The sequence below is a fragment of the Cryptomeria japonica genome, chromosome 5 (assembly GCF_030272615.1).
Source record: "Cryptomeria japonica chromosome 5, Sugi_1.0, whole genome shotgun sequence".
Classification (NCBI taxonomy): Eukaryota; Viridiplantae; Streptophyta; class Pinopsida; order Cupressales; family Cupressaceae; genus Cryptomeria; species Cryptomeria japonica.
This window is the reverse complement of record NC_081409.1, coordinates 812,138,322-812,210,410: the sequence shown is the minus strand read 5'-3', so window position 1 is coordinate 812,210,410 and position 72,089 is coordinate 812,138,322. Positions and strand designations below refer to the sequence as shown.

The 72,089-nt window shown below is 37.1% G+C and overlaps 1 protein-coding gene across 1 annotated transcript; it reads right to left on the bottom strand.

The window, feature by feature from the left end:
* Positions 1–41,908: 41,908 nt before the first annotated feature.
* LOC131042923 (eukaryotic initiation factor 4A-6-like) lies at positions 41,909–44,352 on the bottom strand. The gene is made up of 4 exons (XM_057976265.2): positions 44,270–44,352; positions 43,310–43,416; positions 42,667–43,097; positions 41,909–42,544 (listed from the first exon to the last, which is right to left on the bottom strand). Exons 1-4 carry the CDS (start codon positions 44,350–44,352, stop codon positions 41,909–41,911), a joined length of 1,257 nt encoding a protein of 418 aa, XP_057832248.2.
* Positions 44,353–72,089: the final 27,737 nt, after the last annotated feature.

Here is a 72,089-nt window from a genome sequence, read left to right as displayed (position 1 = left end):
GTCTGTGTGATTTGTGTGATGGGTTAGCATTGAAATGAAGATTGGATCATGTTGCCATGTCATCTTTATGCGCATGAAGGATTTCCTTGAGGATCTTGCATGGAGATTGATCCTATCTACCTCGGGAATGTGCGAAGTCTCTGTAAACGGTGGAGAGAGCATGATGGGTTATCAGCTTCTAGAAGCGGTAAAGAATGAATGATGGAGAATGTCTTGAGATGTGTTCAAGATTGTTTTACAGTATGCAAAGTGTTTGAATGGTCAGGATTGGACCGATTGTATTGATAACCTAAATGTTTAAGGTTTAGGGTTTATGCTACCGACCTATCTGTTTCCTATAAGTTCGATGATGATTTGCATTGTGAAGTTACCTACAAAGTGTGATTACAGAAGTAAAGGAGCTAAAGTGGATCTTTCTTGGCATGGTGTTCTATTATCAAATCAGTGTATTACCTGTTGACTTCTAATCATTTTAGCGGTTGGAAAATCCCTTAACCGGGTAACTTTAACAGGCTTTGTGTAAATCCTTTAACAAGGTGACTCAATTCAATGAGTTCTTCAAATCCTCTTGCAAGGTAACCTTTAACAGGGTTCTAACCTTTAACCGGGTGATCCCTAGCAGAATCGGTTCCTAGCAGAACCTATTGTAAAGTCCTTAACCGGATTAGGCTCCTAACAGAGCAGACTTCAGAAGAGTTCAAAGAACAACTTGTGGGTATTCATCCCCACCGTGGTTTTTCCCAGTTGGGTTTCCACGTGAAAAAATAGTGTGTCATGTGTGATGCCTTTTCATGTGTTGATTAGTATTTTTTGTTAAGTAGTAATGCATGCTGAACCAGTGGTCTTTATATTTCTAATGTATTACATGTTTATGCATATGGGTGAAGTGGAAAGGAGATATTAGGTGTGGTGAAGATCTAAGTGTTATTGGTTTATGTTTTTCACACTCTCATTGTGTTTTACTGATAGTGCCCTGACTTACATCGGTAATGTTGTTTACCAGTTAGTGCAGTCTATGCTGTTTGAGTTGTGGAGAAAGTTTTTGTCTCTACTGATTCACTCCCCCTCTCAGTACCTATTGGGTAGTTATTGTTCATCATTATTCATCGTTTACCTATTCTTGAGTACACTAGGGAAGGGAAATAGGTTGGTAATAGGGGTTTTCCTTAGGTCAAACCCCAGTTTTGGATTTAACCATGGAATAGAAATGAAATATGATTGAATTACAATAATGGAAATGTTCTCCTTTTGAGGGAGATGCTAAATAATGATTGAAAATATAAATGATACACCTCCTTGTCAATTTGTATTTGTCTCCACATGGAATTAGGGTTTCATGAAGTCTTCAATAGCATAAAACATGAATATCAACTTCAATGCTTGAATCTTGACTTTATCTCTTCTCTAATGCTTGAATCTTGAATTTATCTCCGCTCTAATGCTTGAAGGAAGACGAATTGCTTGATTTCTTGATTTCAAAATGAATTTCATGTGTGTGGATGATCAAATGAGAGGGGTAGACCTCCTTTTATACCTTCCCATAGAAAAGCAACTGAATTTTTTGACATGAACTGACACAAAGTTGGAATTTCTGCTCAAATCATATGACCATTAAGGGGCACAAATTTGGGTCCTAGTTGGGAGGACCAGGGAAATAGGCACTCTAGTCTTGAGGGGACCATGGAACCATGCCTTAGTCCTGTCAAATAGAGACCAAATTTGATGGGCGAGATGAGGTGCTAAGTGAAAATGATGATAGATATGCATAGCAAGAGCATAATCAAGTCCTATTCAAGCCTTAGAGCATGAACACCAAGGTGAGGGCTTAGATATGATCAAAATTGTAAGGGAGTACTACAATTTAGGATTCTACATTTAGCCCCCATTAGTAGAAGTATGCAGCTATGCATACTCTCGGTAAAGTACAAAGGTTCACATTGAAAGGTTTTTATTAAGATGTTAAGGAGGCAAAACACACCAAGCCCCCAGTGGACTTTAGGTATCTTACTACTTCAAGATCAATATAAAAGGGAAATCATAAGAGAAAAAGAAAGAGAATCATGACTACTAGCCTAGTAAGTTTCACTATGATTCATGAAAAGAAAAATACCATTGAAATTACAAAGCAAAAGACTAAGTTCACTAAGTAACTTGAGTATTGAGATATGCAAAGAGAGATTGAGCGGAGTGTATGTCACGGGAGATTCACATAGTGAACCTGGGTTATAGCACATGCGATCATGGAATAATAAAGAATCTCCCTATTTTCAAAAAATATTGCCCTAAACTCCTTTTTTGTCACCCCCTCCCAATACATAGGCTGAATTAAAAGCCCCCCTATTTTTGCCAAATATAGAATTTTTTCATGGCCTAAATTGAAAACCCCCTTATTTTCACCGATAGGCAATATATTGTACCCTCATTTTTGGGATATTAAACCCCCCAATATGAATGCACATGATATAATCTTTCCTAGCCAGTGAAGCCCTCGTGGTGTATGCCCTCACGTTAAAGCAATTGTGTACACCACAATAGGAGAAATGTTTTTAAGGTGATATACATCCATCCAAAAGAGAAGCAAATTATCACAATGATATGTCCCCAAGAAGGATACATCAAAGGATAATGATCATAAATCACATAGGAGTTCTACTTAACTCTAGGGCTAGTATGCTATTATGATAAATAATGTATATCATGTATGTATTTGCATTGAATTTTCATCATCCCCCAAAGAAAGTAGAACCACTATGGAAAAAGGGAACATGTTTCTTTTGAGTCAACATGGGAGAGACCAAAAGAGATCTTAGTGTTCTGCATTGTCCTCAAGTAGACAACACTAGAGACAACAAACTAAATAATTGAGAATCAAATAGAAGAAGGTTACGGACAATCAAGAGAGATAAAGAGATGATCTACAACATGAATGAAGCTAATAAAGCAAGTCATCCACCCCCCATCTTGCTGAATATTATTTTGGGAAGGTGGACAATATGCAAGAGGAGCAACTTCGAGCAGGGTAGATGGAGCTACCACAAGTTCCAAATAAGGACCATGCTCTAATGATGGATCATTTTGTTTGTTACTAGGAGATAGGATTAATGCTTATGAAAATTGTTTAGATAAATCATTGTCAACATCAACATATTCATATTCATCATTGGAATCATAAGCATCAACATTGTTAGCATAAATATCAATTTCATCCATCTCTTCATCAAGATTAATAGAATCTTTAAGTGGAATAGAACATAAACCATCATTGTTCTTAATTATTTTATGTCTTGGAGATTTAGGTTAAACTTCCTCCCTAGGGTTAGACGAAGGCTGGATAAATGGGATCATGTCAATATTTGGAGTCTTTGGGAGGAAATAGTAAGCAATTTCACAAGCCTTAGCACAATGTCTTCATTGACATTCTCTCACACAATAGTTTCTTTTAGTTTTAGCTAAAGGTTGTGAAGGTTTGGGATCAATAGGCATAGGATTATTCTCTTCCTTTAAAGAAGGATGCATGGGAGAAGGTTTTTTAGGTTGAAAGATAGGATATGTCAAGCACTTTCCTTTGTAAGATGTAGGAGGCAGAACCATAGCATATAAAGGAGGAGTAGAAGGTGTAGGAAGAAGACCAGATCCATCATGAGGATGAGGGATAGGTCTATCATGAAGAAGAGGAATGAGATTGGGACCTCTAGGTTTACTCAAGGATGAGATCATGAGATTTAAAAAGAGCATCACTTCGAGGCTTAAGAGGTTCAAATTATTTAGACCAAAAGTAATAAAGATTAACATCTCCACACCTCATCATTGGTTGGTACATTCTATGATTAATTATTATGATTTTGTCATTAAGAGGAAATTTTAAACACTTATGAACAATAAAAGGAATTTCTTTCATGGAAGAGAGCCAAGGATGTCCCAACTTCACATGAAATTGATCCGATGTAGGAATAATAACAAAATTGACATCAACTTAGTACCGATCTCAACGGAAATAGTAATAAAACCAATAGCAACACAAGAGAAACCATCAAAGATATTAATCACCATATCATATAATTTATCATATGTTACTTGATGCAATTGTAAAGTATAAAGATATTCTTCAGTTATCACATTTGCCATCCACGTAGGATCAATGAGAATGCCTCTTGAGAACATGTCTTTAATCCTCCCAGTGATGTATAGTGGGCCATCGAGTGCTTCAATAGTCTCTCTAGGATCAAAGATAATACATTGCTCCTTAGGACGTGTAGGTTTATCAATAAGATTCACCACACTATTAGACTCAAGGCCAAGATCATTAGGAGAAAAGGCAAGATGTTCAGACTCAATCACATTAGTAGAATGAGAAGGCAAAGGATTGGTAAATATTTGGAGCTTTTGATTAGGAGGAGTTACAGATTTGTTTCCTTTGTCATTCACACCAGCTACAAATATGGTATTGTTATCAATAAGGTCTTGAATATTACTCCTTAGGGAATAACACTTTTTAGTGTCATGACTAGCTTGATGGTGGTATTGGAAAAAGATTTGCAATCATGATAAGATGGAAAAGGTTTGGTTGTGTCAATTGGTTTTATGGGAGGAAGTTTCAACATATTATTTTTCAACAATTGTGTCATAATGCTATGCAAATAAATAGGAGTAAAATCTTTTCTAAAATACTTGGATAAAGGAGGCACACATGTTGATGCGGCTGCTACCTGGGTATTGTTGTTATCATTGAATTTGGTGAATCCCTTGTTCAGTTTAAACTTTGCAAGAGGTTTTTGAGCACTTTCATTCTTATCAACTGGATCCATTGAAGGAGATTTTTCAAATTGACTCACTCGAAGTTGATAGTTATGAAGTATTGCACACAACTATGTAAGGGAAGTAAACTTAGAAAAGAGAAGCCTATGCCTAATATTTTTTTGCAAATTAGAAATAAAAATTCTTTGAACATCTTGATCAGGCATAGGATAATAAATTTGAGAATACAAATGCTTATATATCTACCAATAAAATTAGTCACTTTTTCTTTAACACCTTGCTTACAATGCATTAAATTGGTCAAAGTAATCTTGGGACCAATATTATTGTGAAATTGTTGAATAAAGGCATTAGCCAATTGATGAAATGATGTAATTGAATAAGGAGGTAAAGAACAATACCATTGTAAATATTTATCCCTAAGTGTTCTAGTAAACAATCTAGCCAAAAGTCTTTGATCTTAAGCAAAATCACTACACAAAGTTTGAAATGTTTTCAGATGAGCCATGAGATCCTTTTTTCCATTATAAAGCCTCAATTGAGAGACTTCTACATGTTTAGGAGGCACAACATGAACAATATCATTAGATAATGGGCTCGCTACATCAAATGTGGGCACATGATTGAAATTTGATTGGTTCATGGAAGCTATTTGTTGTTGCAAGGATGACATAGTTTGAGCTAGGCTATTAATAGTTGCTTCAGTGGAAGGGTTGAAATTGGACATGTTTGATTGGGATGGAGGAGTAACATTGTTGAGTGAAGGAGGAACTAAGAATAATGAGGTGGGACACTATGATAGATAGGTATAGGAGATTATTGGGTAACAAATGGAAGACTCATGGAAGGATGAATGAAAGAGGTTTGATTAGAAATGTTTCCACCTTGACTAACATGTGTAGGAATAACATTTTGTGTAGAAGTAGCCATGATGTTGGATGTAAAAGTAGGCACACTAGGCATAGAATTAGTCATAGGAAGAGAATGATTAACTTCACTAGGAGGTTGAGTGTCAACCAAGGGCTTTAGCACAACTTTTCAGAGGCATGATATTGGTGTCAACAATATGAGCAAGACCACACAACTTCTTCTCATGGGAATATTATAGGTAGGACTAATAGTAGTAAAACGCATTCACAAAGGAAGGAAATTCAAATTTGAATTTGAAATTGAAAAATATGATTAAGCAATACATTTTTTTGTGAAAAAATGATTGATTAACTGATTAATTAAGCAATTTGATTTGTGAATTTGAAAGAGAAATGCGTCTAGGTCATAGAATAACATTAATAAAAAATCAGATCTGAAAATTAGTTTGAAAATTTATACAACCCACATGGTAAATTTTAGAATTATAAATTAGGGTTTTTATTAATTCAACCACTCAGTTTATGTAATTCAATTTGAAAATGAGATCTAGGAGGGAAAATTTGAATTTTAAATTAAATGAATAATCAAAATTGAAATGATAAATCCCAATTAGACAACCCACAAGCTCAATTTTAGAATTAAAAATTAGGGTTTTTTGTGAATTTAACCTCTTACATTTTAAAATTTAAAATATTAAACTTCCAAATGAAAATTTGAATTTGAAATTGCATAAACACTCATATATGAGAACATAAATCAGAATTGCAGGTGTAAGGAGTTGGGTTCACCAAAATGTAATGGTGAAAAATTAGGGTTTCCACCATTAGATGTATGAAAACCGCTAATTTTTACTTGGCGGTCATTACATTAGGGAGAGATAGGAATTAGTTAGATCTAAATCTAAGAGGTTTGAATGCTAGTCTAATTTTAGGGGGGTTTGGATTGAATTGCCCTCTTCTTTTCTTTTCTTTGAATTGTTGAATTTGTTAAAATTAGGGTAAATGTGTTGGAAATTGATGTAAAAATGAATAAACAGTAAGTTATAGTCATTGGATTGAGCCATGAACCTGGATCTGAGGATTGTAAGAGGATTCAAATCTGTTCCCAGAAGGAGCTCTTGATTTGTCGGGACCAGTGTGATGGTCACTCTAGTCCTCCAAACTTTTCGCACCCTAATGGGGGATCAATTTGTCTCTGCAAATAAAGCTTATCCTAAAGACTGCAACTTTTTACCTATTCCTGCACACACTAGAGAAGGGAAATAGGTTGGGAATAGGGGTTTTCCTTAGGTCAAACCCCAGTTTTGAAATTAACCATGAAATAAAAAATAAATTTGATTGAATTGCAGTAACATGGAAATTTTCTCTTTTTGAGGGAGATGTTGAATAATGACTGAAAACACAAATGATATACCTCCTTGTGAATTTTTGTTTGTCTCCACATGGAATTAGGGTTTCATGAAGTCTTCAATAACATAGAACATCAATATCAACTCCAATGCTTGAATCTTGACTTCATCTCTACTCTAATGCTTGAAGGAAGATCGATTGTTTTCTTTCTTGAGATTGATTTATTGATGTAAAATTCAATTTCATTTGTGTGGACGATCAAATAAGAGGGGTAGATCTCCTTTTATACTTTCTCGTCGAAAAACAACTAAATTTTTTAACATGAGCCGACACAAATTTGGAATTCTTGCTCAAATCACATGATTGTTAAGAGGCCCGAATTTGGGAGGACCAAGGGGTTGGGTGATTTGTTCCTAAGGGGACTAGGGCACCATGCCCTGGTCCTACCCAATCAAAGACCAAATTTGAGGGGCGGGATGAGATGCCAAGTGAAAATGTTGATAGATATGCATAGCAAGAGCATAATCAGGTCCTATTTAGGCCTCAAAGCATAAACACCAAAGTGAGGGCTCAAATATGGTCAAAATTGTAAGGGAGTACAATTTAGGATGCTACAAATCTTCACAAGATATGTGAATGCTACTTTGGAGCAAAACAACAAAAATGCTTAGATCAACTTTCACGGGCTTTAGAGTGTGTGTCATCTCATTCAGTTGTTCACAATCTAGAAATAAGTCATTCATCTTAATTCTTATGGCATACACTATCATGAAATTGAAGAATACTCATGCACATGGACAACTATAAATTTGACCATTTGTATTTGTCATGGCTCTTTTAGGTACTAGTATACATATATGAGATTGCACCCAAACACTTTCTAGGAGATCTTGTGTACTAAATCAAGTTGTCTTTACAAGCCTTGAAATGTTTAAGAATATTATGCATGATAATAATCATATAAGAATCATAATTTGATGCAAACTACAATTATCTATTGAATTAGTTGATTATAAATGAAACAGGGTGTGGGCATTCATCAATTTTTTCTCAATATATATAAATAATTGTCAATTGTTTAGATAGTTTTAAAAGAAAGAAATGAATTTCATTAATATAACTTATTATTATGACATGTTTTTCTCACTTCTGATATACATCTCTCCGGGTTGCATTCTCATCTACTTCTTTGCAGAAAGTACATAACATAGTTGGAATATTTAATGATATAGTATGTCTGTTTACAATAATATGATGTATTGCATACAGTGTTGTACTATTGTTTTTGTATAGCATTTATTGGGAAATTTCAAGATTTTGGCATGCTTATCTGCATATTGTATGTGCATGGATAGCTTTGATTATCTTTTAAGTTCTAAAGGACACAAATTTAAATTATCATTTTCTCACATTGTTTTTCTTAGATTGTTTTACATTTATCTTTATTACCATAAAAGATAATAAATATGAAAGTGTTGCAGGCTAATGGCAGCAAGAAAGGTTACTACGTGTTTATTATGTGCTTTTATAGTGGTGATTACTAATAACAATAGTTGTTTTGTACGTTGAGGCAGTTACTATTGAATCTTTAGTATATATTGTTATTATTGTAGCCCTCTTGGACTAGGCTATCAATCTAAGGACATATGTTGTGCAAAATCTTCACTTACATTTGGATGGGACTTAAGGAATATTGATGATCAAACGTTGAAGCTCATCACAAACTTCATGTTACTAAATATCAAGGAGGTATACTATCATAGAGACCTGAATTCCACAGAGTGCTAAATTTTACCATAAAATTGATCTACAATGATATTTCAAGACAAATGCTCTTGGAATAATTACAAGTTTATTTTACTTGATAAATGTAACATCTAAAAGTTCTATGAAATTGAAGGATACAATCAAAATACTCAAGAGAGGTGACATCAATGATGAGAATGAGAGTGCTATCATTTGTATTCAGAATCTACAAGCAACTATACATATCAAGATGTTTGGAATCATAGAGATCTAGTGCTACAAAGTTACATATGTATATCCTAGCTATATATTTATTGTTCTTTATGAAATTTAAAAGTCCTCTTAGGAAGCCCTCTTTAGTACAATGCTTGTGTATAGAGGTTCTTCTTGGTTGTTGGAAACTAAAATGACTCCTTTTACCTTAGATCCACAACATTATTTTAAAAGGAGTATTGATATACTATTGTATGTTTCTTAAGTATTTATGATGAGCTTACTATCTATCTAATCTATTGGAGTTGAGAAAATACAACACCACGGGAGCCTAAAGATCTTCTGCAAGCTAAAAACAATCTATTACAAGGAGAAGCAAATGAAGCAAAAATAATTTGAAGAACAAAAACATAGGAAAATATGCTCAAAAGAGGAGAGCTCAATATTCACCAAAATGCGTAATGTCATAATGATAAAAAGAAAAGAAAAATAACCTCTAATAGGTCAAGAAACCCTAAAAGGGAAAACCTAGGCTTGCACATAATAATTAATAAAAGAATTAATTATTATGCACCTAATGTTAGCTCAAGTGTAAGAAGATAATAGGGAACTTAACGAATTAAACAAATATTGTTTAATCAATCAATTCAATACCCAATTACTCTAACACACCCCCTTAAGATAGACTTAGGGAGAAGCTAAAACCTAGAACAACTACTGAAAGCAGGAAAGATGGGTCCCGACAACAAGGCCTGATCAGGTACCTAAATACAATGAAATCTCTATGAACTGGAGAAATAGAGAAAACCACGTGGGAAAAAACTCTACTCCAAAAAGAGATGGAAAAGAACACCACTGAAGCATGAAATAGATGTAAACACTGTTAAAGAGAAATTGCTGATCTGAAGAACCTCCACTGAAATAGAACATGACCAGGTAGAGAAGATTGTAATCTATATGAGTGCCCTCAAATAACACTACTCGAATCAGAAGGCAAACAAGCCAAACAACTAAAATCAAAGATACAGATGGCATGAAAACACCAAAGCCTAAAGAGCTGATCAATCGAACCACAGAAGCATTAGAACCAACAGGACAAACCTCCCCATAATGTTGAAGAGGGAGAGGGACAGGTACACTGAAAAGAACGGCCAACAAGAACTGCATGGCGAAGAACCAGGAACATCAAAGGTGCTGAGACAGTACACAGTGTTGTGGAAGGAACACTCACTTGACACACAACATGAGGCAAATTCTATGGAAGGAACACTCACTAGACAAAGGTAGATGGAAAAAAAGGCAAACATCAACCCCCTCATGGCACTTTATAAGTAGTGCATGTACAATAAGGCACAAGATATGCAAGATCCCAAGTAAAAAATGTATGATGGCACTTTATCTCAGTGAATTTGCATAAATGCAATGCTACAATTATAAGAAGACTAGAAATAGAAAGGAGGGCCAAAATAGAGACACCCTACTCAGAGAAGAGTTCTTAGGACCTGAAACAACCAAGATATCCACTAGAGTGCTGAAAAGAAAAAAACTGAATAAAATATACATGGAGAAGAAGCTGGAAATAAAACTCATATGGATGGAATGTACACAGCACACACTTTCCAAAAAAATAATTTTTTTGAAAACCGGAGTTCAGATGCTCATTCTATGGCTCTCGGAGTGCAAAAAAGAGACCTCACTTTGACTGGAAAAAACATAGTCAAAAAGAAACATTGGAAAAAAATACCAATATCACAAGGTCCGGCTCAGAACCATCTTTTTGATGCCTATTCATTTTCAAAATAATGACTCTGTATGCCCAAGATATGGCCAAAAAACTAAACCCCCTTTCAAAACAAGAGGAAGGGGTAGTCTAGTGGCTGGACGGGTGGAGGTGGCCAGTGAGCGGCGCTTTGTTGGCTGGATGGTGGCCAGGTGGTACTCCAGCGGCTGGGGGGTGGAGCTAGGGTGGCTGACAAGCTGGGCAGCAGCGGCGACAGCAAGGGTCGGGAAGCGGCAAGTTCCGACGGGGCCAGAGGGCGCTGTAGGTGGCGGCGGGCGGCTGAGGGTTGGCGGGGCCGCAGGGAGGCGGAGGCTGAGGGTCGGGAAGAAGGGTCACCGGGAGGTGGGGCCGCCAGAAAGCAGGGGCCAGAGGACACTCAATAGGGGCTTGCAAGATGGAAGGGGGCCCCGTGGAACCCTGCGTACCGTGGGAATCCCCCCCCCCCCCAAAAAAAAAAACTTTTGCCAATTTTTTTTTTTTTGAAACACTTGTTTTTTTTAAAGCCCTTTTTTTTTATTTTTTTCTTTTTTTGAAGATTTTTGATTAAAAATCAAAATCCGGCCTGCATGTCGTAAAAAGGCAAAAATATATTTTTTTTCCAAAAAAAAATTCTCGAACTGTGTGCCAAGGTCGTACAGTCTGGATCTGGAGAAAAAATACTCCCAAAGGCTCAGGAACCAAAAAAGGTCAAGTTTTATATGACCATAAGGGTTTTCAGGCATTCTGAGAATGATGGTGAGGTCCGTTTAGGCCCAAAGAGCTAAGAAAAAAGGCCTATCCCTAGGTACATAAAAAAAACTTTCTGAAACCCCAGATCTGCTTCCAATGCAAAAATTCTCAAAACAAGAACAGATAGCTGTAGATTTGAAGCTCTGATACCATATTGGAGTTGAGAAAATACAACACCATAGGAGCCTAAAGATCTTCTGCAAGCTAAAAGCAATCTGTTACAAGGAGAAGCAAATGAAGCAAAAATAATCTGAAGAACAAAAACATAGGAAAATATGCTCCAAAGAGGAGAGCTCAATATTCACCAAAATGTGTAATGTCATAATGATACAAAGAAAAGAAAAATAACCTCTAATAGGTCAAGAAACCCTAAAAGGGAAAACCTAGGCTTGCACATAATAATTAATAAAAGAATTAATTATTATGCACCTAATGTTAGCTTAAGTGTAAGAAGATAATAGGGAACTTAAAGAATTAAACAAATATTGTTTAATTAATCAAGTAAATGCCCAATTATTCTAACATAATCAATCCAAAACAAGCACAAATAATCAATTCCTTATATCTTCTACCCCATTCAGATAGAAAAAAGCTACCCCATTCAGATAGAAAAAAGCTACCCCACTCAGATAGAAAAAAGATAAATCTGGCATGATCTCAACTGTATGCTGTCAATATGCCTAGCAATACTGATGACAAAATCTTTGTTGAAAGGTATTTTCACCAAATCTTTTCTATGAAAAATTCAATCTATCACATAAACCAACTCAATTTTGATTATTGTTTGAAAATTTTACGCATAAACCAACTCAAATTTGATTATTGTTTTGCATTATTTTTGCTTTAGATATCGCATAAAGATATGATACACCAACATAGAACAAAATTTCTACTTTTGGCAAAAGGCGGGGACTCCAACTGCATATCAACTTTTGTTCTATTTAAAGAAGGGGTCAATAGTTGTGTTGTATTCAATTGTTGATATATTGTCAATAATTAGTCCACAATTAAAACAAAAAAAATAACAAAATTTTGGTCAAGATGGGTCCCCATACTTCAACACATGAGAACCTATTAATCTTATATGAAAAAACAAAACATAAAGACATTTATTAACAAGTGAATATTGCACAAAGTCCTCCTACTAGATTTTTTCCAATTCCTCCTCCTTCCCCTCAAATGGAAGTTTCCAATACTCCTCCTCTTAGGATATACTTACATTTTGTTTCCCATAGAACCAGATCGATGTCAACCCCTATCACCTCTTCATGGCTAGAACAAACTCTTGAACTAAAAGAGGAAAACAATTCAACCAAGTCTCCCAAATAGGGATTTTGTTGTCTAGGTGCAAGTTAGAGAACCCAAAAGAAAAGAAATTAAAACCATATATAGGCTAATGGAAGATAGCAGCATAGGGAGAATGCATGTCTAATTATTACACCCCTTCTGCATGAAGGAATGCAATTCAAGTGAATGTTAAGGAACTCAACATCACAAATATTAACTTGGGACCTTCTAGCAAAGATGGAGATGTCCATAATTTTCAAGTGACGACTGCTAAGATTGTAGACATGGAAACTAGGGATAAGCAAACCAAAGATAAATTGAAGCAATGGGTAAAATTTTTAATTGATTGCTTGAAATCATAAATTGATCCCTCTCCTCATCCAATAAGCCAACTAAGTGCCTCTTTTGATCCAAGTTCAACGGTTGGAAAAGAAATAGTTGCCAAAGTCTATAAATATAGATCCTATGGTAAATTCATTGAGAAATTGGTCAAGAATGTTAAAGTTAAAATAATTAAATTAATTCAAGATGTAAGGAAAATATGTGATGACACCGAGCTATTGAAGAAAGATATTGATTCTAAAATTGTAAGAATTGAGCATGAAGAATATTTGTGGCAACAAGTAGACAGTGATCTAAAAGAGATCGTTGACCTTGGGATGGACAAATTAGTAGCAGAGAAAATCTTACAAGGTATAGATGATACTTGATGTCTCGTGGAGAAAAAGTATTGAATGGAAATTTACTTTCTTGAAATAGAATGTTGTAGAGAAGAATAAGTTGATAAAAGAGTGTAATCAAGTCAACTCTAGTTTTCAAAAATATTTGTTGAATATTGGTGTTAGTTTGAGGAAGAACGATAAAAATAAAAGATGAAGAAGTAGAAAAATTGAATATGACTTTTAGAAGATGATTGAGGAATTGTTCAATGAGCAGTCATTCTGTGTAGAGAACATTAGAAAGATAGAACCAATTGACTCTACTTTGGTACATTGTGATGGTCTTCTAGCAACTTTTACAACTAAATATTATCATATCAAAGGAAATAGAGCTCTCTGGAAGCTGTGAACCAAGAATATCATCATACCACAACATGGTGAAATAGTAGCAATTACCCAATCATTTAAATATTACAATGGCCACGTGTGCGACTGTCACATCCCTGTACATCCCTGTACAAGATGACCACATGAATTTTGCTTGGCCAAAAAAATAATAATAATCTAAATAAGAAACAAAATAAATATGGTCAAGTCATAGATTTATCGATGACACAACAAAAGGAGATTGACAAAATTAATGAGGAATTGTGTAGGTAAGGTGAGGATGATCACACAACATGGCATGGACCTATCCATGAAAATAGAAAAAAGGGAATTCTACAACTTGTGTGAAAAGAGATGACCCATTTTCCACATTGAAAACTTGGTGGGGGAAGAAAGAAAGAAGAAAAAATGCGTGAGTGAGAGGAAGGTAGGGAGATAGAAGAATATATGGAAACAAATACGAAGACAAATTAGAGGAAGAAGGGAAAAGCACAAACTTGTGTCACACTTTTACAAAGGAAGTGGCCGACACAACTAAAATTGTTTAACGCCGATTGCATACAAGTGACATTTCTAAATTAAATTTTAAAATGATGTAAACTGATGAAATATATAAATATTAATGAATTTTATGTCTGTTATATATATATATATATATATATATATATATATATATATATATATAATTGATTATTTTTTATAGATTCAAAGACATATTTTTTTATTACTAGAAAATACTGAAAAATCAGGGGTTCTAGTCAACGTCACCAAAAAAATGAAAACAAACTTATTTTTTCCTAATTTTAATTTTCCAAATAGACGATATATATGTAGTGCTAAAAAAAGAGAAAAAGTAAAATTTGATGTATATTTTTCTCGTAATAGCATTTTAAAGTCCAACATAGCTGGATTTGATAGTTTTCATCCAGTGTCACCTTTTGTCTATTAAATTTATCACTATCAAAAAACATATTATACCCTTTTGGAGAAGATTGTCTCATCTAGTGAAAAATATATTTTGTAAAAAAATTTAATATCATTTATTATTTTTTTTAATTTCAAATCAGCCTCTTCTCGAACTTTAAAAAACCACTTACAATATTTAAAAAAATAAAACATATTAAAATTAATCAAAACATTAAATATATATATATATATATATATATATCCAGATTCCTAACTTTGAGCTCTTTAAGAGGTTTTTTTTTTTTTAATTTTTGTAAAAAAAATATTCTCCTTGAAGAAAAATACAACAAAAGTGGAAATTTTTAGAATTGTAGAGAAAATGGTGATTTGGCTGTGACATCACATGACACAGACAGTTTTGGTAGAACTAGGTTCGGCTAAAACCATTTGAAATAAGGTGTGAATACTTATACATGATTCATATCCATTTGAAATCATTTCCGTCAAATGATTTTGATTGAACTTGTTTCAGTCAAAACCTATTTGCCATTAGGTGCCATGAGTGTGGCTTTGGGCACCATGCAACTACCAAATAGTTTCAGCCGAACCAGTTTTGACCGAAACCGAAATGATTTTGGTCGAAACTATTTGGTTTGCCTCAAGTGTGACACAACTTTGTGCTTTCACCCAATAGAACAGTGGGAGATAAATGTTAGACAAAGGACCTCATAAAATGTAGTTTTGACCAGGCTTGAAAGATGAGTAATTCAATGATAGGATAACCCATGACATTCAACCAAGGGAGAAGAGGGGTACAAAGGAAGACATGGTAGTTGCAGCTACTTTAGTAGACATGTATGTAGAACGTGGGAGCATCAAAGCCTATGAAATATTTGACACAATGTCTAAGAGAAATGTAGACTGTTGGAATGCAATGATCGCATGATATGCACAAAATTGTATTTGTTAAAAAGGCTTTAGAAACTTTCAAGCATGCAAAATGGGTAAGAACATTAAGGCATAAATTAGGGGCATTTGGAGTTGTGACCCAAGAAGGAGGAAATGCAAGGAATCACAAAGGAAGAAGGGGGATTGAATCTCATAGCAGGTGAAATAAGAGCTCAAAAAAGGGTTATGGACATCCAAGAAAAGAGGAATGGGAGGCAAGGATGTGGTATGCCCATAAGGGTGGAGATTTTGAGCAAGTTTAAAAGATAATATAATGTGCTACGTTTAGCAGTTCCAGGTTCTCTTTCTCTAAATTTCTCTTGTTTTGGTGCATTTCATACATGTAAAAGGGAAGAGCTTACATATTCTGCTCAACATAATCATTCTTAGGAATAGGAATTCTCTCATGATTGGTAACGAACCATCATGCCATTTAATTTTATTCTCCATTAATTGTCATTCAGGCTGATTGGGAGGCCTGTCGCTATTCAAATGTCATAGGATGAAGATGTTCATATTAGTTTAGAGGTTATGAATTTTGTGTGGTTGCTTCAATCCTATAATACTGAGTAGAATAGACACACAAAAATTTCTTAAGAGCACATAAATGATTAGAGATTAATCCAATGTGACCATTTGTTAATGCTTCCCTGTTGGAGTTCCATACCATTGTATTCAAACCCTAAATCAATTTCCATATGTCTACAATAGAATACCAAAACAACAATGATCCCATAAATGACTAGAATACCAAGCTACCATTTCCTATTACATGATTTCAACCTGTTCTTCTAATCTAATTAAATAAATTTCATAAATTTATTTAATTACTAACTATAGTCCAACTATTAAATAAATTAATAAATTTATTTAATTCCCCTTTCCTCTCATTTAAATAAATTAAATATTTTTTAAAAATTCCCAATCAAAACTCCCATTTGAATAAATAAGTATTTATTTAAAAATCCCATCCACTTGCATTCTCCTACAAATGCAAGTTGCACACATTTAAATAAATTTATATTTATTTAAAAAATCCTATTTATCCTCACCCACTTGCATTCTCCTACAAATCCCACTTGCCCGCTAATCATTCTTCTAGAATCTACTAATCCCTTTTAATTTAGCCTAATCCCCCTTCTAATTATTTACACAATCCTAATCTAAAATTAACCCCCAACCCATCATCTCAACTAGTTAAGGCTCTTACAAAGTCTTAATGGCTTTCCTTCTTCAACACACTAACCCACATGGGTTTTGTCCCTTTGGTCAAGGCTTAACCATGGGTAAACTTTGCACAAAATTTTACCCATTGGATAATAACATTACCCTTGGATAATAGTCTTATCCCATAACCCCAACCATCCATGGTAACCCTCATGTCCTCTCAAGCATTTAATGCTTCTTCCCTCTCCTCTCAAGCCCTCTCATGGTGACACTTGTCATCATTGCTTTGGTTTGAAAGTGTCACATGGATTGAGAAATAAGAAATCCTAACCCCTCACAAGCCAAGTCATTCTTGACCCTCCAATCCACTATTTTGCCTATAAAAGTAGCCTCATTACTCAAGCAAAAAAAGGAAGCATTTTTAGCATTGTTACTATAATTAAATAAGACTCACACTTAAGCTTTCTCATAGCAATACTAGTCTTGAAATTTTCATAGCATTAGCATTTCATCTTCAACCACTTCCAATCCTTCATTTGGCATCCATGGTTTCATGCTAAAAATTGAGGGCCCCACTCAAGTATAGCTTTGGATCTTGGAGAGGAGAAAAACAAGGGAGAGAAACCAAGCATCATGGGAGCATCTTAGGGAGTCTTCTTTCTCCTCTTTTATTGTGTTTATTCTCTCTTTGTATGTTTTCATTCTCTTGATATAAATTTAAAGGATTTTTAGTTCGTTTGTGTTGGTTTTTGGTTGGAAACTAACTTATTAACTCTTGAGCTTTGTTTTTTACTATGTCCCCTTTTTAGAGCATCAGATTTTATTTCGTAAGAATAATGTATGGAAATGCATTGAATAAGAAAAGCCACCCAAAGCCAAGTGAAGTAAAAAATAGAAGGAAAGATCCATACACCTTTTGGGGCTGCATTCTTTTGATGGAATAATTAAGTTTCATATTACAAAACAATCATATAGCCTCTACAAAACATGTTCATTGCAATGATAATATTCCACTTATTATAAAAGGAGTGAAGGGCCAGTGTAGCAGATTGTGGGTTCACATCAATGACAAGAAGATATTGTTAACTATTTAGGTAGTTGGAACTTAGTACGATTTTGTGTTACCAAACTACACAATGTTAATTAGTTCTACCAAAATTATTTTTGAAAACTTCCAAGAGTAGATTTATATCTTATTAATTCCAAGGAAGTATATTGTAAGAGGAATATGGACTTACCCCTACCTAGATGTGATAATTAATCATGTAGGTTACTCTTTATGAGACAATGTGTAATTCTATCACATGGGTAATGTAGATTGGATGCCAAAAATAAGGTGCCCCATGTTTAATGATAGTTTTATTGAAAAGACATTCCTACCCCATTTTTATAATAAGTCGCTAACATCTTATATTATGCTAAATTAGGGCCTCTAACATAATTCCATTGGAAAGTGATTTAACTTTGTATGGTACATTGGTGTGTATGGGTTTTACATGTGTTGGGCTCTAAATATATATACTCACAAATGTCACCACAATGACTATCTAGGTTTATAAGGAATACTTTTGGGTAAACTAAGTGGTTAGGTCCATAACCTTGAATTTTGTGATTTGCATGAAAAATATATGATTAAAATGTTATAAGATATTTTAACAAGGGATACTCTATATATATATATATATATATATATATATATATATATATATATATATATATATATATATATATATATATATATATATATATATATATATATATATATACTTCAAAAACTTTAGCATGGTGATAGGTAAATATCATATATGTTGGCATAAATGCAACAATTCATACCTAGTTGGAAGCTTGAAGAGGTTGTAGAAATCTAATGACTCTCTATTTATCTTAATGATCACAATATGTTTGTGCAACCAAAGAGAAGTTTGGGTTGATGGGTATTCAACTCCCACCTTTATGTTAATAAGATGCACCTGAAGAGAGGAAAAAGACCTGTGAGGTGGATTAGTTAATAAGCATGCAAATCAAACATGGAAGCATATGAAATCAAAGACATAATTTGAAATTCATGAAAACATGAATAATGAAAATGTATATACCTCACACAATCCTTTTACCTTCTCCTTTAGATCGAGCTTGATGAAGTGAAGGTGCCCTTGGATGATGCTCCACTTGATGTGCTCCTCTTTCTTGCTTGATGTGGATGGCTCTCCAATATTATGCACAAATGAGACGGATCTTGGAGGATGATGGAAATGAGATGATTAAGTGTGGATGTAGGATGATTTTGAAATGATAAGGATGCTAAAATGATTTTCCTAGGCTCAAAAGGGCATCATAAGATTACTGAACTTGGAGATGAAGGATGGAGGGATGGAGTCCTCAATTTATAGGAAGAGGAGAGGAAGAATGGATGGCTAGGATGGATTCAAGATGAAGGGATAGGATTGCTTGTGAGCTCACACAAGGCCCAAGAGAGGGTGTGGAGACCAAGAGATATGCCTTAAAGGCATTTCTTGTCTCCACACTCCTCAAGGTACATTGGGGAGACTTCCCAAGGTACCTTGAGAAGAGAAAAGTGCATTGGGAAGACTTCCCAATGTGCCTTGAGAGGAGCAAGGGATGTGACATTCCTTGAAGAATGGGGAGGAGGAATTTAAAATTATCCAAAAAGGGATAATCATGGGGATTGGAGGAATAAGAAGGAATTAAAAATTCCTTGGGAGAGGAGATGCGTAGAGGATTGTGAGATTTTGAAGATCTCACATTCACCTAGGAAAAGAGCATTAAAAGCTAGTGGTTGGATGGAAGTGACAAGGAGTTGACTTCTTGGCTAATCATGATGATTAGCCATTAGCAACTCATTAGGAGGGGGATTAGAGGAAATGTTAGGTGGGATTAGGATTTGTAGGAGGATTTGACTAGGAGAGAGAATGAGTGGAGGGAATTAAAAATTAGAAGAATAAGGTTAAGTGAGTTTAGGGAGTTTCTAGAAGACTTTATTAGGTTAATGATAAATTAAGAAGATGGTTTGTAGGAATCATGTGGGTTAAATAATTAATTGAAATTAATTAGCCAAGAGGAAGATTTGTGAGGATTTAATCTTTTAGAAGAATAAAGATAGGGATTGATTTATTAAATAAATCAGTCACATACTTGATAGTTCTGATACTTAATGTAAAATACAGATGCCAATAGCTAACAAGATGAGAGGGGGGTGAATTATACAAACTTAATCTTCCATAAAAACAACAGATTCAACCTCGGTAACTTATACTTCAGCAATATAACCAAAACTACTAAACATGCAAACTCATAAGCATATAATCATAATAACACTCATAACACCATATTTAACGTGGAAACCCAAATAGGGAAAAACCACTATGGGATTTCGGACCCACTAAGAAATATACTCTTCTAGAGTATGCTCGGTTAAAAGAAAATCCTATTAAAGATTACAAACACATTGCTAGATGTGAACTGGTTAAGGGATTTCCCTCAGATCTGTTAGGATCTTCACTTTGTTAGAAGTGACCTTGTTAAAGGATTTCAAACAATCAACTAGAATGTTACCTTGTTAGAGGGTTTACAAATAAGACTGTTAAGTCCACTCAGTTAAGAGATTTCCTGTCACTTACAAAATAATAGTAATACAAATCTATCTGCAACTTCACATCTAAAATGCTGAAGCAGATTCTTATTTGCTCAAAACAATATAGTCATAAGACTTATCTTGTCCCTCTGTTGGGCTCTCTACTCTATTATTCAAATAGGTCTTCAAGCTTCTGTGCTTGGTAATCACTATGTAGGATCCCTATGCATACACTTGCCCGCATACATTGTTTATCAACAATTCCTCATTTATAAACAATTGTTAACTGCTTAATCTCCTTGATCACATTTCCCATGATCAATCTTAGCCATCAGATCTTCAAACTTGACTAGGTTCAATGTATCCTTCCGATCTGAAAATGTTTTACCTTACCTCGGGACTTGCATTCCCTTCTTGGAACTTTCACAAAGTTATTGCGGTTCAATTTGCGTTGTAGATCTTCCTGCCGATTTTCCTTTGCCATAGATCCTTAACAAACTTCATGCACAACATACCAATCATTTATGCATTTCCAGCTAATCATTGTCCTTTATTAAATAATGTTTTTATCCATCCAATGTGCATTGTCATAACTCGGTTGCAACCCGGTAAATACTAAACTTTACTTGGTAGACATTCCGCCTTCATTAACCGATATCGATAACCTTAGGGTTTACCGACTAGGTTCCTTAGGGTTTACCGACTAGGTTCTTTGCTCAGTGACATAGTATAGTATTAACCTTACAATCAACAACATATGTAGGATATCAAAACAATCTAAACATCATGATCTCATCATTGTCTAACTCGGTAATAGTTGCCCATTGAATAACTTATTTCTCCCCTTATTCATCACATTTTTTCTGTGTCTTTTACTGACATCTTAATTCTCTTCTAATCAATCTTCTCAAGATATGGCAACATCATACTGAATCAGATAATCAATCTCTTGACATCAATGACAAAATAATGTTATAAAGATAGTTATCATCCTTCTTCAGTTATATCAATAATCTTCAACAACCTTCTCAATATCCTTCATGAATATCAACAATCTCCTGATATTGAAATGCCAACAATCTTTCTTACTGTAATTCCAACAATCTCCCCCTTTGGCATTGATGGCAAAACCAACAATTAAATGGTAATACCAACAAGATATTCAAATTGCTGTTAGACTTCTCTTGTTATCCTTGAGCTGTTAAAATCTTCTGAAGTCTTCTCCCTTTTTCATTAGGCTTCTAAGTTGTTGACTACCATTTAGTCTTCTCCATTTTTTTTGCAATCTTCTCCCCCTGTCATTAGTCTTTTGTTATTCATCATTCAGGGCTTTCATTCAGTCAACCATTTAGCCTTCCAACCATTTAGTCTTCTCCCCCTTTGACAACAATGCCAAAAAGTAAAAGAACTAAATCATGATTTCTTCCAAGGTGAAGTGATTTGCCTTGCTGTGTATCATCTCAGTCTCGATCAGAGTAACTTAACTCTATTCACTTTTTCCTGCACACCTTTAGAAAAACCTTCTAAAGTGCGTAAATCAGCATCAATCCACACATAATATTTTGTAGATTCATCGAATTGATGCTTTCACTGAACTCGGTCAGTGAGTAGAAGATAGGGGTAGGACCCCTAACTTGCTTTTGAGATACTCAAAAGTGTCCCTTGGCAATGGCTTTGTGAAGATATCTACTAATTGCTCCTTTGAACTGATATATTCTAGCACAACTTTCTTCTCTTGAACTTCTTCTCTGAGATAATGATACTTTATAGATATATGCTTTGTCTTAGAGTGCATTACTGGATTCTTTGAAATGTTAATGGCACTAGTATTATCACAGAATATAGTTACTGGCTTGGTAACTTTCTCATTTATACCTTCCAACAGTTGTTTGATCCATGCTATATTGCTACAATTCAATGCTGTAGCAACATATTCAGCTTCTATTGTTGACTGTGAAATACATCCTTGTTTCTTGCTAAGCCAACTTACTAGTCTTTCTCCCAAAAAGAAAGCTCCACCACTTGTGTTTTTCCTGTCATCAATGTTGCTTGCCCAATCAGCATCAGTATAAAATTTTAAATCAAAATTATTACTCTTTTCATATACTAAGCCATAATCTTGAGTGCCTCTCAGGTATCTGAAAATTCTCTTGATTTCTATCATATGTGTTTCCTTGGGATCTGCAGAGAATCTTGCTACAATACCTATTGCATGTGCTATATCCGGTCTACTATGCACAACATATTGTAATTTTCCAATCATAGATCAGTAAAGTGTCTCATCAATAGATGCAGATTCATCATTCTTTGATAATTTACAGTTAGTAGTCATAGGAGTACTTACTGGTTTAGAATCCTCCATTCCAAATTTCTTCAAGATTTCCTTTATGTACTTGGATTGAGTAATGAAAATCTCATCTTTCATTTGCAATATCTGTAAACCTATAAAATACTTTATCTCACTGATTAGTGACATCTCAAATTCTTTGCACATTTCATTCCCAAAGTTCTTGCATAAGGAGTCATTACCACAAAATATATTATCATCAACAAATATGGTTGAGATCAATATTCCATTGTCCTCATCTTTCTTCATGTACATGTTGTTGTTTTCACTTGTCCTTATAAAACCAATCTTGATCAAATAAGAGTGCAGTCTTTCATACCATGCTCTAGGTGCTTGTTTCAGACCATATAAAGCTTTGTTCAGTTTGCATACCTGATCTTTACTCTTGTCTTCAACAAATCCTTCAGGCTGTTCAATATAAACTTCTTCTTCTAGTATACCATTCAAAAATGTAGATTTAACATCCATTTGATATACCTTGAAATTTTTGAAAGCATCATATGCCAACAATGTTCTTACTCCCTCAGTCTAGCCACAGGTGCAAAAGTCTCACCATAATCTATTCCTTCTTCTTGAGCATAACCTTTGCAAACTAGTCTTGCTTTGTTGCGAATGACCTCACCTTTCTCATTTATCTTGTTTCTAATTTTTCTTTTAAAAACATGATTGACATCATCCTTGAGTAATCATCCACAAATAATATGAAATATTTATCACCATAATAACTTTGAACTTTCATAGGACCACAAAGATCAGTATGTACTAGATCTAAAATTCCTTTAGAAGTGTAGGACTTACTTGTAAAGCTTGATCTTGTCATCTTACCCATCTGGCATCCTCGACACATAGCATTCTCAGGTTTTTCAAGACTCGGTAGACCTCTTACTCGGTGCTTCTTACTTATTTTGATCAAATTATCAAAATTCACATGACAAAACCTTTTATGCCATAACCAGGTATCATCTATCTTTGCATAAAGACACTTGTTCCGAGTTGAGTCAAGATGAAATGTATTACCTTTTGTTTGTGTCCCGGTAGCAGCTAACTTTCCATGCTTGTCATGAACTTTGACAATTCCTTTCTGAAATTCTATTTGGTATCCTGTATTGTTTAGTTGTGCTACACTCAACAAATTTTATTTCAATCCTTCAACCCAGTATACATCATCACATTTAGCATTGTCAAGAAGTATTATAGATCCTTTACCTTTCACCAGACATGGTGCATCATTACCAAATCTTACATAGCCTCCATCATAGTCTTCTAATTTAACAAACTTGTGTTTAACACCTGTCATATGATGTGAGCATCCACTATCTATGATCCAAGAATCATTATTATTTATGTGAGATATTAGGGATTTTTCTTCATACCTCTCTTCATCAGATCCATCCTTAATAGCCACATAAACAACTTCCTTGGTATCAGTTTCATCAGATTTGTCATCGTTGGATTCCTCATTAGCTACTAGACATGTCTTTCTATCTCTCCTTCTGAAGTCTCGGTGTCCTCTGTATTGGTTGTCTTTCTGCCTGTTATCTTGGTATTCTCTCTTTTCACTAGATTCTTTGTCAGGGCAGTTAGAAGCCATATGTCCTATCTTATCACAATTGAAACATTTTAAAGGTAGCTTCCCTTTATACTTACCTTTTCCTCTCGGTAACCTTCTGGCTAATAATGCTTCAAACTCTTCTTGCTTCTTGATTTCCTCATACAGTTTATGCACTTCTTCCATGTTCTTACGAAATCTTTCACTTGCTCCACTATGATTCCCTTCAGAATACTTACTCATTCTATCATTGTAATCATCAGATTCACTAATATGAAAAAAACTGAATGCAGATTCTACTTTATTTACCAAAGACCCACTATTATCAAAATTACTTAACTCAAATGCATGTAGCTTACCAATAGTAGCATCCAAATAAACTGGCATATTAGGTACAAACCTCAATTCATTGATTGTAGAGACTCGAATAGCATAGGCTGGTAGAAGGGTTCTCAACAACTTACTTGTTATATCCTTTTCTTCAATAGTTCCACCTGCTCCTTTAATTTGATAGACAATCTCCTTTAGTCTTGTACTGTATTGGGTTATGTTCTCACCTTCATTCATTCTCATGGATTCAGGAAGGATTCATCCTGTATAAGACATGATCAGATCACAACGTCTGGTTTTAGGAAGGATTCATCCTGTATAAGACATGATTGATCACAAGGTCTGGTTTTAGGAAGGATTCATCCTGTATAAGACATGATCAGATCACAACATCTGGTTTCAGGAATGATTCATCCTGTAGAAGACATGATTGATCATAGCATCTGGTTTCAGGAAGGATACATCCTGTATAAGACATGATCAGAATCAAAATTAATTATGTGAGGAATTAAAAATAACTAAGATAATTATTTTTAAGTGTCTACATTTTGGTGATGTGTAGAAGATAGAAGAAGAAAAGGATGCCCCAGCGTAAAGCATGGGAGGTGGATGTCCTCTCGAGAATTTTTTCAAAAAAAAAGGACAAAAAATTCTCGAAAAAAATAGAGGAAGAAGAATCAGGGTGGAAGGGATAAATGAGGAAGAAATATGAAGCAGTCGCGAAGAATTTGGAAGGAAGAATAGGAGAGGCGAGACCGTGGGGGAAGATGGGCCCTCACGGGGGTCCATATACACCACAATGGACCCAATGAGGGGTCATTGTATCATGATGGACATATTACCTCTTTATATATATATGTATACATGATTCGATTGGTGACAGATGATGTGTAGCATTTATTGTGATGGATTATTTTTGTTTCTCTTATGATGTCATATATGGATGCAATCATGGATGTGCTATGCTGATCTATTTTGTGATGCAGAGTGGATGCTTATGTATGTATGTTTATGATGTGTTGCTGACATAGTTTTTGGATGCAGGATGAGTGATTTTTATGTTTTATGTATAAATACACATGTGTGAATGATTTATGATGCAGTCTAAATGTAATGCTATATGGATGAGTGTATCTTTTATTTATGTGATGCAATCTTATATGGTTAATGTATTGAATGAATTAATAAAAAGAGGGAATATGCCAATAATAACACAATGATCTTAGATAGAAGAATATGTAATAGATGGGAAGTGGGGGAAATTGAGAACTCCATGGGATTATTGAGTTTAGGATTTGACGGAATGATGGTGAGATTTTGTGCACAACAAATGTGGAGAGCCAACCTAGTTTGATGTTGCCCTGAGTGGCTTGCGCCACTGATTATAGACATCATGATGCCATGAGAAACCTAGGGCATGGACTGATTCTGTAGACAAACGGGAATTTCTTACACACAACAATACAAGTGTTAAGAAACACTAATACAAAGTTGTGGGTTTGTGCAAGGAAACCCTCAAACACACCGATACCTCTTGTACACGAGAAGGACCAGGTCGCCAGTTTATACAAGAGGGATCCAAAACATGCCATACTATGAAATATGCCCTAGTATGTGCCTATCATAACGTACCTGGATATGGAAGAACCCAGGCAGTCGTAAATAGTGGCAGTCGTAGGGCAAAAGATGCAAGTCTATATGAAAAGATCTAACAAAATCTAACAAGTCACTTCCTTGTGACCAAATGATACCTCTTGCCAAGAGTAGAACTAGGATGAAGGATTAGGTTGCCAGGCGAGGGAAGGAGTCATCCCTAGGGAAAAGTGGGCTTTTGGATTAGGCAAGTGATTTAATGGTTTTGGAGAGTGACATGTGGACTTGGGATTGTTTCTCAAGACTTCTTGAAGCTTACACAAAGGTATAAAAGCTCAGTCTTTTAATGGGACATTCCTTGTTCATGACTCAGGGGAAGACTCATCATCATACGCATGTTTTATTGGGAGGTGGAAAAGAAGGAATGTTGCGCATGGGTGGGCTGGATGGCAGATGATTTGCAGTGTCGATCGGATAGACAGTGGATCTGGTTATTTACCTTGGTGCCTGGATGGAGGTTTTCACCAAGGTACTTGTCCATAGCGCCACAAAGTGGTTTTCACTAATGGACAAATTGTTTTTCTTTCTTTTTCTGATTTTTTAATTTTTATCTTGATTTTTTTTGACAATTTAAGACTTTCTGAGGACTAAGCATAAAATCTTTTGAGGTGCATGATATTCATTGGATCATCCAAAGGATCGCCTTCAGGAGTAGCCAACTGATAAGCTCCTGATCCATATTTTACTGTGATTACATATGGTCCAAGCCAAGTAGGCTCAAACTTGCCTTTCTTTTCTCTTTCTTGTAGATTTTTTTGATTCTCCATGAGGACAAGATCACCAACTTGGAATTCCCGGGTTCTGACTCTTTTATGATAACTCATCTGCAAGTGGTTCTTCTATACTCGGAGATGGTTCAAGGCCTTGAGGCGCCTTTCATCTAAAAATCCTAGCTCTTGTAAGCGGGCAATTCTGTATTCTTCCTCTGGTAGGATGTCTTGCAACAATACCCTTAGAGAGGGGATCTCGATCTCAAGGGAAAGGATGGCTTCGGAGCCAAAGACCAGGGAATAAGGGGTGGCGCCTGTGGGGGTGCGGATGGAGGTGCGGTAGGCCCACAAACAGGGATAGAGTTGGAGGTGCCAATCATAGCCAACTTCATTGACTATCTTTTTGAGGATTTTGATTAAGGTTTTATTAGAAGCCTCAGCTTGGCCGTTGCCTTGAGGATAATATGGGGTGGAGAAGCGATGTTGGATGTTGAATTTTTGGCAGAGTTCTTTGACATCCTGGTTTTTAAATTGTTTTCCATTATCTATGATAATAACTTTTGGGATGCCATACCGACAGATTAGATAGTTCAGGATGAATTTGGATATTTTCTTGCCAGTGGTGAAAGTAAGAGGGATAGCCTCTACCCACTTGGTGAAGTATTTGGTGGTGGTGATAATGAATTTATGTCCATTGGAAGATGAAGGGTGGACTTTCCCAATAAGATCAAGCCCCCACTATGAGAAGGGCCATGGTGTTATAAATGGCTGCAATTCTTGTGACGGTACATGAATTTTGTTGCCATCTTGCTGGCAAGGGATGCATTTCTTCACATAATTATATGCATCTACCTCCATTTTAGGCCAATAGTATCTTGTCCTCAAAATCTTTTTATCCAACGTGAGCCCACTTGAGTGTGCCCCACAGATACCCTCGTGTACTTCGCGTAATACCCATTTCGCCTCTTGTTTATCTAAACACCTTAGGAGGGAACCATCAAAATGCCTTCTAAATAGGGTGTCTCCGAGGATGGTGTAACAAGCACATCAGCGGATGAAGGTTTGTTGTTGGTTTTTTGTGAGATGTGGGGGAATGGTGTTGGCTTTGAGGAAAGCGAAGGTTTCTTGGTACCAAGGGGACTCAGGACCAACGAGAACACACACCATTTCAGACTCTAGTAGGTCATATGCTGGTATAAATAATTGCTCGACCAAGAACTCGCACTTCTGACTGTGTACTGGCATTTGAAGGAGGGAGCCAATGGTGGCCATTGCATCTATATCCTTGTTGTTTGTTCGTGGGATTTGATTAAATGTTATTGTTGTGAAATGTTTCTTAAGATCTTCAACCATGGTACGATAAGGAAGGAGTTTATCATCTTTTGTTTGGTACTCATCATTGACTTGTTTTATAATGAGCTGAGAATCACCATAAACTTGTAACTCCTTTATTTTCCAATGGATAGTCAAACACAAACCTGTGATGAGTGCCTTGTATTCTGCTATGTTATTGGTACATGCAAAGGCTATCTTGTATGATTTGGGGATGCCATCTCCTTGAGGTGTGACCAATAATATTCCTTCTCCCAATCCATTTTGGGTGTAGGAGCCATCAAAGTATAATTGCCATGTGGAGGATGTGGAAACAGTCATAATGAACTCATTTGGTAATTCTGTGAGAATAGGATGGTCACTTGGAAGTGGAGCTTCAGCCAACTGATCTGCAATGACTTGTCCCTTGATTGCCTTTCTGTCCACATATTCGATGTCAAACTCACTTAGGAGCATGATCCATTTGGCGGTTCTACCAGTGAGAGCAGCTTTTGATAGGAGATATTTAAGTGGATCAATTTTAGCAATTAATTTTGTCTTGTTGTTTAGCATATAGTGTTGTAGTTTCTGTGTGTTAAGCACTAATGCCAAACATGCTCTTTCAATGGGGGCGTAATTGAGTTCATATCCTACCAATGTCCGACTAATGTAGTAAATGGCGTGTTCCTTCCCTTGATCATCTGTTTGCGCTAGTAATGTCCCCAATGCCACTGTAGTAGCACATATGTACAAAATGAGGGGTTATCTAGGGGTAGGTGGCATCAAAAATGGAGGTGATGCTAGATATTCTTTTAATTTCTCAAAGGCCTTTTGACATAAGCAATCCCATTTGAATTTTGTGTCTTTGCGCAACAGGTGTGCAAATGGATGGCACTTGTCTGCTAGTTGTGAAATGAAACCCCTGACAGACTGGAGTTTTCCCTGGAGACTGCGCAGTTGTTTGAGAGTTCTTGGAGGAGGCATTTCCATAATAGCTTTTACCTTTGCGGGATCAACCTCGATGCCTCTGTAGGAAACAATGAATCCTAATAGTTTTCCTGATGTGACGCCAAACACACACTTTTTGGGATTTAGGCGCAGCTTGTATTTTTCCAATCTTTCGAAGATCTGTTTTAGAATAGGGATGTGCTCTTGTCTTGTCTTGGATTTGCTTAGCAGATCATCCACGTAGTCCTCCATAATTTTTTGCAAGAGGTCATGAAAAATTGTTGTCATTGCACGTTGATATGTAGCTCCAACATTTTTAAGGCCAAAAGCCATGACCCGGTAACAGAAAGTACCCCATGGTGTTGTGAATGCGGTTCTATACTGATCCTCATCTGCTATCTTGATTTGGTTGTATCTGGAAAACCCATCCATTAGCGATAGTATTTCATGTCCTGATGCAAGGTCCACAATCATGTCTATATTGGGGAGCGGGAAATCATCTTTAGGACAAGCTCTATTTAGATCTCAGAAATCTGTGCAGATGTGGATGCCCCCGACAGGTTTGCCGACAGGTACAATGTTAGAGACCCATTTAGCGTAGTCTATGGGTTTGATGAATTCTGCATCTAACATCTTTTGGAGTTCTGCCTTGACCAGGAGAGCAATATGTGGGTGCATTTTGCGCAATTTTTTTTTTACAGGTTTTGCATCTGGGTGGACGGCGAGATTGTGAACCGCCAAGGCAGGATCCAACCTTGGCATATCGGAATAGGACCATGCAAAATTGATTTTTACCTCTGTAAGGAAGTTGATGAAGTCTTGTTTCTCTATTTCTGTGAGGGATTTGGCAATGAGCACATTTTTCAAAATGACTTTGGTGCCCATGTTGATACTATCTGTTTCTTCTATCAGTAAATTTGATTTTTCTTGTGGAAGGTAACCAATGGTAGGGAGGACAAGTCCCTCATCGTCAAGTGCCTTTTCCAAGTTTTCACTTTCAGATATGCCCTTTGTTTTTTATTTTTTGTTCATCCAAAGGTGCCTCAGGGAGGTCTTCACCTATGGAATCATGTCTTTTCCTTTTATTATCTTTTTTGTGGCTAAGGGCATTGACCTGACTACCAAAGTATCCCTTTTCGTGTAGTTGAATACCCTCGATTCGGTTACAATCTTCTAGGTTTCGCATCATCAAGAGAGCAATGAGAGCATTATCATCGACGCAGATATCTAACATGGGTTTGTCTCATTGGCCCTAGTCAATGAGTTTAGGATGGACAAGATGTAGCTCATGTGAAGTGGGAGGGGTTATGAGGGTGATGGTATTGATGTAAGTTTCAAGGAAGATATCTTTCTCATATTCATAAGGCATTTCATGGAATTCCTCTTCGTAAGCGCTTTCGATATCTGAAGAAGGACTAGAAGGGGCACCAGCGATAGTAATCTTAGGCATCGGGGTGTACCCCAATCCTCTGTTGTATCTGTAGGAGATAGGATTTATGGGTTGTTTTCTTCCTTTCTCCTCTAGTCCCAGGCCGTGTCCTTTGTAACCCATTCTTTCAACTATGGCAGATGCTTTTGGGTACATTTTATTGGGTACCTTCGCTGGCTCATTATCCTCTTCCCGATACAACCAGGAAGAGACATCTGCTTCTTCAAGACTCTCCTCATTAAGTGGGCCTCATTGCTGGAAGGTGCTATTTTGGCATTGTATGATTGGTTTTGGGTCCTTTTTGAGCTCTTTTGGTTTGCCAAATGACTTAGGAGAGAGAGGGAGGTTGCCTATTAATAAGACGTCCTCCAATTTGTATTCTCCACAACCATTGTCCAAGACCTTGATTTGATTATCTGGTTGGGATGATGTGGAGGCAACATTTGATGTGTCAGATGGAGGCATTGGCGAGGGTCTATTTAATGGGCAATGATATGGATGGTTTTCCTCTAGGAGTTTGAAATACTGGAAGGGTTGTGGATCACTTTTGTTAGTTATCTCTCTTCCATTGAAGGGGAATTTGATGCATTGGTGATAGGTGGAAGGTACAACCTTCAAGGAGTGAATCCATGGCTGACCAAGGAGAATGTTGTAGGGGAGATCAAGATCTAGTACTTGGCAAGGGGTTTCAATTGTAATGGGGCCCACTTGAAGAGGTAAGGTGATCATGCCCTTTGAAACTCTTTCCGTATCATCATATGCCTTTATTGTGATCCTTGCTGATGTGTCTATCAGATCATCAAAAAGTCCCAATTGTTTTATTAATTTGTATGTACATAGATTAAGCCTGGATCCACCATCTATCAGGATACATTTGACCTTATGCTTGTGGATAAGAGCTTCGATGTGCAAAGGTTTGTTATGGTCTTCATTTGTAGGAGCATCTTTGGAGGTAAATACCAGGTGTTGCTGGGCAGCAAGGTTTCCAATGAGGGCTTGGAATTGGGTGGCGTTGATGTTATTAGGAATATGTGATTCGAGAAAGGCTTGTTCCAAAATTTCTTTATGGACCGGGGAAGTTTTAAGAAGTTCCAAAATGGAGATCTGAGTAGGGGTCTTCCCAAGTTGGTCCAGGAGGTCATATCAGCGGGTGGAAGACATGGGCGGTGGATTTGGTGGGGGAGGGACTCCTTGGATGGTGACTTTACCTCGACGTGTAGTTACATTGCAATCATTCTGGAAATGGGAGGTGGAAGGCATGGCGCCTTGAATGACTATCCTAGCAGGAATTGGTCTATTTTGGGAAGAAGGAGGATTAACTCCTTGGATGGCTATGACATTGACATGAGTGTTTGCAGGTTCAATGCGACCTACTAAAAAATCAAAGTCGGTTATGTGATTAGCGTAGTCATAACCCATTGCATTAGATGATGAGACTTTTCCTTTATCATGCTTCGGGAAGGGTTCCTGGTACATTTTAAGTTTGTCATTGTTATTACCAGGTTTTGCATTTGCTACTTCAATCTCACCTCTATCAATGAGATCTTGTATGTAGATCTTTAGTTTCATACACTTTCATGTATCATGTCCCTTGATACGATGGTATTCACAATACTCATTTTCATTATACCATCTTGGTTTAGGTTGATTGGGGTCAAACAGGCGAGTGATGGGAAAAACCACTACACCTGCTTGGACAAGTTTTTGAAACACCATTTCAATAGGCTCAGCTAGAGGAGTGAAGTCTCTTGGAGTCCGGTTATTCGATTGGGGTGGTCGTCCTTGGATTGAGACATTGTTGTGAGGTTTTTGGGATTGATTTTGATTGTTTTGATTATTGAATTGATGATTATTGGTGGTGGATTTTGGGGGAGCGGCCATGGTTTGGACCCGCTTTGCATCAGTTACACCATCATTGACCACGTTTTTGTTTTTAGACCAGAATTTTGGCTTGTCGTTATGAGAAGAGGGAGAACTTTGTGTTGACTTTTGGTAATGTTTCAAGGTTCCTTCCTCCAACAAGACATGTTCAAGGGCGAGGCCCTTATTGGTCAATTTTTGGAAGGATTTGATACATTGGGATATTAAGGGTCTCGAAAGTTCAGGTACCAAGTTCTTTTGAAATAGCTCAATTTGATGTTGTTTTGGCATGTCCCACTGGAATTTTTTGATAAGATGTCACCATCTTTGTAGGAAATTGGCAAAGGTTTCTTCGGGCCTTTGTTTTGTATTGCATAGGTCCATCATAAAAACATCATTAACCATGTTGTAAGCATAGTGGGCCACAAATTTTTCTACCAAGTCTAGAAAGGAGATAATGGAACCTCGCGGTAGAGATGAGAACCATGCCAGGGCCTCTCCCATGACACTCTTGGGAAAGAGTCTACGAAGAAAAAGGTCACTATAGGAGACTTCTTGGCATAAGATGTGGAATTCTCGGACATGGTCACGGGGGTCTCCTTTTCCTTCATACTTGGTGAATTTGGGGATCTCAGATCCTGGGGGATAGGGTGCAACTGATATAGACGGGTCGTAAGGACAAGGGCAAAACTCTTCGAACGAGTAAGTTTTCCTTTTATTAGTCCTTTGTTTCATGTCCTTAATGATATTTTTCATGTCTTGAATTTCCTTGATGAGGTCTTGTTGTGGACTTTGATAATGATGAATTGTATTTGCCCCAAGAATTGGGTGAGCCAAAGAAGGTGCACCACCACCAATGTATTGATATGATGAGGAGGCGGGAATGTGGGATGTGAGGACCGATGTTACAGGGATTTGTGTGATAGTTGGTTGTGGTCCACAAACTGTTGTGACAGGATTGAGTATGGCCCAGATGAAATTTGTGACATTGTTGGCAGGAAGGGAAGTTTGTGGAATAGAAATATGTGGTTGAATGGAAGGAGGTGGTATAGAAGTGTGTTGGAGAATAGATGAGATCAGATTTGATAGTGGTATAGATGGTAAGGAGGAAGAAGGTGGGATGGAGACCACGGTGGGAGGTGTCGTGGGTGGCATTGATTGAGCTTGGATGATTGATGGGGCAGCGATTGATTGAGTTTGAATAATAGGTGCAACACTTTGTGTGGGAGTGAGGTCTCCTTGTGGTTGTTGGGTGAGAGTGGATCTATTAAATTCAAGCGGAAGTTGAGCTCCACTCTCAAGGAGAGTTTTTAGAAGTGTAGTAGGATTGTGTTGAATAAACTTTTCCATCATCTCTTGGTTATAAGAATCCGCTAGGAAAGTTTGCACTTCCGGAGACAGTTCATCTTGGCTAACCATGTTAGGATTTTGGCTTTGATCTTGATTGCTAGGTGGCCCACCTTGTGTAGGATCTTGCATGGGATCTTCATATAGGACACTAATGTCTGACATGCCATATTGTTGTTCAACCATCTTTCTCTTTTGGGATCGAGTTGTAACCATACACGAATAACCCTGGAAAAGTTTGGAGGGGGAAATTTGTGATGAAAGGACTTAGCAAGATATTTATGGAATTTTGAATTTTATCTTTTATGACAAGGGATTTTGTTGATTGGTATGGTTCTTGGATTAGAGCCTAGATTTGATTAGGATTTTAGGTGGTGGATGCAACCACAAGTAAGGTGATGGCCAAGTTGTGTAGAATTTAGACATTGGATTGATGATTAAAAAGCCTCTATTATACCAAGGGTTGACTAATGACCCTAAGCAAAGTAAAGACACGAGTTAAGAGTCTTGATCAACTCAAAAGGATTAGGAAAAAGGTACTTGGAGAGGATTCCCCTTCAAGCATGAGAGCTAATTGATTAATGATGAGGTCTAAATGGAATTTCACAAGGCATGTAACCTTAACGCGAGGTTAAATTGGATTAAAGGATGATTGGATTTGAATTTTGATAATTGATTTGATAATGGTGGGAGATTGATTTAATGTGCTAAGTCCTTAGGAAATTTGAGGATGATTGATGGAGGAGGTATGATAGTGATGGCTTAGAAGAAACTTGATGACTAGGTTGTTCTTGGCATGAACATGACTCAATGGAGGATAGATTCGAATGGCAATTTATATGAAGGGACACGACCACCCTGATTTGGACGATAGTTGGTGTTTCAAAGGACAATCTTGAATGTTGATGGAGAGGATGGACTCTTAGCTTCTCTCTTGGGCTTATGAAACATGGGACAGACAGAGTTTTGACGCAATTTTGGACTTTGTGTGGGTAATGACTTGGACAATTGTTTGTGTCTTGACAAGTGTTTTTGAAAAGTGTTTGGGGATAGTGATGTGTTTTTTAGTCTTCTCTTGGAAAGTATGTATCAAACAAAGCAAACACAATGATCAAATGCATATTATCTCAAAGACACTCATGCTCATATACAACATTCTTAAGGGTGGCAAGGACAATAGTCATTGGATCCCAATCGGTTTCCCAACTATGCTTGACCCCACTGGCTCCCCTCCACGACACTCACTTCTTGGGGCAGCCAAGCATCAATTCCCATGAAAACTCCTCATGGCGAACTTTGTGTCTCTACTAAGGGCTATAAAAATATGGGTGGCTTCGGAGGTCCGACCTCCTGCACCAATGACTAGAAGGTTTTTGGCTACTATGAACAAGGTGTTTAGTAAGTCTTCCCGTTAGGAGCTACCCTTTGAAGTTGCATTAGGAGCTACCAATTGAGGCCTATAGCCCAATGAAGCACCAAGAACTTCGTAGTCATGCAAGCGTGATTGAGATCTCTAGGATCCTACTAAGCACCCAATGTGAGAGTGAACTCTCATATAGCCCCAACCATTGACCCTTTCGTAGTCAATGGCCTATTTATCATAGTGAGTTGGGAACCCCAGGTCTGGGTGTACTCACTTGGGTCGTTCCCCTCTTACCTTCTCAAAGAGAAAGTTGGAAGGGCAAGCCTGGTAGAGGTAAACACACAATCAAACAAGAAAAGGTTGGAGGGTCTGGATTTCTGATCGTCTAGTAAGACGAGAGCATACTCTCCTACCTTTACACTTTTCTTAAAGACACATAAGACAATGGTTCATTCCATTTTAATTAATATCTAGGTGCCTAATTTAAATAAATGCACAATTTTTGGTCGGATTTCTTAGGCAACCTGCAAAACAACTTGATTAGTAGTTTGAAAAATAGAGTCTTCAACAAGGGTCCTGCAAAAGACAACAAAATGACAAAAATATTAATTTTTTGAATTTTTGGGAATAAGTAGAAAAACATGAATAAATTTTTTTTTACTAATGACAAATGTGGATTTGGAGGAAAATTTGATGGGTAAATGGTGTTTGACTAGGTTTTTGCTACTTTCCAAGGGATAAGCAAGCAAACAAAATGGGGATTTTGGAGGAGAGATGAAGGAATGGAAAAATTTGTCCAAGAGGGACAAAGAAGAAAAAGTTGGAGATGGACAATATGGGAAAATTTGGAGGTGATTGGATAAAAGGGGAAGGAGTTATGGCAAACCCTAAAAATAGAGGAATGTGGGATGTTGGGATAAGGCCCCCAAGGAAGGAAATGTGCAAAATGGCAAAGCAAGGGATCTAGTGAAGTTTGGAGGGAAATGGAAAAGTGCCAAAGGTCTGATTTTTGATTGTTTAGATAGACGAGCATACACTTTCTTGCGGTCAGACATTATAATTAAACAGAGCAGATTTCAAATTTGAATTTTTACAAAAAAAATGAGGATCGCGTAGGAACAAAAAAGAAACAAAAATGAGGATCACGCAAAAACAAAAAAGAAACAAAATTTTTAATTAATTCCTGCAATCAGACAGATTATTAAAATTAAACAGAAACGGAAAAGAAACAGAAGATAGATAGAAGAAAAAGAATGAGGAGGAGATGGGAGAATGCACAGAGCGCTCACCCTGAAATATAGAGCTGCCAAAGATTTTTTTTTGTTTTTCTGCAGTCGCGCTATTCCGGAACCTGCGTCTCACAACTCACAAAAACTCAAAAAAAATATATTAGTTCTTAGGGACGTGGGTCCCACCGAGCATGCCAGAATGAAGAGGGGAAAAAGACCTGTGAGGTGGATTAATTAATAAGCATGCAAATCAAACATGGAAGTATATGAAATCAAAGACATAATTTGAAATGCATGAAAACATGAATAATGAAAATGTATATACCTCACACAATCCTTTTACCTTCTCCTTCGGATGGAGCTTGATGAAGTGAAGGCGCCCTTGGATGATGCTCCACTTGATGTGCTCCTCTTTCTTGCTTGATGTGGATGGCTCTCCAATGTTGTGCACAAATGAGATGGATCTTGGAGGATGATGGAAATGAGATGATTAAGTGTGGATGTAGGATGATTTTGACATGATAAGGATGCTAAAATGATTTTCCTAGGCTCAAAAGGGCAGCATAAGATTATTGAACTTGGAGATGAAGAATGGAGGGATGGAGTCCTCAATTTATAGGAAGAGGAGAGGAAGAATGGATGGCTAGGATTGCTTGTGAGCTCACACAAGGCCCAAGAGAGGGTGTGGAGACCAAGATATATGCCTTAAAGGCATTTCTTGTCTCCACACTCCTCAAGGTACATTGGGGAGACTTCCCAAGGTACCTTGAGAAGAGCAAAGTGCATTGGGAAGATTTCCCAATGTGCCTTGAGAGGAGCAAGGGATGTGACATTCCTTGAAGAATGGGAAGGAGGAATTTAAAATTCTCCAAAAAGGGATAATCATGGGGATTAGAGGAATAAGAAGGAATTAAAAATTCCTTGGGAGAGGAGATGCGTAGAGGATTGTGAGATTTTGAAGATCTCACATTCACCTAGGAAAAGAGCATTAAAAGCTAGTGGTTGGATGGAAGGGACAAGGAGTTGACTTCTTGGCTAATCATGATGATTAGCCATTAGCAACTCATTAGGAGGAGGATTAGAGGAAATGTTAGGTGGGATTAGGATTTGTAGGAGGATTTGACTAGGAGAGAGAATGAGTGGAGGGAATTAAAAATTAGAAGAATAAGGTTAAGTGAGTTTAGGGAGTTTCTAGAAGACTTTATTAGGTTAATGATGAATTAAGAATATGGTTTGTAGGAATCATGTGGGTTAACTAATTAATTGAAATTAATTAGCCAAGAGGAAGATTTATGAGGATTTAATCTTTTAGAAGAATAAAGAAAGGGATTGATTTATTAAATAAATCAGTCACATACTATAGTGACAATATCAATTATATTTAATTAATATTGAGGAGAATTTGAATTAACATAATTAATTAATTAATTATGTGAGGAATTAAAAATAATTAAAAATAATTAAAAATAATTATTTTTAAGTGTCTACAACACCTATAAGAGATTTTGTTGGAATCCAAGAACACTGAGAGGGGGGGGGGGGTGGTTCAATCAGTGTTCTACTGGTAAATGAATTTTTTGAACTTATTGCATATGAACCGGTTAATAGTAAATATAATTAAAGTTCATAAGCCAAATAACACATAAAGAAGCACAACCATAACACCAATATTTATACATGGAAAAACCTGCAAAGGGAAAAACCACAGTGGGGTTGATACCCTCAATATCTATATACTTGATCAAGGTATATAAATATTACATAGAGGGGATTGAACATGCAATTAGGCTCACCGCCTAGAGCTCACTCCTCAAACAGAAGTCTCACTAACTTTCGGTTGGAACTGAGCACAAAAGATTTTACTCGTTGATCAAATCACATACCATCAATCTCTGACTGATTCACATCCAAAATCGCATCACTATGAATCTTGAATCCATCTCTATAAAGATCTCCCTTAAATACCCTTTAACTTTTCACCATGTCAGCCTCAATGAGAAAAATAATCATGTCGATTGTTGGATCATAATGTGAGATATGCATTATCTGATGATCATGTTGATGTCAACCTTCACATGCTACCATAAATTCCTTCAAAGATATTACCGGGGTCCCAAAATATCTTAACCGGGTTTTATACTAACTGGGTTCCAAATTACATGTTACCGATACCAAGACTAACTGGTTATGAATAATAAAGCATAGTGTATATACCGGTTGATCCAATCAATGCAAAATGATAAGACAATGAATCCCAATGAGAATTATCAACATCTGAAGATGAGTTGCCATTAATGACAACCCTAAATGCAATTTACTTTACTAGATGAGTGTCAATTGCCAACATATTATAGGATGCTTGTTTTTGGATTATGAATATATTTAACTTGTGAGGTCAATTTGAGAAATGGATGTCCTTGTTGGTCGTTCCTCTTTATAGATTTATTATAGTATGAGTGTAGTTATTAGTTTCTAACTACTTTTAAGTGTAAGTAATTATGGTGAAATGTTGGTAATAAGAACTTGTGCGTAGGTGTCCTTGACAGACCTTGTAGGAGAAGTACATTTGACTTTGACTCATTTGGAAGTGGGAACATAGGTAGTCCTTGGGTGAAGGATGCCCCTATGACCTCAATTCTGTAGGGGTGGGGTCTAGGGGGCGGAGTGGGGGGGATGGTAAATAACTCCAAGATTCGGGGTTGTTCCTAACTTGTCAACCTTTTCTCTTGAGTAGGCTTCAAATGAGGCTGAATAGGCATTAGAAGATTATGAAAGAGTTAAGAAAGCCTTATAGCTCATATTTAATATATATCATGTTTTTGAGTGAGGAGTTGATAAAGTGAAAGGGTAGACCACCTTATAGTCAGTTTGTTTATCTATTGAGTAGAGACCATCTTGTGTTTGATCCAAGTGAAATTTAATCTTAGACCTATAAGATTGTGTATATACTCCTAGATCAATCCATTCTGATCTACTTATTTTGAATTAGGAACCTCTCTTCCAGTTATAGTGCTAAGCCAAGTGCAGGCACTTACTTTTACGACAATGGATAGAGTTAGGACCCTACGAAGGCATAGGTAGAGGATTGTATTCCTCTAGCACATAGAGTACTAGTCCTCTCTATCTGAGGTGATCGCCAAAGAATAAATCCTATATCCCACATAAGATTGTTTAAATGATTTAGTTATTCAACTACCTTGGAAGTTTAAATAGGTAACCAAAGACTTTATAGGGAAGATTGTTTTGATAATCAACTAAGAAGAAAGACACTAGTAATAAAATTATGTCAATTTTGATAAGTTTGTGAGTTTGTCTACTTGAAAATTTTAAATAATTAGAATAAGAAATCCATTGTTGTCTCTGTGCTATAATAATTTTCTATATCATCATTCTTTTGTGTGAGTGTCACAATTTATTCTAGATATTTGACTTTCTCTTAATTCATAAACAATTGTTAAGGAAAGCATTCATTTCTCAAGTTGATAAATTGAAATGTATTCTAAATATCACTTTGTGAGATTCATATTCATAAGTATAAAATTCTTCAATGACATCTATTATTTCATTTTGAATAAATGTTTAAATGCCTTTCTTGTTTTTTGGTTAAAAGCATACCATCAATTTTATTATCAAACAAGATAAATTTAATCTTAAGAGGAGTTGTACCTTAAAAATTCAAAAGGAAGTTAGTAATCATATAACCTACCCAACTGCCATTTATATAAAAGTTATATAAAGACAAATCTGTTAACCAACACATAGAAATTCACTTTCCAATACAATAATAAAACTCTCATATTCACCCTTAAGCATGTGTCAATATACATAGGAATATTTAAGGTGGTTTTAAAAATCGTATAAAGTTAAGTAAAAGATAAACATGAGTGTTCTAATGCATAAGAAAAAATATAAAATACCAAAAATAGAATCTCATTTTTTCCCTCAAATTCTCAATCAACTAACAAGGATGATCCCATCTAGACTATTAAACATGGAAAATATACAACACATATCCAACAAGATTAGTTTAGTGATATATACTACAAAAACCTCTAATCACAGTTGTGTTTACTTTATTTAATAGTACAATAAGTTGGATGAGCAAGACACAACATAGAATTCCATTGTCCACAATGAAAGTAGAGTACATGACTATGACACATTCTTACAAAGAGGAAATATGGCTACAAAGATTATGTTTAGATATTGTCTTTGAATGTAGACAAATCAAAATTGGTTGCGAAAGTAAGAGTGCCATATATTTGACTAAAAACTCAATGTATCATGCTCATACAAATCTTATTGATGTCTATTATCAATTTGTCTAAGAGATGGTTGAGGGTAGTGATCATGTTAAAGAAGGTTGACATCTAAATTTTTTTTGAAGATTACCTCACTAAGCTAGTGAGCACAAAGATGTTAAGTTGTTGCAAAGAGGTCATGGGCCTTGCCTCTTCTAGAGCTTGATTTATTTTTCCATTCTCATTTTTCTCTTGCAAGGTGTACAACAACTGGGAGAATGTGGGGATAGGTTTCATACACCTTGCAACATTCCAATATTTGTTTGTTTATTTGTCTTCACTCGGAGTTGCACTTGGTCTAATTTCTACTATGTATTTTGGCAGTTTATAATTATCACATAATGTCATAGAAGTTGCTAAATGCAACTTTAACAACTTGTAAGTTGTTTAAGAATTGCCAAAATTGAAAGAGCATGATGAGAGAGAGTTAATGCCCAAGTATGAGATAAAGTTTTTAATTTCCTCAATTACCTATGCTTGATTTGAGCATTGTGACTCCTAATTGTATATGAATGCCTAAATTAGCTCTAAGTAGTTTCTAGAACGTGGTTTTAGAAACCATTGTGATTTTCTCATGACTATATGCTAAGTGCTTGGGTTGAAATAACGAATGATCAAGATAATATGATGCATTTGCAGGTATAATTATGTGATTGGATTATTTAGAGATAAGAAAATTGTGTTGATGTCCTTTATTGTTTGAAGATTAATACAAGAAGACTCAGTCTTCTTGTTGATAGATTTTTTCCCACAAGAATTTCTCCACGTATATCTTTTATTTCTACAAATATTTTGGTTTATATTTTATTCAATCATACTATTATTGTTTTCATTTCCTACCCTGATATATTAATAAATTTTAACTATAATTTCACCAGTTTATCAACAATAAATATTGGTAAGATTCAATTAAGTCCACCTCACTCAGTGTTATGACCATTAACATTCATAAAACAAAGCATTTGAGGAAAAGTTTAAAAAAAAATTGCAGGGGATCTTCCTCATTAAATATCAGTTATTATAAAAATGTTACAGTTATTAGGGCCTCAGCAATGGTGAGGACTCCACACACTGAGCAGATTCTCCTAAGATTAAGTTGGTGGAGGGAGGAAGACATTCATCCCAAAGATGGCCTGCAACATCTCAGATCAAATCTGCAACATTTGTTGGCATTTCTTCAATTACTATATTGTAGAATTTTTGTATATCCATGAGCGCTCCCTTATCAGATCGGGTGACAAAGTTAATTGCCACACCCTTCCTACCAAATCTTCCGCTACGACCTATACGGTGGAGGTACTTTTCTGGTTTTGTTGGCAAGTCATAATTGATAACGAGAGAAACTTGTTGAACATCAATACCTCGGGCCAAAAGGTCAGTAGTAATCAGCACTCTGGAAGAACCAGATCTGAATTCTCTCATAATGATGTCTCTGCTATTCTGGTTCATTTCACCATGAGTTGCAGACACTGTGTGATCACGAGCTCTCATTTGGTCTGTGAGCCAATCAACCTGTCTCCTGGTATTGATGAAAATCACACTTTGTGTTATTGCTAGGGTTTCATACAAATCACACAGTGTGTGAAGCTTATATTCCTCTTTGTCCACATTGATATAGAACTGTTTAATACCCTCTAGAGTAAGCTCATCTTTCTTGACAAGAATCCAGACTGGATTAGTCATGAACTTCCTTGTGATCTCGAGGGTTTCAGGAGGCATTGTAGCCGAGAAAACACCAACTTGGAGTTTTTGAGGAAGCAATTGAATGATTTCATGTATCTGACAGAACAAGGAGATCAATTAATGAACAAAACAAGGGATTGTTTTTGAAAGTGGCTGGCATATGATAAGATTTAATGCAGCTTCCTATGAATAACCTAGAAATTTAACCTTAATATTACCTTGTCCTCGAACCCTTTTGACAACATTTCATCTACTTCATCAAGAACAAAGATTTTAATATAATCAGAGCGCAGAGCACGGCGATTGAGCATGTCATAAACCCTACCAGGTGTCCCCACAACAACCTGAACACCAGATTGGAGAATACGGAGATCCTCCCGGATGCTTGTTCCTCCAACACAGGCATGTACTTTTACCTCTAGATAATCAGCAAGTGCCCTCATAACTTTTTCTATTTGTTGTGCCAGTTCCCGAGTTGGTGCCAAAACTAATGCCTGGCAATGCTGGAGATTGTAGTCCAGCAGTTGTAGGATTCCTGAACAAAATGTTGCAGTTTTTCCTGTTCCTGATTGTGCTTGCTGGATAACATCAAGGCCTCGGCAAAAAGGAACAATACCTCTCTGCTGAATAGCAGATGGATTTTCAAAACCTGAGGATCATGTGTGAATATATCTCATTAAACCATATCACAAACTAACCCATTAGCCAGTTTATAAAATACTGTGTAACAATTTAGCCTGTGTTTCAAAGTTAGTGTCTGGTGAATCAAACTTCTGTGAGCAACTGTGCAACAAATGTCCCTTAAACACATATAAAAAGAATAAACTGTGCAACAGACGTCCCTTAAGTGTTCCCACATACCATAGGCATAAATTCCTCGCAACAGATTTTCTTGAAGGCCCATAGAGTCAAAAGTATCATGCACTTCCTCCCAAGTAGTATAAAGTTCCTTACCTTCACCTTCAGGGCTGCAACACAACCACAAAACAAGCTTCATGTAAACCAAATTGTTCACAACACACAAAATCTTCATTTAAGCTTTTCTCAAAGCTGCCAAATGAAAATGCAGAATGCTCATTAACTTTTTTGCATCCTCATTAAGCAACTCTTTCCCTGATACAATTCATACCCTTAATAAAATGCATGCCACAATTGCTTCACTTAACTAGAATGACAGGACTATCAGCATCTATTAGACCATACTGAAAAGAAATGCTTGAAATAATCAATATATGTGGACAGTACCCTTTAAACTTTGATTTGTTCAGATGGTTCGTCGAAATCACATTAATAAATGGACACTACTGTGTGAATTTGGATGAACTATCTAAACAAATAAAAATTTTCAAAACTTAAAAGTGTATTGTTTAAACCAAATTATATCAGACTCGTACTGACAATAGATTTCGACGTATCAAATCTAACTCAAATTAACAAATCCAAATTTGTTAAATTCCATGTAGAGATTCCATTGGTGAATCTGCCAGGCATCCTACTAGCAATACACTTGGAAAAGGTGTGAAATTGTGAACATACAGAAGAGATACCACAAGAAGGAAAATTTACCAATGAGAAACCGCAATTGCTCTGAAACTTATTGCATAAGGTCATATCAATGTATTCTTAAAACAAACAATCCAATTCCCTAAAATCTCATACACAAAATATATGGGCTTTGATCAGTAAAAATTCAATAGGCAAATAGATTTAATATAACCCAAAACAGAACAGACTTAACAATAAATCTAGAAGCCTGCTGAAATCTTAAAACTCCAAAACCCTTGAAACAGATAACACATGGATCAATTTACTTGAAATTGCCTAAAGTTGAGCAAACTTCCAGTTGCCTGGATTGAATCTGTATCTTTCATGTTTGTAAATTTGCTCAAATCATTGAGCGACATTTTACTTACACATTCTGCTTGTTTTGGTCATAGTTTTCTGCATCAAAATTGCCTCCCATTTGATCCATGCTTGTCTCTTTAACTTCTTATTTTTTAATATTCTCAAGTGTATCTATCTGAGACCAGTTCAAGTTCGTGTGAGCACTTAATAGAGATTGATACAAGTTTTTAATAAGTGCCCACACCAGAAATCAATGATGGGAGATTATCTTATATAGAATCTACCTCTACATAAGAAGTTGATAATGGAAGATCAACAGTCACCACTTAAAATTCCACATTAGATATCTATTTTGAACTTAAATTTCCACAATAAAAAACTAATGCTTTAACCAATTAAATTCAAACCCTTCAACTTCCATCTTCAATTTTTAATCAAAATTTACTTTGTAAAAACCATGATAGAAATTAAATTTTTATTTAAATAGAAAAGATATCACAAGCTAAGTGTTTTTCATAAATTGTATGGTGTTAGAGACAAATTCAAATTCTAATACCAGTAAAACAGTTAATATAAGGCTTAGGCATTGATTTTCCTATAGTCTTGTCCTCCAAATTTACTTTTCTACAAATATAGTTTCTAGATAGCTCAAATCAATGTTAGAGGTCAACTCAAGTTAGAAATTTGGAGTTCTAAGTGAAATGCTGAAAATTTAAAGTTCAAATTAATTAATGATATTGGATTTCTACAATCTATAGTTTTGTTTAATGTTTTTTCTAGGTTCGATTGTGTGAGCATTTTGAATCACACTGCATGATTCATCATGAGGATGAAGAATGCTAGAGGAGAAGAAGGCAATTGAACCCAAAAACAGCATTAAACAGTCAAATTGAATTAAAAACTTAGCTTAATCTACACAAATTACATATACTTAATCATATATGAAATTTTTTCGTAATCCAGCAATAACTCAAGAATAGAGATTGAAAAATAACAAATAGCAATTTTGTCATAATAATGTGTAAAACTCCTCTTTTTGTTAAGATACAAAATATATATTTTTATTTATGAACAATAATTTTATGAAAGAAATTTTTATTATTTATTATTATATGCATTTCGAGAAATAACATGCTTTTTTATATTGTATAGTCCAAGTAAATTGTATAAGATTTTAGAGTGAAAATAGGGTACACAGAATTTTCTCCATTGCACTCTAAGCAACACATTAACTAATCTCCCCAATCTAGTGGCTTCTTGTGCAGTGTGTTTGATAGTGCAATAACTATAAAAACTTTTACAATTACCACACAAAAATAGTGGACACCCAATTCTACATCATAGAACTTCTTCAACAAAAAGGAAAAGAAAAATAAGTTAGTAGAAGCTATTTTATTGTTTATATGATTTATGTTAATTAGAAAATAAGTTAAAGGAGTGTAATAGAATCATAAAATTTTTCTACACATGTATTTTAAATGGAAATAACACAATCTAGAAGATATATCACACATCACACAATAAATATTAATAGGCTGACATAACTATCAAAGAGGCAAAGAGAGGAGAGGATCCTTGTCTAAGGATACCTATCTCCTCAAAGGAAGGAGATCTTCAAACAAGGATGCACAAAAGAGAAGGAGAGGAGAACCTCAAACAAGGATGCACACGTCAAAACAAGTTATTCATGCCCCACAATGTGTAGGCAATGACAACCACACTAGATACTATTATGTTTCTTACCATACAAAAGGAATGGTTGCACCTGAGATTGTACCACCATGGATGTCAATGAGCCCACATATAGAGTTACAAATGTCACATAGTGAGGAGCAACATAATAGAAATAAGTGTTATATAGAAGGGACAGGACAAAGGTGCAACTCATTGTCACTTGTCATTTGAATGATACTAGATTTGATATTCCAAGGCATGAAATTCATTAGTGGAATGGACATGCATTAAACGTACACACAAAAAGAAAGATTTTCTTAATTATGTTTACGATTTTTGTTTTGTTTTGTAAAAGGATAGTGCAATCATAGTTAAGAGGGACCTCAATGAGATCTGTTCAGACCGTGCAATAAGAGTAAATTGTTGGCATTGTGTTGTCATTGATGTCAATTGATATAGGATGACAACCAGTATGCAGGGAAAACTTTAAGAAACCCCTCCCTTGGACAAGGTGTAAAAACCTGGCGAAAGTTGTATAATTCCCAAGGAAAATTTTAATTCGACAGGCGAATTTTTGCGGTTTACGGAGAAAAATAATAATCTCCATTGGCGAATTAGTCGTGATCGCTCAAAGTTTGTGAAAAATCCTAGCGAATTGTAATATTTTTAAAACCCATAAAATATTTGCATGAGCGAATTGTAATGTTTTTAAAACAAGAAAAATATTTACATTGGTGATTTCAACCTATTTTCAAACCATTAAAAAAAATATATTGGCGATTTCAACCTATTTTCAAACCATAAAAATAAAATATTGGCGATTTCAAGCTATTTTCAAACCATGAAAAAAAATATTGGCGATTTCAAGATATTAACTTTAAGTCATTAAAACACATGGCACACAGTCGTCAACTCTCTGCCTGGAAGACTGCCCATTAGGGCATCTCACGACCTAGCGACAAGCCCTTACGACTCTCTCTATCTCCAACTCGCAAGCTGAAAATGCTAAGCCTTCATAACCTCGAGATCTAGCGACTGAGGGAAACTGAACTGCCACTCACTAATTCTCGACCACAAAATGTTAAGTCCTTGTCACCGCACCGACTTGGAGATAGTGGTAACTTTAACCCTTATCGCATACTCGCCAACATAAAACTGTTTATCTCTTAACCACTAGCACTTCACTCGCAAGCTCGCGGCTTGATCAGGTCTTCAGACATTTAACTTCGTGAGCTGGCAATAACCATTAAACCTAACCACAAATTATCTAGTCGCTAGCTCGTGACCTAAAAATGCTAACATTGAACAAACATGAGAGCTAGCTACAACTGTATGAAATGAGTTACTCGCTAACTCTCGCGGCTATAATGTATGACATCAGACCAACTCGAGACCTCGCGACCAAAGCAATTTTACTAACAATCTCCAGCTCGGTAATATAAAACGCTAACACCCAAAAATCTAGAGACCTCGCGATGTAAACCCAAACCAACTTGTCGCCAGCTCGCGGCTTGATCATGTCTTCAGATATTTTACCTCGCGAGCTGGCGATAACCATAAAACTTAACCACAAACTATCTGGTCGTTAGCTCGCAACCTAAATTTTTTAAGGCTTGGATGCTGACTCATTCCTGAGGGATTAGTTTGAAGGTTTCTCCTGAGTCAAGGTTGATTAGACAAGCGAGGACGACGGTTTCAAAGGCATAAAAGGATTGGATAGCTTCCAAGTTATTGATGGGAGATCACGAATTTCTCTGAGAAATAAGAGCTTAGGTTGCTTGTTGTCAGGGATGCTAATTTCTGAAGCAGAATTTGTCCAATCAAGGAGGAATAAAATCAAAACAAAATCGTTCACAATAGATGAGCCTTAGTAGGATGCAGTGGATTTGATAGGCATGACATGACTTCTAAAGTCTACAGTCATTTTGAAAAACACCAAAATGATGATTTTTCACGTGAATAAGCATCACCAAATGAAGTGTGAAAAATTGAAAATGTTATAAATACAATGGAGAGGTGTTTTTTTGTTTTCTTCTATGTGAGTTTGTTTATTGTCAGAGGGGTTGTGAAAGTGAGAAGGATTGCCAGAGGGGGTGTGAAAGCCTTTTCTTGTCAAGAAAGGCCAAAGCATGGCACATCCTCTACTTCTACTCTGCCATAGGATGGCAAGGGGTTTGAAGAAGGAGCCCGTAGAGGAATGAAAGAAGGATTTATTTGGGTGTGGAGTGGTAGCCAGTCATCTTTGTGACGACATGGAAGCTGCGAACCCTCCCCAACATATTACATTTACCCTAAAGCTCATGTTTCCACTTTCCCTGATCGTGGGCATGAAGGCTCGAGCTCCTCTTTCCATTAAACCATTTTCTCTGTTCCTGGGCATGAAGGCTTCCTCCTCTATTTGGAAATGATCTGTTGGACAAAACGTAACATCTCACATTCCATCCAAAGGCATCAGGGTGATAATGGCATGGCTCAAGCAGTTTTGCAAGTTGTATAGTCATTGGGATTCCTTTTCTAGTTCCAGTAGTGATTCTAGACTGTAGGTGAAGGGAGCAAGTTGTATACTGTATAGTCATTTACAGAGGAAATGAAAAGCATTTAGTGTCAAGCTTTGTGCAGGTTCTTGAAGGAGTTATATATAAATTTATTTTGTGTATAGTTCTATCTCTTTCAAATGATCAGAATCATGAGTTTTAACTTTTTTCATTTGTTGCATTGTTATGGTGTATGTCATTTTTCATTTAATGCTTCCTATTAATTATTATGCACAGGAATGCAAAATTTTTGTTATTGTTAGTTTGGAATCATATTAAGGATTCACCTCATTGTAATTGGTGGGCGGATTATAGTCATAGAACACCTCCATATATATTACATAAACATCCATAGCATATAAAATCATAAGAGTATTAAGAATGAAAGTATCAAACACCACAATAGATAGGAATACAACATAATTAGTAAAACATGCATGCAACTCAATTAAAGGGAATATCTTTTGAGGATCCAATTCCATGATAGATGTTATAGAAAAATCATAATTTCATAATCAAAGGCAAACAAGAAAACATATTCACCCACAATGAATCAACTATTATAATTGGAAGGTCACTTCACCAAGTCAACATCAAGACAACAGACCGGTGCCTTATCCTAGGGCATAGAGTCACTTACAATTCAAAGACAACCTGATAATAAACTTCAATAAGATTCATTTGCAGATAAATAGGAATGAAATTATGAATAATGCCATTACATACACAACCCAGATTAATTCATATGTAAACTGAAAAACCCTTGACCATTCAATTCACAGTGAAAACATAAATTCAACACAAAGGCAATTATGTGAAGATCTCAAACTGCAAATGATATTGATATTATATTCATAATGATATCAGAAAGTAAATTCACAATGCGATTCAACTATGCACTTATCAAATTCTTGAACAATTGAGCTATTATAACTATATAAGAGTTTTCAAGTTCAACATCAATAAAAGTGGCCAACTGGCCATATCTCTCTACCGATCAAAAAGAAAAAGTGGCCATCCCTCTCAAATTAATCTTGGAATCCTTTTATAAGATGAGGATTCAACAAGCTTAGGATTACTGTGAGGAATCTTGGGTAGCAACCTCAACCTGAGATTTCTTCTTTGGCTTTAGCATGGCTTGCCACCTGTCCACCTCTTTGTTTGTTGGCCAACTGAATGCCTTTACCTCTTCCAACTTTGCAACTAAATCTATCCATCTGGCATCTGTAACTGCCCTGGACTCAACAATAAACTTTGCATGGTCAACCTCAACCTTGAACAATGAATCAAGCATACCGTTAAGGAAATTAGCATCAACCTGTTCATTTACATGCTTGATTATTTCTTCTTCCTCCAGAATCAAATCAAATTCACTAGTCGAATCAGAAACTGATTTCAAATCTCCATTACTACCATAAATTGAAGGCACCAATTTACTATAACCTTCCCCAAATGTCTGCAATTTTTCATTTATAAGCACATCATTCCCTATGAAAAATACATAAGCTACATTCATTACCTCCACCATGTTTTTAGTGTCACTGATCTTGGGAGGGAAATCGTCACTATACATCATTGTAGTATCTAGCTTATCCATTAATTTGCTTCTTCCTGACCAAACATTGAACATAGGTCCAAGAAAAGCGACAACCTCAGAGGATGTTTTACTTGCCTCTTTCAAAGAAATGCGCAAATCATGCACTACCATCAATTTTCCTTTCAATACATTAATCATGTGTTTTAGGATTCCTGAGACAATAGAGATAGACTTGACATTTTGTTCCTTTTCAAGCTTTTCAATTTTCCCTGTGTTTTCCTCCATTTTTGTTGTCACATCAGCTGGTATTTCTTGTACTTGTTCTATAATCTGTATTGGAGGGGGCTCATTCATAATTTTTTATTTCAACTCCACTAACTCTTCCTCCAGAGCGCCCTTCTTCATCAATGTCTCTTCATATTTTTTAGACAATGCAACCAATTGGGTATATGTTTTTGTGTATCTTCTTGACAATTCCTCTATTTTTGATAAATTCATGAAAGGAACTTGAGTAAAAAATGAGGCAATCTTCGTGTCAGTTGTAAACTGGAAGTTCCAGATCATTCTGTCAGCTTTCTTTTCTACTTGGATATTTAGAAGGTGGGGCTTTTGAGTGGAAGGGGCCAAAGACCAAGCAGCAAGTGTCTTTGACTTAGGATTAAATCCTAATCCTCTTATTATATCTACAATTTCAAATTCAATTTTAAACATTGGGTCCTCTTGCTTCCTAATCCGATCAATAATAAAAATAGACTAGATATCCCAGTCAGGCATCATAATCATACCAATACTCTTAATCAATTGGCTTGCATGTTCCACATATATTTGCTCCTTGTTAGGATCATATTCCTGCAGTGCGTTGATGATCTCCTATTTCTTTTCTTCATTTGCTTCCTCTATGATTAGATTTTGTCTTAATTGTTTTTGTTTCTATCTTGTCAAAAAAAATTTAAATTCATCTGACTTAGTAAAGTCATCATCTTTCATGAACTCATCTGACAACATCACACGCTCATCAAAGCCTTGAGCAAGGGCTTCGTTTGTTTCTCCATGTTCTTCATTCTGCCCTACTTCTCTGAGATGTGTCCTTATTTGATGAAAGTATTGTCCTTGTTCTATAACAATTTCTCTAGCAAGGTCTCTCCTCACAATTGTACTAACCTCATTGGTTTTTTGTTTCTTTACAGCTGGCACTCGGGTAGATTGAAATTCATCCCCACTCTCTACATCATCAGCATACACACTAAGTGGCCTCTTGCCATATGAAGAATGTCCATCTTGGGGGTCTTGTTGCTGAGCAACCACTTCTGGAATTTGAGGCATTTGTTCCATTAGAGTTTCATATAAACTCAATATTTTGTTAATCCTCTCCAAGTACGGGCTATCAGGGCAAAAACCTGAGAAACTAGGGTCAACAGCCTTCAATTCTGCTTCAACTCTCATCAAATTTTTCCATTTCCTTCTCCTTTCTTGTACTTCATCTTTTCTTAGCAAATTTCTAACCACATCTTCATCATCCAATGGTTCATGGTCCTTTATTGTGGCCCAAGGTGTCATTTTTGGCAATGCAAGTTTAATAAATTGTTTAGGATCACAAAATCTAGACACATCATTAACCAACCTATACTGTTTAAGAAAATTGTTTACTTCATCAAAGGAACTCCTACCAATGGTAAAATTAGACGCAACCCAAAGCCTAGGAAGAAGAGAACCCTTCTTGTGTCTTTCAAGGTATTCTTTTTCAACTAGGGTCAATTGCCAGATAAACTCCATAAAAGCAATCCTAATTGGAACAAATTTTGGTAAAATATGGGGAGGCTAAGGACACTCATAGACTCTGATCACAGTAAAGTTATCAAAAAAATAAAAGTCCCCCCAGTTATGTGAAATAGACCAGTTTGGAACATACTCGTAAGGTCTCAAAACTCTCCTAACATTAATTGACAACCGCTCCCTATTTATTCCTAGCATTTCCACAATTGGCGAAACAATCCAATTTTCAAAGAAAAGGAAAGAAGAATGGGGAGAACTACTGTCCCAAACTTGGGTCCATCTTTGTATTGGCATTAAGACACCCAATTCTTCTTTGAAAAGCTCCAATTCTTTATCCATGAACTCAACATTATAGAACAAGATTAAATGCATCAGCAATGAGTAATGCTTGAATGTAGGGCTGGGTGCACCACTCTGAATTTCAACTAGAGCATTATGAATGTGTTCAACCACATAGCCCACTTAATCATTATATTTGTTAACATCTGGGTGTTGAATGTCCATGGCCATAATCAGTAATTCAACTGACACTGTTGAATCTCCATCAAAACCCTACACTCTGCATAATCCATAGATTGTATAATGCATATAATGGTGGAAAGATGTGATCTCAAATGGTGGTTCGATACTCTTTGGAATTATAACCGGTTTCCTATTCACCCTAGGCATGTATCTGGGCATTGCATGCTTCTTGATAACACCTTTGTATTTGTCATAATCCTCTGCAATCCACTCCAAATCTATATCTGTACATGCAGCACCAGTAATCTGGAAAGCTTCCACAAAGCTAGCTCTGTTAATTGAAACTAGGGTAGACTGGTTCTTTCTTCTGATTACCCTAGATACTGGGCAATAGCGTTTGGCCAACTCTTTGATCAAATCTACATCAACATACACATCTAGCACAATTAACTTTGCCATATTTAAATCCCAAGGGTTTGACATCGGTACACCCTTAACCCTATTATTCTAGAAATAATGAAATAGAGCAGCACCAATCATATTAAGCGTGGTAGGGTTTTTGCATTGGCTCCATAAATCTCTCCATGCCAAATCATTTGTATTCAAAGAAACGGAACTCCCTGGCATCAAATCTACAAATTCTTCTTTGTATTTCTTAACCATCTTTTCCTCAGTGGCACTGGCCTTGGAACCTCCAGGTCCTCCTACTCCACTTGTTGTGGCCTTGGGCTTGGAACCTCCAGTTCCACTCATCGCCTGGCTCATTTTAGTTGCAGGAGAAAAACTTGTTCTTAACCAATTTTTTGAAATTTTTCGACACCCAACACTCCGAATTCTCCAATGTTGTTGTACAACTCAATTCACTAGATTACCTCGAAGATAGAATGCATTAATGCAATTATACAAAATCTCAGCTTGATCATGCAATTTATGGTATTTGGGCGCCGTCACTTCTCTCAAGTCTCAAGTCTCATTAATTGCCACACTTGCATGAACTAGCTACTGTGGCATTAATTCAAAATTCAAAGTTGAAGTACTCAAGTGAAATTTGAATTCATGCCCTTCTATTTGATTGACAATTGCCATTCAAAAATTTTACAGAACCCGACAAACAAGTCCATGTGTTAGCGAGTTAGTGACAATGCTACTAAATCCTCTTAATCGCAAGCTCACAACCCCTTTTACGAATCCTCAAAGAATCTCATGAGTGAGCGATAGCCATTGATCTTCATCAAGCCCTTCAGTCGCAACCTCACAACAACATTTGTAATATTATCTCTTTACTTGTGAGCTAGCGACCACTGCAAATCTAAAAAAACAACTTATTTCATTGCAAGCTCGCAACTAGAAACTTAACTTGACTTAAACCCTTGCGATCTCGCGACAACAAGACACTTAACCATTGTCGAATGCTCGCAACACTTTTTGACTTAAGACTTACAAACCCGCGAGCATGCGATGACCACAAAATCAAACCAAAACTTACCTGTCGCCAGATCACAACTTAAAATGCTAAATAACTTATTTCATCGCAAGCTCGCAACTAGAAACTTAACTTGACTTAAACCCTTGCGATCCCATGACAACAAGACACTTAACCGCCGTCGTATGCTCGCAACACTTTTTGACTTAAGACTTACAAACCCGCGAGCATGCGATGACCACAAAATTAGACCAAAACTTACCTATCGCTAGATCGCAACTTAAAATGCTAAACAACTTCAAAACCTGGGAGCAAGCGATGAAACCAACTAAGTTGTGATACCAACCACATCGCATGATCGCAAATTAAAATGACTTAATCGTGAACACCTCACGACCTTGCGATAACATAAAATCACACCCAGTCGCAACCTCACAACATAAAATGGTATTTGGGTGTCATCACTTCTCTCAAGTCTCATTAATTGCCATTTGCCACACTTGCATGAACTAGCTAGCGTGGCATTAATGCAATTATACAAATGTCAAAATCTCAGCTCGATCATGCAATTTATGGTATTTGGGCGCTGTCACTTCTCTCAAGTCTCATTAATATTAATTTCCACACTTGCATGAACTAGCAGTAGCTACTGTGGCATTTGATTGGTGATTGTCATTCAAAAATTTTACAGAACCCGACAAACAAGTCCACGTGTCAATCCCCATCTTTAATCGCATGCTTGCAACCGATTATAACAATTTGGAAAGGAACTTGTGAGTTAGTGACAATGCTACCAAATCCTCTTCATCGCAAGCTCGCAACCCCTTTTACGAATCCTCAAAGAAGCTCATGAGTGAGAGACAGCCATTGATCTTCATCAAGCCCTTCAGTCGCAACCTCGCAACAACATTTGTAATATTCTTTCTTTACCTGCGAGCTGGCGACCACTGCAAATCTAACAAAATAACTTATTTCATCGCAAGCTTGCAACTAGAAACTTAACTTGACTTAAACCCTTGCGATCCCGCGACAACAAGGCACTTAACTACCATCGCATGCTCGCAAATTTTTTTGACTTGAGACTTACAAACCTACGAGCATGCAATGACCACAAAATCAGACCAAAACTTGCCTATCGCTAGATCGCAACTTAAAATGCTAAATAGAAATAGAAATGACCCTCTTCAGCACGATAGCTAACAGACATAAGGTATCACTAGAACTCCCATATTAAAGCTGGGATCAACTATTCCCGGCTACCCCTACCAATTATTAACAAGCAAGGAGTCCAGATACAAGATAAGCGCATGCGATTGAGATACTATTGAAACGCATGGGAGGATGGAAACACTCATGAGATGAGCGCATGGGAGAGAGATACTACCAGCAATAGGGATGTGCATATCCGATCTCAGGCAAAGGTATGGGGACTCAACAGTGGGGGCGAGCCAGGCCCTTAGCTCTTGCTAGTTTCCACTCTAGGATAGCCACGAAGCCTTCCTTAACTGTGTAAATGGGGGTAGGACTGAGTAATAGCCCTGCAGCAATCCTGAAAAAGCTGAGCAGCACTAAGATCTAGACGATTTGCTTAGCTGGTACAATTATCACTCGGTTAGTCTCATATGCTTCCTTAGCTCCAGGGAAGGGTATAGAGCGGGTAACTCTTCCACCCGGCTCTTCCACATAGCATTGTAGGTGCTCCCAGGTAACTCTATTATAAGTTGTCTTACTCTTCCACGACCCTACCGTTCATGGTAGCTTCAAGGTACCACGCTTCTCGGATATGGTACCACGCTTCATGGTACCACTGACGTAGGGTGGAGCAGCTGGATTACTCTTTAGGCAAGTCCCTACAGTGTATATGGAGGTGTATATAGAGGTGTCCTCTAAGGGTGTCCTTGTAGGTTTCCTTTATTACGACAACTCAGAAGTCAGCTTAGGGCTACAGGGCCACAGATTAGGGCTACAGATCAGAAGTAAGGATTAGGAGAGCTACAGATTAGGGCTACAGGGCTACAGAAGGGACGGTTCAATTGATCGGTTAAAGTTCACAGTTATAGGTGGAAAGGTCGTGAATATCTCTATTTCAATAAGATATCCAGCATTGCTGAAGAGGGTTTCAGCGACTATCACTAGAGGAAAAGGACACCTTCTCAGCTATCCCGGCGAAATACTTTGAATAAAGATGGGTCAATAAAACACTTGCTTCAAGGTTCAATTGATCGGGTAAAGTTCATAGTTGTGGGTAACTATCTGAATGGAGGTACAGCTGCGCCTTCCTTCCATAACCGTAGTGAATATCCATAGCTTTAAAGCAGCATTTATCCGATTCGCCGAGTTTTTTGCAAAGTGTTGTTTGAAGCCCTGATTCGGAAGCCGAAGAATTGTGTGTTTATACCCTACCCTCTAATGAATGGGAAATCTGGTCTACCGAATACCTCGGGTAGCTTTCTTTCCCCGGCTAGTCGTAGTAGTGAAGGACATTCTCTCTTATTCTCTTTGGAAGGAAAGCCAATCATTCGTCACACTTCTATTCCTCGATAGCTGCTCTCTCACTGCGACCTAGAGATAGACCCTTGGACAGAGATAGCCATAGCTACTATATGCAGAGCTACTGATGCTATCAATGGATCAACAGCTAACAGCTACTGATATGATCAACGGACAAACAGGTGTCCACAAGCACGGATAGGCAGGACCAGTCAACTAAACATTCAGTATTCGCAGGCATACACTGCAGTTCATAGCCCAGAGGGGAGGTATATTGGTGCACCATCCTAGTGCAGGTTAAGTGGTCTTTTTTTTTTTTGCTTCGTCGTGAAGGGCCAGCCTAGAAGAATAGTTGTGCCATAATATATTGTGAAAGTAGAAGCAGTGAATACCCGACAAGTAAGACAAAGAAGGTATGCTTTTTGACAATATCCATATATAAGGCAATCGACTGATGAAATGCCCCACCAAGGCCAGGTATCTCGTTCAACATCTAACACCAAGGTGAGGTATCGCATGAAACATGTTGCACATGGGATTCTATAGGGATCTCACCTATAATTACGACCCTTACTACGAAGCGCATACGACACTAAAATTGAGTAATACAGACGTGTAGAGCCTTGCCAATGTTAGTGGTTAGGTATTTGCGCATATCCCCGGAGGTCATTGTATCTGTTAGGAGTGAGCATCCCAACTTTACGGAAGGTATAGTCTTACCTGTGGGAGTCAGTTCAATCCTAACATAATTTATCTATCTTCGACGATACTTCCAGCCTTAGATCTTATATTATCAGCATATCACGTGAGAAGCCGGGATCCTCATTGCCTAACACATTTATGAAAATTTATGTGCGAACCCAATCAGTTTCAGCTCCGCCATTCGGGGTCATTTCCAGCCCACAACCCTCATGCAACATATGGATCCTCAGGCTAATATTTTAGTATAGGGGCGAGGTTATATCTCCATACTTCGAGAGGGAAGGCTAATCTGGGGCTGTGGTGGGAATATAGAATAATATATATCTATCTATTTGGTAATGCTTTTTGATCTTATCTGTAGCTGGTTTTATTATGGCTTCAAGAGCTAGTGTCGAATGAAGTCGAGGAGCCAATTCCGGAGCTAGGCTAGCTTTTCAATCAGGATTTTGTGTAGGCGTGGATTTAATCGAAGCTAGGGGGGTATGGAGGTACACGATAGGTGAGGGTTGTTAATATGTATATAATGAATCGCATTGGATCCCTTCCTCTCCCTCCCTTCCCCCGCCATGATCCAATCAGAATATCCAATCATAATTAGGGGAGCATTGGGTTGAATAGCAGAGCTCGAGTGAGCCACTCTGTCCGCTTGTCTTGTTGCTTCGTTCCCTCTCCATCATGCACTGCATCGACTGTTGAGTTCCATTGCTTCTTTTCTTTCATCCAGTTCGTTTCGTCCATCCCTACCATTTACTCTCTATCTCTGTCCTCGGGGAGGATAGGTTCGTATAGGCATCCATCAGGAATGGAATAAGCGGGAGACAGCCCGAAGAATCGAACCACGAACGATGAAACAATACTCAAAGGAAGCGAGCAAGAAACTCTTTAGATTACTTCTGTATTAACAACTTTTAGCTGAGCCCACCTTCCCTTCTCCTTGACTTTCTTCCTATAGGAATATTGAAGCAAGCAAAGTCTATACAGTCCCCGGCGGAGATCAATAGGTCCAATGGGCCCCCAGGAACAAATAGGAGGATTGAGGGCAAGGTGATGGAGGGAGGGACGGGACTATTGGAGCCATTGGTGGGGAGACACTGATCCATAATCGATTCTAATTGGGCGGGTGGGAATAGTAAAAGTTCCGGGAGGAGGCCAAGAGATGGAATGAATCGAGCAGATGTCAAACGACCAACTGATAGAAATAGCTATTCCCCCCTTTCCTTTATGTCCTTTATGGGGGGCGGTGGGGGGTGGGGATTTGAGTTGAATGAAAGACGTGGAGTCTCCATTCCCTGCTGCTCTTCTGTTCTCTTCCCTCTGGTCCCGCCTGCTTCTTAGCCGCCATATTCCTGCTTGCTTACTACAATTCCCACCCAACTATCTCCTCCCACCCACCCTCAAAGGTCGGGAGAGGGAAAGGTGTGTTCAACAGCCCCCATGGTCAGTCGAGTTAGGGTGGGTGATGTCCGTTAATACATTTATATAAAGACACAATCAAATGAACCGACCAGAGGGAAATGAATAGAGTGAACAATCAACTGGCCCCTCTACCATATTATTGTGGAGTGGATTTCATTGATTTGTTTGTTTCCAGGCGGCTATACTGCCTTATCGAACCAATGGAACAGATGCCCGCCCCAACTTTAGCCCCCCACCCTACCATAGAATTTGAGGGGCATTGGGTGGGAGGCCCCTTCTATCTCCCCCCACCCAACACAAATTAAAATGACTTAACCACGAACACCTTGCGACCTTGCGACAACATAAAATCACACCCAGTCGCAACCTCGCAACATAAAAGGGTCAAGTGCAAAACATCTTGTGAGGTAGCGACAACTAAAATCTCCCAGTACTCGCAAGCTTGCGACTTAAATTGCCTTGATGATAAAGGACCTGTGAGCTAGCGATAACCATAAAATCTCAAAACTTTTTATCTCTTAACCATAGCGACCCATTGAGTACCAACAAAAATCGATGTTTTATATTAATTTACCATCATAAACAAGTGCGAGCAGTGGCACACAGACCATTAATGACTTAGTACTTACTCGCTAACTCTCACGGCTATAATGCATGGCATCAAACCAATTTGAGACCTCACTGTTAGGGTTTCAAGCAGATCCGAAGCAAATATGAACTAATAATTATATACAGATTTAAATACAAAAGATAAAGAAATAAAACAGGACACAGATAACACAAAGATTTAACGTGGTTCACCCAGAATGGGTTACGTCCACCATACACAGCTGTCCAATCTTCTTATTATCCAGCAAAAACAGTACATCAACCTTACAATGCCTTAAGCATCCCAACCGCTTATAACATGTGTTTTTAGGGCAACAAACAAAGTCGGCCTTTTTAGGGTTTTATTACAATGTCGGTTTTCATCAAAAAAAAATACCCCCAAAATTTTTTTTCTTAGGGGCTCCCGCCCTCGAACCCCTGCTTTTCTTGGAGGCTGTCACCCCCGAACCCTTGCCCAGGGCCCGCCCTGGCCCCGAACCTTGGCGATGATACGTGCTAAGTGTATAGTACTTTGCTGATCAGTCACCACATTTCAACAATCTCCCACTTGGAGATTGATACTACACGACACAACTGTACATGCAGCATCTGCTAGATAAAACACTAGGACTTGACTGGTATAAATTCCATATTTATCAATCAAGAAGACAAACAGAAACTGATGAAGAAATTAGCTTCTCCTGTGGAACTGCCTTCATGAACATATCGGCAGGATTCTCACTTGTGTGAATCTTCTCAAGCCATAACTGACCCTCCTCCAAAATAGTCTGGATGAAGTGGAACCTGAGCTGAAAGTGCTTTGTCCTTGAATGAAAAACAAAGTTCTTCGCAAGATGAATGGCACTCTGGCTATCAGTATATAATGGGCTATCTTCTTGTGTCTGACCCAATTCCTCCAGAAAACATTGCAACCAAATCATCTCCTTGCTGGCTTCTGTAGCAGCAACATACTCAACTTCAGTGGTTGAAAGTGCAACAACCTTTTGCAGCCTAGAAATCCAACTGACTGCAGTTCCCCCTATAGTAAAAACATACCCTGTAGTACTCCTCCGTGAATCAATATCACCAGCCAAATCAGAGTCAACAAATCCACTTAGAGCAGCATTAGATCCTTTGAAACATAATGCCTTCATAGTAGTTCCTTTCAAATACCAAAGAATCCATTTCACAGTATTCCAATGTTCCATACCCGGATTACTCATAAACCTGCTCACAACTCCCACTGCATGTGCAATATCTGGCCTTGTGCATACCATTGCATACATTAGGCTGCCAACAACTGATGAATACGAGATGTTAGACATTTTATTAACCTCTTCCTGTGCCTTTGGGCACATCTTCTTAGTCAATTTGAAATGACTAGCCAAAGGTGTACTAACTGCTTTTGCATCTTGCATGTTAAATCTTTTCAACACCTTCTTTATATACTCACTTTGGGACAAATTCAAGGTTCTATTTTTCTTGTCTCGTGTAATCCTCATACCGAGAATTTGCTTAGCTGCACCCAAATCCTTCATAGCAAATGACCTGGCTAATTTCTGTTTAAGATCATTTATATGTTGCATGTTAGACCCAGCAACAAGCATGTCATCAACATAAAGCAATAGGATAATATAACTGCCATTATCAAATCTCTTAAAATATACACAATGATCAGAATGACATCTATGATAACTGTGTTCAGCCATGAAACTATCAAATTTTAAATACCATTGTCGGGGTGCTTGCTTTAGGCCATACAAACTTTTCTTCAACCTGCATACCAAGTTCTCCTTACCTTTGACCTCATATCCCTGTGGTTGCAACATGTAAATTTCCTCCTCCAAATCTCCATGGAGAAAAGCTGTTTTGACATCTAATTGTTCAAGATGTAAATTATCTGCAGCCACAAGACTAAGTACAGTTCTAATTGAAGTCATTTTTACAACTGGAGAAAATATTTCATCATAATCTATACCCTTTTTCTGTGCAAAACCTTTTACCACAAGTCTAGTCTTATATCTTTTCTGACCTCCTTCCTCCTCCTTTAGCCAATAAACCCATTTGTTAGGCAAGGATCTTTTTTCTACAGGTAAAGGGACTAAGTCCCGAGTCTTATTTTTCATCAAGGAGTCCATCTCCTCTTTCATGCCTTGCTCCCACTGTTGTTTGGCATCTACCTGCATTGCTTCTTCATATTCTTCTGGTTCACCAGAATCCGTTAATAAAATAGAATACAAAGAAGGAGAAAATATTTCAGGGGGTCTACTTGACCTCGTAGAAAGTCTAACACTTGCAGGAGTTTGTGGGACAATCTGTTGTTGTTGAGCATCAGGTACCTGTGGCATTTCATTTTCAGGAATCTCATCCAACACGACATATTCTTGTTTGTCCTGTTCATGTTTCTTTTCTTGCATCTGTTCTTTATACATAACCTTCTCATTGAATATAACATCTCTACTTCTAATTATTTTATTATTTTCAAAATCTCATAACCGATAGCCATATTCTTCTATTCCATATCCAACGAAGGTACATTTATGAGATTTAGCATCAAGCTTGGTTTTGTTTTCTTTATCAACATGGACAAAAGCTTCGCAACCAAAAGTTTTTAAGAAAAGAATAATTTACCTTTTTACCAGTCCATGCCTCCTCTAGAAAACCACCATTCAAAGGGGTTGAAGGTCCTCTATTTATCAAATAGACAACAGTATGTACAACATCTGCCCAAAAATGTAAGGGCAATCCAGCATGCAATCTCATGCTCCTCGCGCGTTCCATGATAGTCTTATTCATTCTCTCTGACACACCATTTTCCTGTGGAGTTCCTGGAACTGTCTTCTGCTTTCGAATCCCATTTAAGGAGTAGTAATCTTCAAATACTTTGCTGCAATACTCACCTCCATTATCCGATCTGAGACACTTCAACTTTTTTCCTGTCTCATTCTCAACCAAAGCTTTCCATTTCTTAAAAGTTTCAAAAACATCTGATTTTTGTTTTAGAAAATATACCCATGTTTTTCTGGTTGAGTCATCAATAAAAATAACATAATAACAAGAGCCACCAAGAGATGATACCTGAGCCAGTCCCCATACATCTGAATGTACAAGCTCTAACTTCTCACTCTTCTTCTCTTTCCCAACCTTGAGAAATCTGACTCTTTTTTGGTTACCATAAACACAGTTTTGACAGAACTCTAAATCAATCTTCTTTAGTCCTGGCAATAGATTTTTGGAGTGAAGGGTTTTCATCCCTTTCTCACTCATGTGCCCAAGCCTATGGTGCCACATTATCGAATCTGTTCTTGCAACATTTATTGTTGTTGTCCCTGTAGTAACTTTATCTATAGCAGCTAAGGTAGAGTAAGTGTTACCAGTACACAGATATAATGTGCCTACCTTTGCACCTTTAGCTACTACTAATGATCCTTTAGTGACCTTCCACATACTGTCTGAGAAGGTAACTATGCAACCTTCACTACCTAGTTGCCCTGCAGAAATTAAATTTTTTCTTAAATTAGGAACATGTCTTACCTCCTATAGAAATCAGTCATTACCATTCTGCAACTTGATCTTTATCTTTCCTTTTCCAACAATTTGACAGGGCTCATCATCACCCAAATATACCTATCCAAAATCACCTTGAACATAATCTAGAAAATATTTTCTATGGGGTGTAGCATGAAATGAAGCCCTAGAATCTATTACCCAAGAATCATTAACATTATCCAAACATAAGATTAAAGCATCTTGTAAAGTATTACTTGCAATATTAGCTTCCTTACTATCATTTTCATTTTTGTGTCCTTCTTTGTTTTTCCGAGACCAACAGTCTTTCTTTAGATGACTAGGCTTTCCATAGTACCAACAATCTTTCTTTCCTCTAGATTGAGAGTGTCCTTTCTTTGACTTCCCTCGTGACTTCTCATTTCCAGGGCCTTTTCCTCTTTCCTTTGATCTTCCTCTGTTCTCCACATTCAAAACACTACCTGATGATGTTGGAGTCTCACTTGTGCTTTTCCTTCGCATTTCCTTGCTTAGGATAACACCAACAATATCATCAAATACCAAAGTATTTTTACCAGAGACAGAGTTACTTACAGCCATAACCAAGCTATTCCAGCTTTCTGGCAAAGAACATAAAATCAAGAGAGCCCTAACCTCTTCTGCAAAGGTAATTTTTACCGAAGACAATTGACTGGTAATTGTATTAAATTCATTTAAGTGCTCCGCTACAAATCCTCCCTCACTCATTTTCAAATTAAACAAACACTTCATAAGAAATACCTTATTCGAAGTTGAGGGTTTCTCATACAGCTTAGCCAATGTTGCCATCAAATCTACAGCCGTTTTTGCTTCTGTTATATTGAATGCTACAGATGGCGTAAGGCACAATCGAATGGATCCTAGTGCCTTTCTATCTAAAATGTCCCACTCTTCATCTGACATTGTGGTCGCTTTCTTTGCCTTTCCTTCCAATGGCTGCCACAAATCCTTTTGATACAGGTAATCCTCCATCTGCATTTTCCATAACTGATAATTCTGGCTGTTAAACTTTTCAACCTTGAATTTTGGAATCCTCCATTGCTCCCACTCAAATCTGAAAGTCTTGCCAATTTACAGAAAATCTCGCTTTGATACCAATTGTTAGGGTTTCAAGCATATCCGAAGCAAATATGAACTAACAATTATATGCAGATTTAAATATAAAAGATAAAGAAATAAAACAAGACACAGATAACACAAAGATTTAATGTGGTTCACCCATAATGGGTTACGTCCACCATACACAGCCGTCCAATCTTTTTATTATCTAGCAAAAATAGTACATCAACCTTACAATGCCTTAAGCATCCTAGCAGCTTATAACATGCATTTTTAGGGCAACAAACAAAGTCAACGTTTTTAGGATTTTATTACAATGTCGGTTTTCATCAAAAAAAAATACCCAATTTTTTTTTTTCTTGAGGGCTCCCGCCCCCAAACCCCCACTTTTCTTAGGGGTTGCCGCCCCCAAACCCCTGTCTGGGGCCTGGCCCAACCCTGGACCCCAGTGAGGATACACACTGAGTGTACAGTACTTTGCTGATCAGTCACCACATTTCAACACTCACAACCAAAGCAATTTCATTAACAATCTCTAGCTTGCTAACACTAAAAAAACTAGAGACCTCGTGATTTAAACCCAATCCAACACTCGCTAACTCACCACTTAAACTGTTAAACATGAAATTTATTTGCAAGTTAGAGATGAAACATTAAACATGTCTGACCAACCATTTGACCACACTTGACATTGACATGGACAAATAAAGAGAGGACAACTCAGATTTTCAATGCACGACAACTTCGGTTTACTAGCCAACTAAGACAAAAAACAAACACAAAACCCTAATCGCCATGAACATCATGTTAAGCATTTAATGTAGAACAATAGAAAGGTTCTAGCAATGACAGTTATGCAATAAGAATAATTTTATGGATCTTGTGACACAAATTGTTGCATTTCATGTTCAACATAATGTGGAATGAAATACCAATTTACTAATAATTCAATTGTTTACTAATAATTCAAATTCACAATTAAAAATATGAAATAAGTATCCGTTCTGATTGACAAATTCAAGGAATACAATATCAAATATCATCAATGACAACTATAGTATTGCAATTTTGCAAATTGAAATTGTAATATGACTCAAGAATTGTAGTATAATTATAAATACCTATAAACTGATTTCTAATTCACTTCAGTGACTCACTCCGAGGCTTCTATATCCCAAATAGACTCAAGATCCGAAAATTGACTAGTACTAATAGGTTCATCTTCATTCTGAGTCAGGTATTCAAAAATGTCTTCGTCTTCATGCTGACTCTGAGTCTGCAATCCATCATTTTCATTTGTCTCAGCAGTAGCACCACCAGCTTTTAAAGTGTTGCACACCCCTCATCTTTTACGCATGGAATTCCAAATTGCCAGTGCCCTATCATATGGAAAATCCCTAACATTATACTGGGTTACAAACAATCTCAAGCAAGTTTCCAAATTCTTGTCTAATTTGTTTCTGATCTTTGATTTCAAAAGCCCTAATGCACTGAAAACTTTCTCATCTTCCACCGACCCCAATATCATTGTTTGACATAAATCAACAAGTTTCAAATATTCTGGTATTGGAATACGCAATGCTTCACTTTGATCTATCTTTTTCCAAAGCCTTGTGATTGATCCAGGTTCAAATGGATTCTCCAAGTTAACCAACTGCTATTTCATAACCAATACAAACTGTTTACATTATTTTCTAAGATGATTTGAATTTAAAATTCCTTCTATTGGCTGTCCATTGCAATATGCATCTTTTGAAAATGTCAATATCAATTCCTCTAGTTTTTTATGAAACATCTTTGCATCATTTGGATTATCTCCAATTGAATGCTAAAATTGAGGATACACACAACCCATGGCTTCAAGTATTTCTTCTCGATGGAATCTTTCACGAATCTTAGTTGAAAGTTCATATGCAATAGACTTCAAATTATCACTAATAGATTTAACAATCTTGTCAAAATATTCCTTTTTAACTGGTAGTTCTCTGCCTCGCTTGCCCATCTTAGATTGGTGCATTGGTATTTGAAATCCTTTTACGAAGACACATAACTCATTTTTTGTACTGAAATGTAAAAAAATTTCAGCATGATTCAAATCTATAATTATTTGCCACCTAAAACAATTCGGGCTTCGCCTTGTTAGATCTGAATATAGACCATTCAGGCTCAAGCATGTCATTTTACGTAGAGTGCTATACTCATTGATATACATAGTTCTTTATTGGACTTTCTTAAAAAGTTTGTTCATTGAATCCATCATGGGGAGAAGACTAGCTAAAGTTAACAGAGTCTCTATATCACTTAACTTATGTAAGAGATTAGGAGCTTTGTCTACTATCAAGCATTGCTCATACATTAGTCCGATCAAGGATTGGTATTCTGTTAGAAATCGTTCTGCTAGTCCATGCAAGGAGATCCATCTGATCTCAACATCCCTACGAGGCTTGTTTCCTCCTGTTTCTCAACAAAAATCTAAAATTCTGCAAAACATTTAGGACTTCAGCAGAAGTATGAGTGGAGTTCATGGACCAGATCTTTAACTTTTGACACTATAGGGAAATTGCTTACAATTCTATATGCTAAATTCATTCGATGGGCCATGCAGTGAATGCCAACCATATATGGTGCAATACTAGTTTGTAATCTTGCGCAAAGATCGATCCTTTGACCTTGCATTACTGCAGCTCCATCAGCTCCAACACACACCAACTTCTTGGCAATTGTCAAGTCATCCATACCAGCAATTTCATTCAAAACTTTCTTAACTTCCAAATATAAATTTTCTACTATTGAATTGCCCCTCATTTTACGAACACAAAGTAGATGAGCTCGACGGACATGTTCTTTTATGGTATACACATGCATACAAACCCAAGAAGTGTTATCTACCACAGTAACTTCATCTATGGATAATGAAATGAAATTTGACTCTTTTACACTCTCTTGTAAATTTTGGTTTTCCACCTCAGCGAGACAGTTTGCCATTTCCCATCCAATGTTTATTGACCAATGTGATATAGGATAGTGAGGAACATTCAAAAAAGATAATAAACTATTAAATTATGGGAAATCTTTCATAGGACACCCTCTCGACATAATATGAAAAACAACACTCATCTGAACAGTCTTTGCTAGGTTTGCATCTTTCGCTACATGTTCAAGGCCAACCTTGATTGTATTTCCAAATCCACTATTACCAATCCATGTCATTTTGTGGTTATGCTCTTCATATTCCGTGGCATACTTAACATGAAGACATTCTTCCTTTGATTTCCATCATACTACTTGTGTTTCCTTTCCGTCTATGATCTGTTTTTCATAAACTTTACCAATATGCTTTTCTATGGTGTCAAGCTTTAGCTGCATCTTCTTCTCTCTTTTAAGTTTCCAGCTACAAATCTTACACCTTCATTTTGTTGGTTGTTCATCATTGTTTGGGACCGGTTCAATGAATGGGTACTTTGCCACCCAATCAATCTTAAAACTCCTTGTCATCTCCCACTCTCACCCTAGTTTTACTTTCCTTTTTCTTTTCTTTCTATGAACATCATCTTCAGTACTAGCATTTGCATTCGAGTGAATTATCTTATTGTGTGTATCCCTTAGAACATCTTATGCCATGTCAGTATTATTATCCTCATTTGATGCATTTAACTCAATGACAATCCCACCTTGTGGTGGTGGTGAGCTACTGTGAATGGCTTCTGCAATTGTAGAAGTTGATGGACCAGAAACTTTGCCAATTCCAAAGAAAGACTTTATGGTAGTATCTTTAAGTTTAAGTTTTGGGCATTTTGATGGCCTCTCAATCCCTTCAATTTCACCGCCCTGAGGAGTCTTACCCTTGTCTGACATCCCAATCCCTTCACCACCCTGAGGAGTTTCAGCCTCACCCTTGTGTGACATCTCAATCCCTTCACCATCTTGAGGAGTCTCACCCATGTCTGACTATGACATCTTGAGTCTTGACCTCTCACTATGAATTAAAAGTTAAAACTAATACTATGAAGTATGAAGAAATGATTACTCACCTTTATGCCTTCTCAATTCTCTAAATCAGGAATCGTAGCTCTGGCCCTCTGCCTTACAATGAACTTTGACTTTCCAACTCAATTTGCGAAATGCGAATCGAGACTTGAGAGCTCCCAATTTACTAATTAGACACAAACAAATTGTAAGAAAGAGTGTATTTATAGCAATCCATGATTGCATTTTTGGCGAATTGCGCAGGGCCCAGGCGTCGCAATTGCCAAAATGCATTTAATTCAATTGCATTTTTGGTGAATTGCGTGGGCGTGCAATGAAAATTTAATTTAAGTGGGGCGAAATGGGTCCTTGAATGCTTATAATGTTCTAATTGATATTGGCGAATTAGGTCCTGGGTACATGGTTGTTTTACTATTGCTGGCGAATAACAAAGGTGATCTAATACCCACGTCCGAGTGATTATAGGAAAATAATATGGGCATGCACATCGACGATGTGTGGTCAATGGCGAAGCCAGATTCTATAATGTATCGTTAACCCTGAAATTCCGGGTAATTTGACCACGATGTTGCCCCAGAATATTCGCGCGAAATTCGCCAATTGGCAAAGATTCTCCACTAAAAAACTCTCTACCAGTATGGGAGATGTATGTGTAGTGTTGTCATTAATGTCATCTGGTATTACTATCATGGATGAAAACCGACAACATGTGCAGTTGAGGCCAAGCGGTATGCAAGCTAGAGTCACCAATATACACGTTGTTGTTAAAAATGAAGAAACCGGTACGTGGTGAACAAGTGGATGAAAATGTTAGTATACATGTTGGTACTAACTGGTAAGATGATGACCGGTAAGACTGCAGAGTGCATAGGTCATCGGTATGCTAGTGTGATGCCATCTAGCAAGACTTCTACCGGTAAATGATGTTGTCCCTAGAAGAAAAGAAGATTGAAGAAGGAATGTTGCTTAAGGATTGTAGGGAAATTGCATTTGCCCAATAACAGGGAAGTCACACTATTGGCCAACATATGACATAGTTCCTCTCCCACTAGTGATTGGCATATTGTGAACCACAGTGTATCTACCTCCACTGGTCGGATGATATGTGTGAGCCTCCAACATGTGAGATTAGTGATGTGCACTTGATCAACAGAGTAAGTAGATGAGATACCGGAACAAAGAAGGAGTGATGAGTTTGTCACTTTGACAAACCGACAGAGAGGAAAACCTACCAAATGAAGGAGAAGAAAAGGTTCAACTATAGACAAAGAGTACAACCGGAATGCAGATGCAGTTTGATGCAAGGAAAATTAAAGACTTCTTGCATGATGTTATCATGCATGTTACCGACATGAAGGCAAATGTAGTGTCCACTAGTAAATAGGGCTACCAGTATGCTAGAAAGTACACAAGTGAAAGGCTCTCTTCAGATGAAGATGAACATGTTGATTTGTAAGGACAATGACCGATCAATATGATACACCGACAATACAGAGATGAGAACCGGTATGTGTGATGACCAGGCTGACATGATCCACTAGCACAAGGAAGGTGAAGGTATGAAGGTTAACTAGTAAGGCAAGATATACCGACAGGGTTAGAGAATCGGTAGGTAAAGAGGGACCGGTAGTATGAAGCATACACCAGTTGTGTGTAATTGGTCAATGAACATATTGGATTGACACAGTGAACTAAGGTGGATGCTGACAAAGGTGCCACGTGGAGTTAAGGTAGCGGACATGCATGCAGTGGTAGATGGAGTGTGCACCGACACTATTGTTGCAAAGTCGGTCGACATTAAATGCAGACCTTGTAAATCATGGGATGTGTTGCAAAGGTGTGTGGCTCGAGGAAGGTCGAATAGAGGTGATCGAAGTGAAATGTCCAGGTGCACAACGAGGTTGGTGATGCAATCTTCTAAACCATTTACGGTGATTGACCAAGTTCCTTTCTGGTGGACTTTGTTGGCATTTTTAATGTTTATGTTGTGATTGTCACTGATGGACACACACTTGCATTGAGATCTCCCTTATATGTATGAGTTAGAGCACAACCAGTATTTGTTCCAACCGGTATGTTGTATTATAGTCTTTAGACTATTGGTGTTTTGCAGAATGTGTTTCCCAGTCTGAAGCGGCATGTTGACCCCAAGCGGTTCGTGGATCCCAAGTGGTAGGAGAGATTAAAGTGGCATAACACATTCTTACCAGTCTTCATTTTTGTCAAACCGACAACCAACATTTTATATGAACCGATAATACTCTGTGATGAGTTACCATCCACCGATTTTTTGACGGTGTCGACACCTTAACGGTGCTTTTTGTGTCGTGGTACCAAGTATGTCCAAGTTTATTGAACCTAGGAAATTGTTTGTAATCCTATTGGACCGACATGAAATCAAATTCCTTTATAAGGACATCATGTCTAGGGTTTTAAGTTGTTGATGTGGTTGTAGCAAAAGTTTATGTTGTTGCTAGGGTTTAAGGTGGTTGAGGAGTTGGAGAGAATATGAATGTGTAGAAGATTGAAGTAATGCTAGAGTGCATTAGGAACAAGCTACCAAGTATCTAACCGAGAAGTCTATGCTACTAGCTAGATCAAACACTTGTTGATTACTCACATCTTTGACAAGTCTGTAGCCCTTAACTGGGTAGGCCCAAAAGCCTTCTATAAATCCTCTAACAAGGTGGTTCACATCTATGGATCTAAAATCCTCTAGCAAGGTAGTCTTTAATCGGACTTATCTCCTAACAGAGATCGAGATTCCTAATAGGATCTGTTCTGGTAAAGAACATTGTAAGACCTTAACCGGTCTGATCTTAACCAGTCTGGTTCCTATTCTGTAGATAGTTACTTGTGAGTTCCATCTCACCGTGGTTTTTCCCATTTGGGTTTCCATGTCAAAATCTCTTGTGTTATGGTGTTTTTACTTCTGTTGGTGAATGCATTATTAGCTATTTGGTTTGCATGTGTGTTAACAAGTTTGTCTGCTAAACTATTTTACCAGTTTACTATTAGTCTTGCAAAGTGTTTAAGTGCAGAGATTTTTGGCATACTAATTCACCCCCCCCTCTCAGTATTCATCAATTGGTATCAGAGCCTACCTTTCTATAAGTTTAACCACTTGGAAAGAGATATGGGGGAGTACTCTATAAGGGAACTTACACATCAGCTCACTCATTCTGAGCAAGCCTATGATGATCTTATGGTCAAATACAAGGCATCTCAAGCAAAAAGGAGAGAACATGCTGAAAAGCTGATGGAGCTATCTGAAAATAGTTCTTCAGATGAAGCAGACATGGAGCCCTAATTGCAGAAGTAAATAAGTTGAATGAATCAAACTCCAACCTGAGAAAGGAGTTGGAAGGACTGACTATCTGGATGTGTCAAGAGCTTGAGAACTAGAGGAAAGCTGAAGATCTGGTGAAAGAAAGAGATCATGAGATCTCCAAGCTGAAACAAGAGATTAGTGCCCTAACTGCTCAACTCCATGCAAGCAAAGTGGAAAAGGAAGACATGCAAGGAGAATTGAACATTGCCATCTCTGAGAGTGAAAACCTGTTGGAAAAAAATTCTATTATTTCCAAAGAGCTCTCTGAGTCAAAGGAAATACTTGCTAAGTTCAACAAGAGTACTGTCAAGCTAGAGCAAAAGCTTGAATCTGCCAAACCGGTCAAGAATACCAATGGACTTGGTTATTCCGGTCATGAGGAAGGATAGACCTCTAGTACAAATGCTGGATCATCAAAGAAACAACCGACATCAAAGGATAAAGGTAAGCAAAAGTTTAAACCTGTTTGCTTCAACTGTCTTAAAGAAGGACATACTACAAATATGTGTAGGAGTAAGGCTTACAACTGTTACTACTTATCAAATTGCCATTAGTTTCATATGCAAAGTCATACTATATATTCTAGTCGGTTAGTATTACCGAATCATGCAGTCGGTACACACAAAGAAGTCGGTATGAACAGTCTAGTCGGTTACAGAAGAAAGCAGTCACAGAACACAGTATTCACCGAGTTGTTTACCGAGTAAAGTTTCATGGCTACCAAGTGGTAAAGTTAACTCACCGAGTTGATATTCATCGAGCGAAATGTTTTACCAGATACATTGAACCTGGACATGCACATGAAAACGTGTTACAAGATCAAGGCACATCTAACCATTTTTGCATTGGAAATTGCATTAGGAGATTGGGTATGATTACAAGGTCAATCTAACCAATGAGATATTTTGTTTAGTTATTCATTCAAAGAATTTGTTTGTAAGATCGAAGCAATGAATTAAATCACTGCTGTAAGAGATCTATTTATACAACATGATTTTAGGGTTAGATACAAGAGATGTGATAAGGTGTGTGTATGCATGAAGGAAGACTATTACAGAGACACAGAGTGGTCACCGAGAAGGTTATCAGTGAATAGTCGAAGAACATAGTAAATATAAGGGTTTATCGAGTTTCATCATGGGTTACCGAGGTATGCTACAAGCTAGGTAATCTTATTCAGAGCACATAGAATCTGCTTTAGCATTTCAGATGTAAAGTTGCAGATATTTGTAATGATTTTATTGTAAAATTTGAAGTTGTAAGAGAAACCTTTA

What these genes read in the sequence shown, in the direction of transcription:
- LOC131042923 (XM_057976265.2), bottom strand. Translation starts at nt 44,352, where the DNA reads ATGTCGCTCAATGATTTGAGCAAATTTACAAACATGAAAGATACAGAT. An exon ending in GGAAGTTTGCTCAACTTTAG is followed by an intron (nt 43,417 to 44,269) that starts GCAATTTCAAGT and finishes GTTGTGTTGCAG; the next exon opens with CCCTGAAGGTGAAGGTAAGG. An exon ending in CAAAAGGGTTCGAGGACAAG is followed by an intron (nt 42,545 to 42,666) that starts GTAATATTAAGG and finishes TTGTTCTGTCAG; the next exon opens with ATACATGAAATCATTCAATT.